General features: G+C 42.3%; 2 long non-coding RNA genes across 2 annotated transcripts; one reads left to right on the top strand and one right to left on the bottom strand.

The window, feature by feature from the left end:
- Positions 1-1616: 1616 nt before the first annotated feature.
- LOC110357201 (uncharacterized) lies at positions 1617-8020 on the top strand. The gene is made up of 3 exons (XR_010475697.1): positions 1617-2318; positions 3367-3649; positions 5828-8020. It is a non-coding gene; the product is annotated as an uncharacterized LOC110357201 (long non-coding RNA).
- Positions 8021-33916: 25896 nt separating this feature from the next.
- On the bottom strand, positions 33917-61095 carry LOC110357204 (uncharacterized). Its single transcript, XR_010475696.1, has 4 exons — positions 60582-61095; positions 59261-59339; positions 48736-48862; positions 33917-37416 (listed from the first exon to the last, which is right to left on the bottom strand). It is a non-coding gene; the product is annotated as an uncharacterized LOC110357204 (long non-coding RNA).
- Positions 61096-72089: the final 10994 nt, after the last annotated feature.

Genomic DNA, 72089 nt, shown 5'->3' with positions numbered 1-72089 from the left:
AGGGGTCGGGACCACAGCGTGCGGCAGGGCAGGCAGGGAGATGCTCCTGCACGTGCAAGTAAATAAAAAACCGGTAAAAATAAAAGCAATAACAGAACATAAAGCTGGGCAAAATGTGATATGACCTGCAGCCTGTGCGGAGGCAGAATTATAAACCCTGTAGCCTGGAGCTGGGGTTTGTTTGGACCTGCCCCTCTCTAGAATGTGAACACTTACCCCTCTTCCATAGAGTAGCAGAAGATATTCTTGCAGCTGTCGAGTCCTTTTTTGAAAGTTAGGAAGCTGCGTTTTGTGTTTTTTTTTTTTGCCTCAATAACCTGCAGCAGAGAGTCCTACAGGCTAATTATATGTTTCATTTTAAATCCTTTATTTTTTTTGTAGTTCAAATAGATAACTATGTTTTTCTCCCACATCTTTGATTCAGACGGATGATTTGCCTCATTAATTGATATGTGGAGGAGGGGTTCTAGATATGAGCTATATTTATGCTTCAAAAAATAATCTTTTCCCAACTGTATTTTTTTTTTCAGTGATTCCTCATATTTATTTCAAAATTATCCTGAAGTCAATGTCATCAACCTTTGTCCATGAGTCTTTTGCTAGATTAACTAGTCTATAATGAAATCTACTTCTCATCCTCTTTAATTTCCAACTTCCAGGTTGGTCTGGTGTCAGACTGCACCCAGAAATCTGCTTTCAATCCTGAGCTGTCAGTGCGAGGAGGAGGCTGCTTGCAAAACCTGATAGCTTGGCAGAGTTGGGATTTTGGTCGTTGAGGCGAAAATGCACCCAGGAAGAGCTTATTACCTGGAGGAGATGTAGGAAATGTGTGAGTCCAGAATGGAACTATCCCAGAGCCCAGCCTGGTCCTGGTCCAGCCACTCTGTTGAGTGACACAAGCATCCCTGCACCAAACAGCGATGGAGTCACCCCTCAGAGGGGAAGAATTTGGGTAGTGTTATCACTTGATGATGATTGTTTCAGCTCTTCCTGGCCAGACAGAGAAACTTGTGAAGGTCCCAGCCCTGTAAACCACACACCAAAGTAAATCACACTCTCAGTGTTGTCCCACCAGCCAGGGTCTCATCTCCCTTGAGAGTTTTCCAGCACTGTTTGCTTGCTGCTTTCTCCTTGTTTTTTGGTTTTTTTTTTTTTTTCCTTTTTTCTTTCAACACACTTTGGTGAAAAACGGGTGTGAATCATTTCTCAGGAGAAGCTTCCATTGCAAAAAGTGCTTTTTTTAGGAATGCAGCATCTTTTTAAGAGAAATGCCAGAAATCTCACAAGCTGAAACTGAAATGTGCTGGTTGCAACATTAGGTGCTAACAGTTGGCAAAGCTTGAGTCCCAGTGGCTAAAATACCAGAGAAAATGGCAGACAGCTCCTTGGCTTTTAAATTTGGGCTGTCTCACTTGTGTGACAGGAGGAGAGAGGGTAGGACTCAGCTCAGGCTTGTTGACTGAGTGATTGACACATTTCACAAACAGCTTTTTATGGCTCTCATCATGGTGATGTTCTGATTGCCTCCCCGGTGCTAATGAAGATCTCATGTAATGGGCCTGCGAGCAGGGAAATATTATTATCTCTGATTTCCAGATGAGGCTGATCCACGTGGATCCATTTGTCTGACATAGCTGGTATGTGTGACGGTGGCGATGACGCAGCCCCAGGCAGGTGGTGGTGCCTCTGCTCCCGGTCCCATGGTGCAGTTGTGGCGGCACAGGGTTGGGGTCCCTCGATGAGTCTCAGAAATACTCCCACAGCCACCAAGAAATCCCTCAAGACCAGTGATGTTGTCAGCTGAGAAATGTAGAAAAATGCTATGCCTACAGTTGGCTTTGCTTGAAATTTTCAAATCAAACCAATCATGGGTTTGGGGGAGAATTGTTGGATTTTGCTTAGATTTTTGTCCCTGAGATTTTGTTTTTTTTTAATAGAAATGCCTGCAAAAAAAAAAGATGCATAACATATTAGTAACAGTTTCAAGGAAACTAGGAGAGGAGCAAGACAGAGAATATTTTGTGAGAGTAGAAATGTTTGATACTGGCACTAGCTTGGGGTAAGGTGGGGAGAGATGTTTTTGAGAACTGTCATTTGGAATAAAACCTTTCATCCAACAGTTCAGAAAAGCCTTCAGATCACCATAACGGCTGTGACCATGGCTAGGCAGCCTGACTGTCTACCCAGATTTCAGACCCAGCCACCTCCTTTTCTGCAGCGTGTTGGGGACACACCCATGCAGCAGACTTGAGTGCAAGACCTTCAGCTACAGCCTCGTACCAGACGCTGTTTGCTTGCTCCTGCTTTCTCTATTGCCTGTAAGTACCTACAAGCTGATGACAGACACAAATATTTTATAGGCAGATTTGTAGAAAGATACATTTTGCAGGTCAGTGCCATGACAAGGACAGCTGGGGTGCCAGCTTCCAAGACCAGAGATGAAGCCTCTGCTCTGGTTCCCTTTGACCCCAGCCAAGAAGCAGACTCAGCTTGCCCTCTGGGTGGAGAGGTGGCACATATGGATTTTGATAACTTTCTTCTGTTTAGAGGTCATTTTCCACTTTAAATATTCATGTTCTAAGGGACATTAAATAAATAATGCTGAACTTGTTAAGCTGAGTGGCTTGCAAGTTTTGCATTTTACATCCTGTTTGCAATCGAGAAGTTATGCGAGGCTGCTAAATACAACCAGTTCTGTAATTAGGGAAGGTTTTGTTGTTCAGACCCCATTGTCTCCTAGCTGGGTTTGCAAAGCAGGACTGGAATGGTTTGCATACAGGTCTTCAAAACAGGTGGCTCTGATAGCTACAGGCTGGTTTCCTCTTTGGGGGAAAGTTAAGAACAAGGACGGCCCCACTGCAGTCCTGCCACTCCTCGGTTCTCCTGACGGGGTGCCAGGATCTCCACAAAGGTTTTTATTATGCAGATTCTAATGCATTGCCTGTAGGATCTGCATTAAATGACAATTTGGAAGAAATCCCTGTGGCATGAGATTGAAAAGAAATGACCATCGCCTCTTATTTTATTTTTTCCTCTGTTTGGTTGGTACCAGAATATTCCACGGTGTCTCGGGACTTGCAGCTCAATTCAGACACTCGTATTTGCAAAAAGATGGTTAATGAATATGAGGTTTCAAGGTAGGAGCCTTTCAGTGACATGAGATTTATGCAGAGACAGTTATTATAGTTTTTTTCCCCCCTGCCTGCTTCAGAAAGAATATGAATCACCAGCTGAAGGCCTCCTGTATTTGTAAATCAGCTGAAACATAACGGTGATGTTGGGAAGTTGTACTGAGTTAACTGAGCTACTTCTCAATCTCAGAGCTTTACATAACCCCTTCTTAACGCACTGTTATTTCCTTTATAGATAGACTCATAAATTACTCCTGGTACACAAAATGCGTGGGAGGCTGCCTGTTTGCTCAGCATGGGACCGAGACCTGCACATTCAAATATCGGCAGACAGCTGGAACACAATCTGTGAAAAGGCACTCAGAGCCTCCAGGTCTATTAAATACAAACTTAGAACATCTACCGGGAATTTTATATCTTGCATTACATGGGTAATGCCAAAAAGAATAGGTGCAATACCCCTGGGACTTTGTCAATAAATGTCACAGCAGAACATCCAAAAAATCTTTCTTCTGCAGGTAGGTGAATCGGTGTGCACACAGGGGGTGTGCAGACACGTGTGGTTATGCATGGACATATATTTGTGTATAACTATATATTTGAGAGAGGAAGATCAGCCTGTGACAGCTATCTATATAATTTAGTATACCATTTCATGCTGAACTCTCACCACATTGAGAGAATCGGGCAACGTGTTGCTTTGGGTTCTGCAGTTGTTTTGCTGCAGTCCTATAAAATTACAATGTATACAGAACCCAAATTGTCCTTTACTGAAGTTATTTGCTTCCTAATGTTTGGAAAGCTCCTATTAAGGACAAGTTGCTATATTTGCTTCCAACAGGATGCACAACTTGCAGACACAAGAGGTGCTAAGATGCAGCCATTAGACTGATGGGCACAAGGGGAGGCAAGATCAGGATTACAGACCCCCACTAAAAGGCCTATAGTTCAACTTCCATGTTATAATCTTTTTTTTATCTTACTGGCTGAATTCTTCAGTGTATCATTTTGAAACATAGTCCATGGGCCAACTCTTATCCCAAACCCTCCAGCAATGTGTGATAGCATTTATACTGCTTTCACCTCGAGTAGCTATGTAGGCTATACTAATATACTAGTATTTCAGCTTCCTGTTACCCACAGCCAGTGATCAAAATTTGGAAAAATACTTTACTTTGTCTTTAATCTAAAGGCTACCTCTTGATTAAGCTGTTTCTGAATACAAGCCAGATATGTTTCCAGCTGTGAGTAAGGCCTAGGTATTCAGGCTAGTCATGTGTCAGATTTGATTAGCAGCATAATCCATTGGGCAGGGAAATGATTCACTAACATTTCAAAGCATCTCTGGATGCTAATGTGTTGTGGTTGTCTGTCATACAAGAGCTGGTTGGATACACCTGATTTTTGGAGAGAGTGTGATTGTAAAAGAAATAACACACTCGGGTTCTATGTCGCAGTGTTGTCCGTAGACTTACATTAAGAGGAGGTGGCTGCGGTGATGCGATCTGGACTGCACGCTGATGAGGCCCCTTAGTTTGGGTGCCCAGGGAAGGCAAGCAGAGGTAGAATGGCCAGAGGCTGCGTGATGGGAGCTCCGTGCAAGCACCCTCGCTCTGGAAACACAGTCCCCATCTTTTCAGAAGAAGGGATAAGTGACTGGGATACCTCAAACTTCTTTCCACATCCAACCCAGCACCCAGGCCATGCAGAGAGCACCCAACCCGTATCATTCTCCCAAAGGGTAGCTCCATGATCTGTTGGGCCAGTGGGAGATAGTACCCAATTGTGCGCCACTGCTGCATCCAGCGTGCAGGAGCATAGCATCGCGCTCGGCAACAGACAGGCTTGAAATACAAACAGCTGAGAAGCAGATCAAATTCTCTCTACTTCTCCCAAGAAATCAGTAGTTTCTGCGATATTTTTGTTTCTTTCAGGAATAAGGTGTGGTCAGGAGGGAAGAGGAGAGATGTAAAAACAAATAATGCTCTCTTTGTGGCTCTATTTCAAAGCAAAAAGCCTCTTGTGGGTTAGGCGAGCGCTGGGAAGAAAAAGCCTGTTCTCTTGCCAGGCTTGCTGCTTGTTCACATATGACATGATTTAAGTTGCACCAAGCTTTGTTACCTCAGTGCATCCTTCAGTCACATGGGGATAAAAGCTCTTGCCTACAAGGCCTATTTGATGCATGGAAAATGCTTTGGGATTTTTGAATAAGAAATGGATAAAAGCCCAAACTAACTATTGCTCGTTGTGCTGCTAAGGAATTTTAATAAAATTTCAGTTAAGCAGCAAGGATTAGGTACAGTACTGTGTAAAAACCTCAATTAGCACAAGCACAACAAGCAGTCATACAGTTTGAGTTTGTTAGCAACTCCTGCTAGAAACATTTGGTGAAGTTTTTTTCAGAGGCATAAGTTGTCATGAGACCTACAATTCTTGTCTTGATTCTACTGGTAGCTTTCTATTTTTATAACTGTGGGGAGAAAAATGATTAATGTATCTGTTTTATAACAACCTATACAGGGCGGGGGAAAAAAAAAACAACACCCTTCTTACACTTTGCCTTTCAGTTCCGCAATAATAAATTAACTATCTCAGTTTAAGATGCAATTGTTGTTCTTTTACATCTCCAGACTAATGCGTTGTGACACCTTGATTATATGAAATGTGGATGGCTCCTCCTGCTCCCTTTCTTCTAGGTGAAAGCCTGTGGTTGCATCAAGGAAACCCTCACCAGCTGCCCAGGATGGATGTGACCCATTTCTCTGACAGCAGCCATGCCTGAGGTCCCCAGCTGTCCCCTGTCCTGAGGAGGACATGGGATACCTATCCCCACACTTGTGTCAGATCTCCTTACCAATGTCTCTGAAGGGTTCATGTTTCTCTTTGTGTGCATGTGTACCTGCTGCTCTTAACAATGTTAAAAAAAATAACAAGAAGAGGGAAATTGCAAAATTCCTGGGCCAGAGCACAGTGGTGTGCAGGCAGAAGTCGGTGTGTACCATGTGCCGCTGTCACAGATACTGCATGAGAGAATGGGAACATACAATCAACAGCTATTATGAGGTAGTGAAAAAAGCCTCTTAAAACAAGTGTGGAAGCACACTGGGAAAAAAAATCTCTCTATTAATTTATATTGATATCCCTAATAAAATTACTTCCCACAAATGTTTTGTGACTGACCATGCCTTGCCTGGTATCTGCACTAATCAAATCGTAGTAAGGGAATTAAGCTATGTGTGTGGTTTGTGGTTTTTTTTTTTTTTTTTTTTTTTTTTTTTAATTTTGTTAGTTGGGGTTTGGTGTGGGGTTGGTTGGTTGGTTTGTTTGTTGTCAAGAGAAAACAGTTGCTTGTTCTTTTATTCCACCAGCCTGGCTCTGCAGCCCGAATGCTGCTCTCCTCCATCATGCTCTGGCTTGGCTGGGATGTTCTCTCATGAGCTGTCTGCTCACTACAGCTGGGACAGTGAGGCTGGACCATCATCGAAACCATCCTGAGCCGTACCATTGCCCACATCCAGGTCCCTGCACAGAACTGCTGAGTTTGGACACTTCCAGACTAGAGCAAAATTCCTCAGTCCATCTCCATGAAAACATGATTATTGTCATTAAATACATACTGTGATAGACAATGTCTCTGCAACACTCCCCGATGAGCTCATGCACCGAACCTAACGACTCCTGCTGTAGCTAAATACCGTACTTGGCTGTTAAGACGCCACTGCATGCTCGGCTCCTACCACTGATGAGCAGTCTACAGAGCAGCCCGATGATTTTCTGAAGGTCTGAGGTCATGATAACACCATGAGAGTCACAAAAAAAAGATGTCTCCTTTTTCTCCCTTCCATTCCCCACAAGGCTCATTTTACAAACTGCAGCTGCTGAAAATGGAAAGCCCAATAGAGCAACATCAGTATGATGGCATCACGTAGCTCAGATGCTGCGACAGAAATCGGCAGGTGGAGGACAGACGTGGTGGGCTCCCAAAGCACCGTGTTTGGAAAGACTTTACTCTCCTGCTTGTGAGATGAGTCTGAGGAGTTGATGGCATCACTGCTACATCTGGTGGGAATGTCCTTTGGTCCTGCCGACATCGTCAGGAACACGCATGGCCATGTGCTGCTGGCACAGGTGACGGCTGCCACCCGAGCCGTGTCCACCCCCAGGCTTGGCTCAGGACCGGTGAGTACCCGTCAGCCCTGGCCATTGGGTTGGTGTGCATATTCCCTCCTGCCCCATCCAGCCGCTGCCACCTCCTTTGTTGTTTAGCCCCTTAGGAATCTTAACAGAACCCAAAATATTTAATGGGTTTGCTAGTGATAATGTCATTTTAAGTGACATAGATGTGATAAATTGCTCCCACACATCACTGAATTTTGTTTCTAAATTTTTATGTATTTTTGATAGGCCAATTTATCCCTGCTGCAGCTCCAGCCTGCGCAGTCAATGGCATTCCACTGGGGGTGAATTTGTCTGCTATTTACAGTGTGTGCTTTTAAGCAGTGATTGGTGTGACAGTGTGATCTGTACAGCTGTCTCCCTGTATTTATTCTTTTGCCTATAAGGTTGATATATACTAGCTCAAAATAAAAATAAAAACCAAGAAACTAAAAAAATAAAAAAACCCTGCTCATAGATTTTCGTGTGAATGACTTTAAATAACTGATTAATGAATATTATTAGCATGGTTATAATGGAAAGGGGTTTGCGAAGTTTATGGGCTTGGCTGAGCAATTGCACGTAAAGCTGTTGTGTGCCCCTCTCTGACTCTAAACCTTTTCTGAGGTTTTCTTTATAATTGGACAGTGCCCTCTGGGCTCAATCTTACTTGATGTGCCTGACATGAGGTTAGCGGTGGAGCCTCCTGCGTGGGGGATGTCTGATGATCCTGTGTGTGGGGATGGCATTGTGCAGATACCCGCTGGGAGCGAGGGGAGCTCTGCCCCACCCCTTTCCTTGTGGGGAGATGAAAATCTTCCCCCTCCAGATGACAGTGGTGACTTGTGGGCAGGGAGTGTTCAAGTGCTCTGCTTGAACTTGTATGGTACTCGTCAGCTTTGTTGGCAGGAATTTTATGAGCTTAAAATGGTGGCTCTCCAAGGCAGCATCCTTTCAGGCTTGTGTGACATGAAGAGTCCCTAAACCTCTGTTTATAAACCCGGCTTTCTGGGTCTGACTCTGCTGCTGCAGTGACTTGTCTTCTGCCCCTCTCTGGGTGCTGATCTGTGCCTTGATAGTGGCTTATTTGGTGACACCCCAGGAGTCTCCTGGAGACTTTTGGAGGGGGTGCAGTGCTGGTTTAAGCCCCTCTGCTTGGCTTTGCCTTTCTCCTCTTCTCCCGTCCACCCACCCTGGGCTGTCAAACAGTATCACTCAAACAGCAAACTCACTTCTGACAGAGCAGCTACTACACAGTTAACATTTTCCAGGACTGGGCCTCCTGAGATGTTTATTCCAGCAGTGTTATCCTGCTTGAGCTACCACCTGTGGTACCAAATAGGAGGAAGGATGGCTGCGTCATGAATACGTTCATGCCCTGAAAGAAGAAGGAATTTGCAAGCCAGGAAATGCTGTGTGTGTTTTCCTGAAGGTTTAACTCCTGAATGTGCTTGTTTTGATGCCTTTGCAGAAGGATAACCAGAAGCAGCCTGCAGAGCAACACCAGAGGGGTTCAATTTCCCCTAACGTTACACAATACAGCCATCCAGCTACGAACACCCTTGCTATTCAGTTGTCAGATTTGTCCCTGTCAAAGTCCTAGGAAGGCAATAATAGTTTTGTTTGGTTCTTTTTTTTTTTTCTTTTTTTTTTTTTTTAAGTAAAATGGTGCAGCTTCAAAAGTAGTACAGGATAAGGCAAAGTCTGGGAATACAAAGTGTTATGATTGCCATTATTATTAATCACAGCTCAAGTAAACCTGCCTGAGAATTGCTCTTATTATTTGGTCCGCTTTCCTCTGGTTTATGCTTCCTAAGCAGAGTTTGATTAAAAACTGTTGTATCTCATTTTGCTCACAAGGGTTGAGATGCCATGTTGCTGTCACCTGTCTGCAGCCAAAATAATATGACACATCATGGAAGTGATTGAATACTTGCTACAGGTTTTGATCTTCTTCAAAATATTGTTTTCACTTTATATAGCTAGAGAATAGCTGGCCTCCTGCCGTTCCCATTCACATCTTATCCTTGAACAATGAAAGGAAAATCTGCCTGCAGTAAATGTTCAGTTTATGTCAGGGAATTTTTCCAATACAGAAAGAGAAAGGGAAATAAAGCAGTTTTATGAAATAATGATGCCATTCTCAGATAAACATGGATCTTTTTGCTGTTAACTTCATGAATAAGGGGGAGTAGGGGGCTCAACTGTAGCTGAACTCATGCCAGAACTGCTTTCCTATTCAAAGGTTTTGGGCTTTTAGGCTTTTTGAGATTTTTTTTTTTTTGCAGACTTTTAACTCACACAGATTTTACTTTCCTTTGTCTGAAAAAGGCAGATTTATTACAGGTGTAAGTGTGTCTCTGACATTTTGATATACATGGGTTCCTCAGGGGCTGATGGATGAAATCTCCCCGCAATTAGCAGCGTGGGATGAGGTGGATGGCGGTGGTGGGGTCAGCAGGGAGCCAGGCAAGGGGCAGCTGATTGCTATGGAATGCTTTGTATTTGTCATCAGTTTTGGTGGTGCCCAGGGAAACTTGCTGTTGAGCTGTTTGACTGTTTCCATCCCTGGGACCCTTTTCTTCTCACCCTCCTGGCCTGGCAGTGTAGGTGTCCCAGCACCGGCTCGGTGCAAATGGGGGTGCAAAGCAGGTTGTTCACGAGTACCAGGGCTATATGAAACACACACATTTGCTAGCATGACTCTGCAACCCAACGTCAGCTCAACTACTTTTTATTATTAATTTCAAGCTCCAGCTGCTGCTTTGAAGCATTTTGTTTTGTCATTCTGAAAGCTGCTGCTTAGAACAAGCAAAATGGAAAGAAAAATGAAAGCAAAGCCCCTCAAACTCATTAGTAACATAAAAGTTTGCAAGGATGGCTAGCGGTGTCTAATAATCTATCAAGGTGGCTCATCTGTTAGCTATAAAAATATCGTCCCTAGAAGCTTCCTAAAGCTTTATAAGGTCTAAACAGAGCTTACCACTCGTGGTGGCAGCGCTGAATGCAGGCGGCATGATGCTGCCAAGGAGAACAGAGCACAGCGCTCTCACCGTGCAGGGACAGCACTAGGAGCACAGGCCAAATGTATCTCAGCCCAAGGGATGGGGTGTCCTTCAGTCCTGGCTGCAGAGTCAGTGCCTGGGTGCGTTACTTGGGCCAGAAAAAATCAAAAAGCCCATTAGTACGTGGACTGACAGCTTGAAAGGTAGGACCTGCTGCAGGTCTGCCCTTGTGTCTGGTTTCATACAGCATGGCTTGTTATCTTCTTATTCTTCCATGGCTTTGCCTGATCGCCTCCATAGCATCAGTGACATACTGGAGAGGAGGAGATACATCTTATGGATGTGGGGAGGGCGGGAACCAGCCCATTGACTTGTCCTGGTCTTGTCAAAAGGCACTGGGGAGAAGCTCTAACCCTGCCTGTCCTCTGCCAGCACAGCTGCTCTCCTCCCCAGCCAGGCTCTGCCTGGCCATAGCAGGGCAGCAAGATGTGAGGTGGCCCCATGGGAAACGGGAAAGCTGGGAGTGCACACACACCGAGGGCGTGTGGGTCTCACGGAGCCCAGGAGCTGTCAAGCAAACTCGTGCTAAGGGCTTCGTGAACAGTACATGACTATTTATCACCAGCAGATACTCTCCCTGAGTCTCCTGCAATGTCTCAGTCACCTTCTCTGCTCTATCTTCCAGTGACTTTCCTTTTGTCCTCAACTAATCCATCATCTGGTCCAGCCCCTGGAAACAGTCTGCGGTGTATTTGCTGCTTTAAACCATCGACCTTCAGGCTTTGCTCCCACGGCAGCTCCCAGTCCGTGCTTATCCCTTTTCCCTTCGGAGACTGCTGACAAGTTCTGGTTTTGAAACAGCTTCATACAAAACTGGAAGGAGGTCTCAAATCCAGATCAAACTTAACATCTGCCGCCATTCTCCCATGCAACCAGCCTCTTCCCTCCTGCAAGTTTTAAGCCATTCTTTTCACTCTGCTGCTTTGTGTGGCTAATGATTGTGCCACTGATGAAGGGATGGGGACAGTCACATAATCACTGCAAAAGGCTTAGAAGTAAATGTATGTAGTTTGGGTTTCTCTGTGAAATTTGAATTCAAATCCCCACTCTTAGTAACAAAAAAAAATAAAAGGGAGAAACACCAGCACTGAAGAGCAACAACTTAAAAAAAAGAGAAGTTCAGAGGGAGTCTGGGGTTTGGCTGCCTTTTTCTCCAGACAGAAATGTAGCATTGCCTATGGAGCCTTTCTTCTCTGCATTAGGCGAGCGAAGAGATTTCATTTCATACATCATTTACAATGGCGTGCATCAGGAGCAGAGTTGGTGCATATTAACGCAGGGATGTAGGGAAAGAGTTGGGTTCTTTTAAACTTTCAGAGAATTTCCACCAAGGAAGGGAGCCTGGGCTGCTTTTTCTCTTTCACCCCATTGTTGAAACTGTGTGAACAGAAAGCCCATGAAATGAAAAGTGGAGAACAAAGGCAATGAAAGGCCTGTAACGTGCCAGCATTAGTGGGAGCTGGAGTAGAGCAGGGATGGTGCAGCAGCTGGCCCTGTAAGTCTTGGGAAACTCTTCTATCTCTTCTCTTTGCTCTTCTAACTGCTCCTGCCTTCCTTTGTATGTGCAATGGAGTGAGTACAGGGATTCCCCTGCACTTGGAAAAAATGGTCAGGGGTTGGGAGAACACGGGGAAGATCTCCTCCTCCTTCCCAACCAGCCCATCTGGCCAGCATAATCAGGCTTTCTTCATACCACTCTTTACTTTAAGCCAGGTCTTCAGATCACTACAGAATGGCCACCCCTTGTATTGAATAAAACGTCTTTTAGATAATTATTTGGTTTAAGAATCTATGTTCTTAATTTTAGAATATATTTGGTTTGCCTTTAGTTTCCTTCTAGAATTTGCAGCCTTAAAAAAATACCTGAGAGAACCAGAAATTATAACTCACTACGAGCTCTAAAACTAAATGTGGGGAAGCTGATGTTGCCTCAACACAGGACTTCAGGGACTGAAACTTTCTTGTACCCATTCATTCTCGTCCTTTGAGAGAAGCTGAACAAGCCACTCTGCAAGAGGGACTAGGAAAGTCCCTGATGCCTTGTGATGGCTGTATGAACACCTTACATCTTCCTCATTGAGCCTCACCCCTGCCATTGAGCAGGGGTGCATGGGACCTAGGGCCCCTGTGCATGAAAAATCCTTTTCACATGCTATCGCTTGCCTTTTTTATGGAAGACCACCTAAAAGGTCTTGGTCTTGAATTTTGGATAGAAGTGTCTGTCAGAGAGCCTTAGGAATAATGCCAGTATCAAGGGTATTTTCCAGGACTGTTGCATGGGGAACACACCGATTATCTTATCTACATGATGCTGCTCTTCCACATACACAGTTGTAGGTCAAAGGACTTGGAAGAGATTTAAACAGGAGTTCCCATGGCTCCTGAAATGGATACGAAGCCTTTCTTGGCTGATATTAATATAAAGCCTTTCCCGGTTGCTATAAAATTCACCACATTCTATTCTGGTGGGTCACCTTAGTGCTATCTGGTTTGAGGGAGTGCAGAAACAGCAGAAAGAAATGCCCACCACGTCTGGGGATGTCTACCTGGATTCAAACACTTACGGGTTTTTTTCAGTAATTGATGTTGAACAGAGTTGTTTCCCTGGATTTACAAAGTTTATTTTCAATTAAACTGTTGACTGGTAGTTGCTCAGAGTCGGTTGCTGAACTGGTGATTGATTTAAGTGACCCAGGAGACATTCAGCTTGCTCCAGGTGACTTCTACAAGGTTACAGGAGAAAAAAGAAAGCATGCTGGGTTTCTGTCAGCTGCAAGTTTTGCCCCGTTAGAGTTAGGGAATGGAAACTTTTCCCATCCCTCCCCCATGACTGTGCTCAAAACTCCACAATCTATTTTCTCTCACTCTTCACCTCCTCTCCTTTATATTGGCTGCTTTGCACCAAAAGCCCCATAGTTACATGCACTTTGACACTTGCATTTCAAAATGCCTGATTGTGGAGTTCTGCCAATACCAGCAATTGATCTGGTGCCACAGACCGGCTTAATTATTCAAGGTCAGTCTCTCTCTGTCTCTTCTTGTCCAGGGAGCAGCAGCTATGGGGAATAAAACTTGAACAGTCTTTAAATTTTAATCATGAACTTTAGTAAGTCACAGATTTGTTTTGCTGTATGTATTTTTTTTCTGTTGTACTTCTTGCAACTTTTCCAGCATCGCCACTCAGAGCATGTCTTTATTGCTCAGTACAATGGTGTGCTTTTGTAAAGCATGGTATTTTACACTGCTATTTAAAATGCATAAGTTGTGTGATCTAAGCAGTTTCCAGTTCACTTTTGAGCTCCTGTAAAATGTATCCCTTAAGGCATTTGAGCTGAGCAACTAAGAAGGTGAAGGTATTAGAGGTTGTGAAATGGCTTGTCTGCTAATTCTTTCTATGTGCATCTCTTCAGATAAATCTCCTGTGACCTCCTACTACAAGCAGAACATTAGTTAAGTATCTCCTTGGTAATGGAGTGTCCTGAACTTGATCTTATATTATATTAAGGACCATTCATGCTATCTGGGAATGTGTTGGCCTTCAGGAAAGATAGGAAAGGTGTCTCTGAAAGCACACGAGGTGTGAGTAACTGCATTGCTGGGCTGATGCGGAGACCCTGACCCAGTCCTGCTGTCATGGGCACTGGGTCAGGCTGGAGGCTTATTGGGCTGCATCCCCTTAGGCAGCTCCCTGCCTGCTCATGCAAGGGGTAAGAAGGAACAAGATCCATTTACAGCAGCCTTGGGGATGCTCTGATTTTCATCAGCCCCGGCCCATGCTAAAACAAAGAAGCCTTTGAACCCCTCAGTCCATTGGGGGAACAACTCTGAGAGCTGACAGATTGTAAGGAATTATTATAATTTTAAAATAATAACAACTTCTCAAAAAGAAGACCCAGAGCTCTGCAGAGGTGCAGATGGGGAGTGAAGGTAACGGGTGTATAGAGATGCTGACCTGGGCTTGGTGACAGGGTGAGAGCCAGCCTGTCCAGCAGTGCTGCAAGCTGTTGGGCCCCAAAGGCGACACTTCCTATGCATATATTTTTTTGGGAAATAAAGCCCCACAGTCTTTCCTAATTTTCAAACTCTCAGCCAGATTACAGTATCTCTGTTTTACAGCACCCAGCCATTAGTGAAAAGCACTATGTAAGTCAATTAATGATAATGTCTCTTTCCTTGAGATAAAATAGTTCATTCTTACAAACTGGCCAGGATGCACAGAAAGGCGAGCTGTGTGTTGCCCTTGATGGTGCAGGATGAATAGAAATGTGGCTTTGCTTTCTTCCCATGCAGTTGCTGGCTTTGTTGCAGATTTAAAGCAGCACCGTTTGAAGCTTTTCCTCTATAGCTGTGTTATGCTGTTCTCCTTTGTAATGAAAACTTATCTTTTTTCATAATTTTTAATTTCAAAGTCTTCAGGAGTTAGTTTCCTCAAGGCTACATCTCAGGCTGTGAAGACTAGAGTGTCTAGCTATGCTCTTCCTTGCCAACTCAATGGCCAAGGCTCATTGGCTTTCACCTTCTATAACAGCTCTTGGCTGGTGTTTACCCAGTGCCTTGTCTTACTTTAAAACATATTTCTAGATGTGAAGCCATTTGTTCCTGAGCTGAAGCACTTGCTGCTAGTTTGGGGGAGGTTTGTTTACTGCAGTAACCAGCTTGCTCTGTATGTATTCCCATCACTCTCCCTTGCTATAACCTACAAATCTCTCCAACTTATCCAGCTCAATGCTGGAGATGGTTTTTGAAGTCTTCTTAAAAGTATAGTGAGTGCCCTTAAAATTTTTCCCTGCTTTGAAAGATTCTACCTGGTCTAATGCAATTCCCTATTTTAAAGGTAGGGAATAAATATCTTGGGGATGGTTGGCTCACATACAGCTCCTATCTCTTAAAACATTAATGGTCCATGCTGTTTGATTCTTTTTTGAAAGTACTCTGTTCCTGCTTTGTTTATTTAATTTATTTTCTCTGCACTGGGACTTGCCAAATGGAGTCATGTCCCCCCCACCCCCCTGCCGCCATCCTTTCATTCACAAAAATCAGTGAGATGTAAATATGGCTCATTTAGATTTAGCATTGCCAACTTTTGTTTCAAAAGTCAGACATAAGGTCCCTTGAATTTTGAAATGGGTTTCAAAAACCCGTGTTGAAAAAATAAATTCTGAATAATTTCTGGTTTTGCTTTCTGTATTTCGTGCCTTTGAAGGTTCACGCTTCTGAGGCTTCAAGTACAATCATAAAAGCTTGAAACTTGTTTTACTGTTAATAACTGCTGCATCCCCTGCAATCACACAGTTCCAAGAGGGAGCCACTGTAGGAAATGAGCCAAGTCAAATACTGCAGCTTAATAAACTCCAAAGACTTGACAACAACAAATTTTGCTCCTGAAAATTGCCCATCGCCTTGCCTATAGCAACTACCAACTCTGGGAAAACAACATGGGAACAGAGAGTACCATGACTGAGCTCAGGGCTATGCAATAAAATGAATTACTCTGTAATTGCATGTCATGTGTTATGTGACCAAGCCTTTCCTAACTCAAGCTAAAAGTGGAAGGTTTGCTTGGCCACAGCCCTGAGCACCTCTGACCATCCCTCTTGCTGAGGGATGGGTATTTGGGAGCCCCCCACCCAGCCACTCACTGGTTTGGGGATTGCAGAAATCAGATTTGAAGATAGTAATGAATTTTTGCTCTGAAGAGTGTATTGACCCTTAAGGCATTTACCAAAGCTCAGCACTACTTTGTGTTAGAGCTGGTCTTTCAGCCCTGGGGCTGAGCTTGGGCTGTTTGAGCTCCCCCCCTCCCCCAACAACACCCTTGTGCTGAGCTGCAAATCACTGGGCTTATTCGTTGGAGCTGTCTCTCTTATATTAGTGTCATTTTAGCTTGTCCTGTCCTGTGGCAGGTATCCACAGTTGTTTGGCTGGGTATGATTGATGTCACCTCTAATTCATGTCAAATGGTGAGAAGAGCTAGGGGCAGAGAGACCTGCCCTGGACCAGTGCAGGGGGAGTGAGGAGAGGGAGCAAAACTTGTGCCGGTCACATATTGCTGCTGTGGGTTTTGGTTTTTTGCAACCTCTCATGCAGAAGGTGAGTAGGGACTGAACAAGAGATGAAGATGATTCAATGTGTCAGAAATATGGAGTGTTTTTGCTCTGGTATTGCTGCTGTTGGGATATGTCGATGACACCACACAGATGGTCAGAAGATGAAGCTTGGGATGGTTGTGGCTGGTCATCTCTGCCCCGTGTCTGGGTGACATGTAAAAAGGTTGCCTGGTGACATCTTCCCATGCATACGGTCCATTACTGACATCGTCAAATGACGGAGACCAAAAGCATTTGTGCAGGGACTCGGCAATTAGTAAGAGAAGCATGTACAGGTGAGGGCTTAATTAAACAGGCATGTTATCTGGGCAGGCAGGGCTAGCATGTGGGTCACCTGACTCCCCCAAACTTCAGTCAGTGCAGGTAAATCCCCTTTTCTTTTCTGCCTTTGAAATTTCCTGTCTGCAAGATGTGAGATAGCAGCATAGGCTTGCTGCTTTTCTCCTTTTTTCCTCACACACAAGATATATAAAAATATATATAATTTATAGATAACGTATATATAAAAATCATATTCTGTCTAAATACATGCAGACACACACGAAGCATGTTGCAGAGCCTGTGGGAAATACTGTCTGCAATGGAGTTCGCTAATTATAGCAACTCTAATGGCAGCTTCCCCCCCGCTCTTCTTAACAGCAACAGAGATCAAAACCTTTTTTGTTTAAAATATTTACTGTACAGCTTGCAAAGCTTTAATCAACGTAACATGACGTTTCCTTGCAGCAGCCGAGTAATAAATATGCAATTAATAGGGAACTGAAATACACCCATTAGCTGTCTGCAGAGTCTCCACTTCACCGCTGTAAAAAAATTGCTTTCAGAGCATTTAATGCTTTGCCTACAGTCTCCTGTGCTGCCAAAACATGGGGAATGCAGCGATCCCCTTGCCTTTTGGTGGGGAGAGGGACAAAGTGTTGCACAGAAGCTTTGCAAAGTTTGCATTGGAAATCAGCCTTGTTCCTGCCTTGGCAGCTGGGATAAGCCTGGGTGATGCAGGGCGACAGCTCCACCCCCAAGCTACATCTCTTCTGCCCGGGAATTAGGCTTTTGAGACTGTTGATTTTGCTTCAGTGAGTGTGATTCTGCACAACTTAACAGGTCTGGGCACGCTGATCTCCAGCAGCTTTGTGTTCAGCCAGTGCAGGGCCAGCAGTGGGGAGCTGGGCTCTGTACGTCCCTGGCTCCTGCAGAACTGGGGGTGTTGGGGGGTTCCTCCTGACTCACCAGTGCTTGCTGGATGGGCTATAGCTCTGCTGGGCTCACACTACAGTAGCCCGCCAACGAAGTTAGTGTCTGCTTTCTGTAGGTTTGAAGCTGTTTTTTAAAAAGTGAATTTCCAACCATGGTTGTAGCACTGTCTGGCTCTGTTTTGGGTAGTAGGAGACAGCATGGAGGTGGCTCGAACACCCCTTATAACTAAGTGGTAAACTATACCCAGAATATATACTAAACCCTCTACTTCAGAGCATTCTTCAAACTCTTGTCCCACAAACCTCGAGATAAACTAGAGCTACAAGCTGGGACAAGAGCCTGATTCAGTGCAACAGCTCTGGCAGCTCATCCAGCAACCAACAAGCTTCGCATCAGTGGGGATGACCATGTCCCCTGTGGCCACCCCACTCAGCACTGCTCAGTCAGGTTAAGTGATGCCCAGGCTGATGTCAGGTCACTGGAGTCCATACACAGCCAGAGCACCCACCAGATGCTGCTTCCCAAAAAAAGCCACACTGTCGCACGGGGAGGAGGTGGCGCAGAACCATGTGCCTCCCAGCTAAACATTAGCAAAGCTTTTTAATCTCTCACTGTGGGATTTCTTTTTGCTTCAGCATCACGCCATAAAGTATTTCAGACAAGGTGACATTTTCCATCTGCATAAAGTGCTTGCAAACAGTGTGAATTTAACTTTTATTGGCCTGATTTAGAGGTATGGGACTGTGCATAAGTCTTGGTCTCCCAAACTATAGTCCTACACTTTAAGTGATGAATTAGTCAGTAGAATAAACAGGGCATTATCAAGCTGTACACACGTTTGCATCTTCCAAAGAAAATTAAACCCTGTTTGAATGTACAAAAGCTAATGATAGTGAAATCAACTTGGTTATAAATTACCCAAAACTCAAAACTAATCCGCAACTTTCTGAGAGCTTGAAAATGTTCTGTCTCCTGGAGCAGGAAACAAGCAGGAATGGCAGCCTCTGACCATGCCAAACCTCTGCATGACACTGTCTGTGCTACTTTGTCCATCTGTCTGTGCAGGTGGTTGCTGCTCCCTGTTAGGTTTAAGCAGTGGACAGGGCAAGGTACCGACATTACTTCAGTTTGCGCTCCCTTCTTCATGTACTGAGGGAAGAGCTATTCATCAGCTATTATTTGCAGCGATCGACAAATGTTGATGTCTTAATGGCAACCACCATACCTGCAGCTGGGGGGTGATGGAATACTGATAGAGCCCTTAGTACCCAGGCTGGTGATGAGATTTTATATTTCATTTAACCCAGAACATAACATGCTGCAATGTATATATTTGTAACTGCTCCCTCGATGGTCTCTCTGGAGTATTATAAAGATTTATCATGTAGCGTTTGGTCAATACTAAATACCGTGAAATGTCAGTAGAGCAGTTCTTGGGATTGCTTGAGCAGTAAATAACAGAATCCTACAATACCCAAAAAGAAATGAACAGGTGAGCAAGTAACTTTAAAGAAACAAACCAAACCAAACCCAATCCCTAACCTTTAGGAAAGAACAACAAAGCAACAAAAAATTTATTATTAAGTTCCCTTGACTTTTAATGAGACATTTGAATATGTACTATTTAAGTGCTTTGAAAAGGGCAACCATTTACATCTAGAAATGCTGTGCCATGGATTTTCAGGCATCACATCAAGTTTTCTCTGTTTTACGTCCACGAAACCCTTGCTCTGCCTGCTCCATGACCCTGTGGTGGCAGCTGTTCCAGGGTTAGGGAGCCGGCACAAACACCCTCTGCATCCTGCTATCCAGAAACCTCCCTGAGAAACAGCAGCTGCTTTGTGGGAGGTGGGACAGACACCCCCTTCCAGCACTGCCACCTCCCCTTCTCATCACTCCCCAGCTAATGGTGGGAATTGCTCTGAGAAAAACCTCCAGGTTGTTGGTTATTTTTTTACAGGTCAGAAGTTGGCTACTGCTTAAACATATGTTCCTCTTTCCCTGTCTCTGACTCGCAGAAGAGCTGCTAACTAACCAAACGACAACATGGTGAGCCGAGGCTATTAGTGAATAATAATGCCATTTGCAGGCAGCAAAGGCTGAAAGGCTTCCAGAGCAGTTAGCAGTCTGCAGGCATCTCCCAGAAATGCATGAGCAGAGCTCCTGTGCAGCAGCCAAAGAGCAATTATTCTTGGAAAGCACGTCTGCCTCACGCTTTAAAACCTTTTCTAGTGTCTGGAGTTAAAAAAAAAAAAAAAAAAAAAGTGCTGAAAGAAAGCAGAAAAACTGAAGTAAAGGATTTTACGTGCTGTGAATGGACAGGACTGCAGGTGCGTGCACCTCACGGCATCCTCCGGCCAGGCTGGGCTGAATCCGGAGTGAGCAGCCCAGAGCCTGGCTTTGAGGAGCAGGCCACGGGTAACCCCCTCTGGCCTTCTTGAGAGCAGAAATACGAGCAGTGTGCAAAGCTCCTCAAAAATTACCTTTTTAACATGAAATTCAGTCAAGCAGGCTTGTGTTTATTTATTTATTCCACCCGCCCCCCCCCGCCCCCCGGCCCCCCAAACATCTCATTTATAGCAGAAGATTATATTCCTACTGGCATCATTTTGAGTGCAGTATTGTACACAGTTCTGCTCTTTAAAGAACTGCACAGATCCTAACAGCTCTCCAGGCAGGAAATCTGGTGGGAACTCTGCTTTCCTGCTTACTGATCTAACGCTGGATCCAGCGATCCCACTGAGCCCATCAGTGCAGTGTCTTGGTAGCAAATAATGATACCAGGAGCCACCAAAGGACTATTTTATGGTCCAAACTTGTTAGCTTCACAGAACAGTTATTTTGCAACATTATTATATTTTTTGGAAGATCACTCTGTTGCTTGCTAGTTTATGCCATGTCTTTATTTAACCACTCTGGTGCTATTTTTTTCCTTTAAATTGCATTTTCAGTTCCTACATGAGACTTATTGTCAACATTTTTTTTGTGTGTGTGTTTTTTCTGAATGCTGTTGTATCTTTTTTTTTTTTCTTTGGTTCACTTGTTTTAATTGTGCATTTTATTTTAAGTACATTGTTTTATTACATCACTTGTTAATTGTTCAATTATCACTCTTTTCCTCCGCTGCTCTGCAGTGTGCAGTAGCCTTGAAGTGCTGTAAGAGTGTGCCACAAACAGCTGAAAAAAAAAATAGCCTAAAGACCCAAAGATGCATTTTAGACAGTTCCGCACTATTTAATTACATGTTGTTTGGGAAATAATTAGTAAGAAATTAACTGATTTTTCAGTATTGTAAGGGCTTTTGCAATTAGCCAGCGGTGCTGCCCCAGGATGGGGGCCGAGCTGAAGGGTTTTGCCATTAGCCTGGGCATGGGTGCAGCTGGGATTTGCACGGGTCAGGGCTGGCAGGACCTGCAGGGTTACGGCTGACGTGTCTCTCTGAGGAGTAACAGCATCTCACACACCACCACCATCAGCACAGGGACTGCAAGGAGCAGTCAGCTGGTGCCTAAAAGGTGCAGGTTAACAGGAGGTGCATTTAGCTGTCACCTCTTCACTCCCTTAGCTCACCTGGTACTACAAGCCCACTCTCCTGTTCTTTAATTTACTCCCACACCAACTTACCCACAGCATCGTGCTTCCCATCTCAGCTTTGCTTTAGGATGGCAGCTCCCTGTTACCCTTTGCATCTTCAAAAAGGTGAGAGTGCCATTGGGCTGCATCTCCTTGTCATCAGCCCTGCCTGAATTTCAGCAGAAGTAATTAAAAACAGACCAAAACCCCAAGTGATTCTGCTGCACTACAGGCGTTATGCCGAGTGCTGTGTCTGTCGACTCGGGAGCAGTCGGGTACATGCATTTCAATGTACAGGTGAAAGGAGCACTGTCGTCTATAGATGCAGATCTGTTGAGCAGCTCATTTTCAGCTTGGGAAGATAAAGGTTCATGTCCTCTCTGCCAGAGGAAGGACCAATATTGGTGTTGTGCTGCCCAAGCAGTCAGTTGGTGCAGGTATACAGATAGGTTGGTGTTATGGCAGTAGGGCTTTGAGTAGCTTCCACTTGGATTTGTGAGGCTAAACTGACTGATTAAGAAGTACCTGATTCCTTTCACATGTCCAGCCCAGATCTTTGTGTGACAATTATCCTCCACGTAGCTGTGGCTAATTTCTATCGTCTTTTTTTTACCATGCAAAGCCCTAAACAAGCCTGGAAGCTGGTTTAGAACACTGAACTCTTTATTACATAGCTCATGTGCTTCACAGCATGCCCAGGTACGAAAGAGTTTCTTTTACAAAGCCATATTATATATTAATTTGGAAGGGATGTGTGAGTTGATGGCTCGTATTTCTGTTAGGAATGCAACAGTTCTATAATAAAAACCCGAAAGAGAACTGAAGATGCTGAGATTCAACCTATATCGCTGCAGTATCTCACTTGTTTTACAGTAATTTGATGCTGCCTGAACACAGTAGTCGACCTTTTTTTACTTCTGCTTGCAGGGAAGAACAGCAGGGGTGATAAACCTTATGCTTTAGTTCAGAAATAGCGCACATCGGTGAGAGCGACGAGGGTTGCACCATGGGAGAGAGTGGGTTGTGGCAGCTCACAGCAATACTGATTACTGAGGGTTATTATATATACAAGAAAACCATATTGCCTGCCAGAGAAATTGCACATTGGCCTAAAAGCCTATTTAGGGTTTGTTTGCTTTTTAAACCCAGGCTCATATCTAGTCTGATGTCCTTTATCTCCTGGAAAGTGTGTTCATTTTAGAGTCCTGAGAACCTGAAATGGTGGCATTCATGAACACCATGATGGTCCTGCTCCACCTTGGACTGGCTGTGGCTGGAGTCTGCATCAGCTGAACACACACACAGGTTGCGGTTCTTTCCTAAAAGCAAAATTGGTTTCTCACAGTACCCTAAGTAAAAAATCTGTGAAATAGCTGCTTGGGGTGGAAAGGGAAGCACCATGGATGCGTGGAAGGGAAATCTTGTTCTGGACAGTTGAAAACTGTATTTGTGCCATAAACTGGGAAACAAAACCCAAGAGTGGGAGTGACCTTGCATCCTGTGCAGCACTGCTCTGCCTGGTCTGTGGAGGACCAGCCGTGTTTTTGAGGCAACATAGTTGTGGGGAAAGGTAAACCTCAGCATGAAGATCATGGAAAAAAATAATAAAGCAAAACCAGCACAGGATGAAAGCAGCACTCGAGGTCATCTGGGTGCTGGATAGCATCTGCTTTTATGTATACAGAAGCAAGCATAGCATGAGTAATGGCTTTGAAGCAGCTATGCTGGATGTTTATTGCACAAGGATGACTGGGGCAAATTAGAACATATCCACTTTTTCAGCAGGCAGTGCACAATGTGAGTGACTCTCACAGTGACTGTAGATCTCAAGAACAGTGGGCAAGCACCTTCCCTCTAGTAAACGGTATAATCTCGTTCCAAAACCATGAAGCCCAGCCTCAGAGATCACAGGGATTTTGCCTGATTAAAGACCAGAATAAATTTTGGGACCAGGTTGTCTGGCTGTTGTAGCAGCAAATGTGGGAAGAAGGGCCTCGGGCTATTTTCCTTGACATGGAAAACTTACATGACAGATCATTTGATGTGTTGATTCTATTTTTTAAACATTGCCTAGCACAGAAAGCAGAGCTGGCTGCAGCTCAGCCAGCCATCAGCTCTGCCCCACGCAGTCCAACATTTATGCCTTCCAGGGCAGGAGCTTTGCCCAGTCCCTGTGCCTCTGTTGGCAACCAGCGTGCTCCCACATGGGCATGAGCATCTTTTCTCAGGTGTCTTCCCCACCTCTAGCACAAGCTAATCACAATCCCTGTGTTCTTCCATGAACTATTTACATTATCACAGCCAGCCTTTGGCACAATTTCTAGTTAACGCTGTAACAGTAATGGCACTCCGGTAAGGACTGTGCTGCCACCAGTTTAAACTGTACTGCAAATTACCTCACTCGATCCAGAGTCAGCAACTCGGCTACATGGGGATCGGCTGCAGAACATGTGGCCCCAGATGAACCCAAACTCTCTGCGGCATGTTCCAGTTGAAGCATCACATCCCTTTTGTCATAGAAAAGGGCAAATTCTGCTGGAACATCACTGGCTCTGTCGTTCATCTTCGTGGGTGGTAAATTGGGAAGAAAGTTTTCATCCTGAAGAACTTACTGAGCTCTTGTTAAATTTTGTGTGTATGAAAGGAGTCATTCTGAGGAAAGAGTTCCTTAGGAGACTTGAAGTGGTATGTTGCTGGGCTGGTGGGATCTCTCTTACTGGTGCTAGTGTGTGAGGACAAAAATGAGCCTGACTGTCACGTCTTGGGGAAAAAGCATGCAGCTCCAAAGTAGGAAAAAAAGATAAAACTGCACTTTCTTCTTTGCTGCTCTTTTTTCCTTCTTTTTCAAAATAATTTTTAAAAACAAAATTGATCCTAAATCTTCAAGGTTGAATCTTTGGTTTTGTCAGATTTTCTTTTCAACACTATCTTTTCAGAACTTGTGGACAGAACTTTAAAGATTACATGAAAGGATCGTGTTGAAGTACAGAGACAGCTGAGATTCTTCCGGTTGGAAGAATTCTCCAGCCCGCCTCTCCTGACAGAGGCAATGGGAGATGGCAGATGGTAGGTGGCATCTTGTTTATCAAAACAAAAACTGTGGGATCTCTTGAGGTGCTGGAAAGCCTGTACAGCTGAAGTGAGAAGTTGCCTATGTGCACTTACCAGCTATTATGTCTGAACTAAAAACTGCTTCTGTTTGTTGCAACTTGCAGGAAGAAAATAAATTTAGCCAAGGAGAAATAATGGGCGGGGTATCGGTCCTGTGCTGGGTTGGGAGATAAGGTCGCCATGGCTGCCCTACCTCTTACTATAGCCGGAAAGTCCTGGTTTAGATGGTTTTGACCCCCAAAACCATGACTGAGGGCTGGAAGGGCATTCATGCCAGGAAGAAACATGAACTCCACTGAGAACCTCAGTTCCAGCCATTTTAGACCACACTTTTTGATGTGCTTTCCTTGTGTTCAGGTCTGTGACATTCAGAAAGTGATTAGTATGGTCTCATATTCTGAAATCTAAATATACAAAAAGATATTTATCTAAAATATTCAGAGACTATTTGACAAATGATCCCATAGGCTTTTTTTAAAATTATTTTTTTATTTTTATTTTTTTCCCCTTACCAGACATGAATATTGCTAGGTTCTGTAAGAAACGTAGTTTTTCAGCATTTCTAAATACCTAAGGCACTTCCAGTTTTGGTCTAGAAAGGGCAATTAATCCAGTTTATTCCTTGTATGCTCCAAACTCCCAAATAACCAGGGTAGCCAGAGCCAAAAGATGAGGTGCTCAAGATGCAGCACAACTGTAGCATCCTTGTGGGAGCTACCCAAAAACTGGAGCTAAATGTCTCCCACAGAGAATAGTGAAAATTAGTAGGGGCTTCTTTTACAGCTGTGTGGTTTGTGGCTGCTTCCCCCAGTGGAAAATATTGAGGTGGATAGGTAGGTAGCAAATTACATACCAAAGCAGATATGTACCCAAGCAGGTGTGGTCATTCTGCCACTGGGGCAAAGCCAGAGCAGCTTTACGAATGAGAATGGAGATTAAATTGGAATAAAAAAAGGTATGGAAGGAGAATTGGAACCCTAATGTTGCTTTTTCTTTCAAACTGATCTGTACACATGTCACACAGTGGGATGTATGAATAGTAAATTATTCTATTCATTTCTTACTCTTGATGAACAGTAAATTAGTCTAATAACATTTACTGTTCAATTCATTGATTGTCAGAGGCAGATTAGAGGCAAATAGCTTTTAAGTCTTTCCAGCTGCAAACATTAGAGTTGTCTAAAGTTATGATTTTTGACTGTAATTAGCTGCAGCTCTCCAACAACACCCCGCTCCATCTCCACAGCGCAGGCGTGCTGTGCCAGTCGGTGATGCTGCAGCGGTGCCAGGGATCCCAAAGCACTTTGGCAAGGGGAGTTCTTGCAGCTCCCCTGACAAAACAGGTTACAAAAATAAATATTAAAAAGAAAAAAAAACCCCCACACACAAAAACCCCAAAACCAAAACAACAACAACAAAAAACCAAACCCAAATGGCTTAAGCAAGAATACTGGAGAGCAGAGAATAAACCTGAGACCTGTGAGGCTGAGGAGGTGTAAGGGGTGTGTGTGTGAAGCAGGTTCTGCCATGGCATAAAAGCCTTTCTGTTCTGTGTCTGGAGGTTCTGAAGTGCTCTTACACAGGAGGACATCACTGAAGTTGCTCTACCGACACCAGTGGAATACAAGTGTGTGAGTGAGGAGAACAAGGCCCATAAAACAACTGACGAGTCAAGTGAATGTAAGACAGATGCCTGCCTTGTACCCGCCGTGCCTCCTCTTTGTCATCCTCCTGCCTGTGGCTCCAGTTGTGTGCTGAAATTCAGTCCTATCTGTAGGAAAGTCCTACTGACTGTTTACCAGACAGAGAATTACTTGTAGCCAAAAGAAACTGTAAACAGCAAAATAATTTCAAATGCTACCAGAGCCTGGAGTTGTTTATTACCGTTATCTACACCTTCACTCCCCTTTTCTTTCACAAGACTAAAGAACTAAATAAAAGCAGACTTCTCTTGATATGCTAGTCAGGTTTTACCACTGTTAGAGACATGTTGTGCTCCCTGCAAGCTGCGGAAGGGTTGAAATGCAGGTGCTTTGGGGAAATCAAACCTCCTGCCAACACAAAAGCTCTGCTGAAGCTTCAGACCAGTACAGTGAGGCCAGCGGCGGCCACCTCCAGTGCATCCTTGTGAGCAAAGCACCACCTGCCAGTGCTGGCAGCTGCTGGCAGCATTTTTCAGGTGATGCTGCTTGGTCTTGGGAGCTGGTGTGAGACACCCCAGGGCTTTGGGCACAGAACATTGGCGGCCAAGGGCAGGGATGAGCCTGGATACACAGCACCGCTGCTGTAGTCTGGAGCTGTGTGATGACCTGGTGGGGAAAAGACAGGTGATGCTCTTGGCAGAGCAGATCCTGGCTCTGGCATGATGGGACCTGCCCTGGGACTGGCAAATGGGGCCCAGCAGGGATACAGGGACAGGCACGGGCAGCCGCTGGAACAAATGGGGCTGGTTCAGCTGCTGGAGATGCAGCTTCTGCTTTCTAAGCATGTGGGCTGTATGGAGCAATAAAATGCCACTGAACATATTTCAGGGTAATTATTTTCCATCAAAAAAATGGAAATCTGTTAAAATGTGTGTAAATGTTTTGTTTGGTTTTTTTTCGGTGGAATTTTCTACTTGGAAACTGGAAAAGATCTTTCACTGACAAAGAACACCTCAGGTTTAGTCTATATTTAGTTTTGCGTTCACCTGGGCTGCCGGCATTTTCTGTGAGTGGTTCTCCATTTCCAGGGTTGTGTTGTTGGCCTTGCTGAGGCTGAGTCATCTCCTGCATTTGGAGCACAATGGAAGGGGAGTATAGGGTGCAGAATCTGTGGGGAAGAACAGGACCATGACTCCTGCAAAAGCCAATGATATTTCAGATGCAGACAAGGATTAATATCAAAGCAAGATCTTATTAAAGAAAATACTTCTAATTCATATTTCTGAATGTTTGTTCATTTCATTTTTTGCTTTGCTTTTTCTCCTTCCCATATACTGACCCACAGTAATGACAAAATATCAAAACTTGGAGGGAAACGGAGTTGTGATTGTTTGGAGGGGGTTTATTTTAAAAGCTTTCTGTTCACACCTTTCTTATGCTAAGGTTTTCAAATAGAAATATACACACACCTTAACAACAAAAGGCTATAATGACTGCATTGTCACCAGATAAAACTGTACTAAAAATAAATAAATGCTGCAGTTTAACATGATTCAGTAGACAGAGTCCTTATTATTCTTCTACCATTGAAAGGAAGATTGAATTTCATAATATACTCTATGTCTCTGTAGCATCCCTCATCCAACTGATGCTTCTTTCAAAGTTTCTATCTGCTCATGAATGTAGAGGGTTAAGAATAACCACAGGTGCGAGTGTTGTGGTCACTGATGCATATTTTTAAGTGGTAGGACACAGTGAAGAATCTTGGTTTAAGTGTAATAAAAGTGAGGTCCTGATTTGTTAATGAGGAGCATTGTCTGCTGCAGACACTAATTTCACTACAGGGTGCAGTCTTCAAACTTTTCATTCTAATTAGAATGCATTTCCATATTCTTTATCAATTTCTTATTTTACTGAAATCTTCTCAAATGACCTTTTTTTCTTCACTTATGACTCATCCAAAGATCTTTATTTTTCCCAAAACAATCATTCAGATGCAACTGCATTTTTCCAGTAAACACGTTCAAAAATAAATGACCTTGCCAGCTCATGCCTACACAGTGGGAGAAGGGCATTAGCAGTGCAGAGGCAGCTACTAATAATACACAAGAAAATTAAGTATGGGAGAAGACCGTCTTCTTCTAATTCCTTGAACATTTAATTTCCAAATGCCCTGCAGTGGAATGTATCTCAAGCAGGAGCTTAATGGCTACCAATGGAGTTCCAACAGTGGGAAAACAAGTCCCCACAGAACAAGGGGCACTTTGAGCACAGAAGAAAATAGGTTATCTGCTAAGGAGGCATTCTTTTTCTTTCCTTCAGCCCTCCTCAGCTGTGTCCAGTTCCAATTTTTATAATAAAGTAAATTATTAACTCAAGTTGACGGATTGGTTGGTGTTGGTAATAGGCTTTCAAAATGATTAGTGATATATACTCATTACCCAAATTAAAAAGCCATATTAAAAATAAGGAGAGGAAATGTAGCAGCATTATCAAAGTAATAATTTCTATTTAGTGCATATCTTTCCTGAACTTTGCCAAATGTTGAATTATGCAAGACAAACACTAATCTGAAAGCATTCTAATTAATGATGGTATTTCTTTTCTATCAAATTAAAACCAACACATTCACAGTGCATCTGACTTAAATGTTATTGCAAGTTCTTCACAGTATGAGGAAGATTGCTGATGTGTTTTAAAACATTATACCTATACCCAAGCTACCAGGCTTCAGCCATATTCATCCCTTGCAGAAAAATTATTAATGGGAAAGACTTACGTAACTCAAAGTTCACCCAAGTGTTTTTTTTGGCATTCAGTACTTCAAGCATTGCAGGAAAACAAAACAAAACAAAACAAAACAAAAACTGGACAAAAAAAGGCAAGATGAGTATCTTGATGTCAATTAATCACAGTGCTTTGTTACCCAGAGTTTGCAATAGATTTACCGACTAACAGAATCAAGCAGTTGCTTTCACTGTAAATATGCTTTATAGATGAAAACACATTTACAAAACTTCTTTTAGAATAAAACAATAATCAGGAAGCTAATTAAGCACATTGTAAGTACTGAGATTTTTGAGTTAAAGTCCTGTCCAGGCTGTAACATCATTTTTACTTTGTTATTATAAGCAGAGCTAATAAAAATATAATTTTGAAAAAAAATCACATTAGTGACTTGCCAGAGTGAATGTAGATGTCAAAAATTCTAATTTAGAGAAGCTGTCAGGAGTTTAAATAGATTTTTTTTCACTGACTTGCCATTCTTAATTATAGCTCAACACCCTGTACAGGTTAAAAATGCTGGGCTCCTTCGGAACAAACTATGAGCTCCTTACCATCTCGTCAAATTCTCCTTCTCTTTCTTTCAAATGGATCAATCAGATGCCAACACATAATATTTTTTTTTTCATTTACATCCTTTCTTAAGCTTCCTTATCCACCGCAATTATATTTTTACCCAAACCTATCCTGAAGGGGATAGAAGAGATTTTTATGGAAGAAACATAATTGGCAATCGAGCTTGCTCTTTCATAGGTTTCTTTTATGAGAAAGGGTTGAGGTTTTTGTTGTAGAAATTCAGCACTTAAATTAGGGAGTAGGCTGGCTACTTAGTTAAATAATCTAGAATAATCAGGTCAGGAGGGAATAGTACATAGCTTTCACTTAATGTTTTGTATTAATTTTTCAGATAATGTAATTCTACATACTATCCAAATATTCAAGAGTCCATCAAAAAAAAGCTGCAAACAGAAGGATTGACAAGTTGCTAATCCAGTCCTCTGACTGTCACAGGGTGCCATGTAAAAGGAATCCTTTGTTCTTTAAGAGCTGATTGAGTTCCATTAGTATCCATATTCAGAGCCCTGGGCACAATATTAATGCGAATACTGTTGTTACGGAGATGGAAAGCCGTTAAGAATGAACAATAATCAGCTCACAATATCACTGGACATATTCATGCAGAGTGAGATCCGATAGCTCTGAACCTTTCTAAAGAGAAAACGAAAATCCAATTAACATCTTCTGTGTAAACCTCCTCAGCTACTTTCACTGGAGATGACCTTGGGCAGCTGTGTCGCAATTTTGCCAAAATCCTCAATTATGTCTTTAATTCAGCAACATTGTTGGGTTTTGCCCAAACAGAAGGCCTGGCTCTGCAGGTTTTTACCTCATGCTGGGTAATAATTGCTCACACAAGTTGCCTCAGCAGCCATTGGCATCCTCTGTGCCAAGCTGGAACATGGACGGGCATCACCCAGGCGTTGGGCTTTACGTGTCCATGGGGATACACAAGCCAATGAGCAAGAAAACTCTTTTTCTCTCCTCCCCCACCTCCACACCCCATTTCTGGGGCAGGTGACTGGTGTGACCTAGTGACAGCTAATTGTTTCCTGCTGATGAAGCACACAGTGAGGGGATAACAGGCTCCACGTGCCCCTGTGCAGAGCTTCAGTCTAGCCCAAGGGGAATGGCAGAACCGGGCTTTGTGGCCCAGTTCTCTGAACTCAGGCTCATCTAGCCTGTGTTCAGAGGAAAATCTGCTCATTTAGAATAAAGGGGTATTGCAATCAGTTTGAATTGGACCTAAAAAAACTTCCTTAAATTATGAGTGAAATTTAGCCTGATGGAAAAATAAAAGGAATATTTTTCTTTGGGGAAGGATACCTGCATTAATTGCCCAAGGTAGGATGAGGAAGGTAGGATGCCATGAAAGAACTCATGAAGAAAGAATTCATTTGTGAAGTATTTGACTATCCTGTCCACTTGATATTTTTCATTAAGCCAGAATGTAAATGTAGGTTTTCACGGTCTGCACTCCATATCTCGTTTTTGACAAGCAGCCTGGAATTAGACTAGCAGATAGTGCATGATGGTGAGCACTCATCCTGGTGGCCACATAGCCCAAGACTCTTCCACTAGGCAACATCATCTATAGCAAGGTCTGGTCCTGATCACCATGAACAGAACTCTTAAAGGAGTGAGGATCTTGATGGGAAGAAGTACATTCATTTCCAGCCAGCACAGATGGCTTCTGGGCATAAAACTCTTCTTCTTGTGACTGTACGATTCATGGGAAAGGAGGTGAAAGGCTTGTTACTGACTGTGCTAATGTCACTAAGATGTTCAACGTGAATTGTAAGTTTTGTTCAACCTGAAACTTTATTAGAGCTGCTGTCAACACAAGTGAAGGATCCCAAAATATAAAGCACTTTAAACTCTTTATTTTAATTTTCTTTTCATTATACTGGGACGATGCTGCCTTATCTCAAACACACACTTGCATATTTGCACTCTATGATGGAGAAACAGCACTACATACAGGTCCCTAAAAGTAAACACCAAAGTAGCAAATCTTGCATATAATTAGGAAGATTTTTTTTTAATGTATTATTTTTTTTTCACCCCCCCAAAGCTGTTACTGCTTGATTTGGCTGTCATCTGTGTCACTTCTATGGAAAGATGTTCTCTGTGTTAGAAAGGGAAAATCAGAACAGCCAGCTAATAACTTGTTACAACAGTGAGGTTTAAGGAAGGGAACACTGAAGCAGAGCTACTGACAGCACTGTGGTTGTTGTACCTCCTCTTTAAATGAAACTGGTCAGGATCACCCTTTGCTTTGGAAAGTCTCTCTTGGGAAGGACCAGCACAGACCTTGCACCTGATGGACACCAACATCCTTTGAGTACTTTTATCTTTGCTGGCCAGTTGTGTATGCTTTGAGCTGAATACTGACTGACTTCAGACAGAAAAGAAAACAGCTCCACCTTAAATATCCCCAGCCCAAGACCAACAAAACAAATTCAGTCTCAAGTTTATCCTTTGATTTAATTTCCTAGTGTATTAATTTTTGGCCATTCAATCTCATTGATCTATTGAGTCCATCTCAGCTGTAACCTTGATTTGATTGCTTAATTGGCTTAGCAAAGCCTTGATGCATTATCTCTGTAACGTGCTTACTTGATTTCTGTACGTGTTTGCTTATTCTTTCTTGTAAGATCTATAAAAAGTAAACAGAACTTCTTTTACATAAAATGACAGTCAAGTTTAGAAATTCCAGAGTGATGATAATCTCAGGTATCTGCATGCCACTTCTCTCCTACTAGCTTAGGCAGAACGGTTTAATCTTGCCTTGTTCAGATCTGGAGATGTTTGAACGTTGACATGTGCCCTTCAGTAAAACTTTCTAGTTTAGCAGATCACTGTCCAGTAACAGCTTGGCTCTCTCATTTTCTTCCGATGACTGCTGTAGGGCTCGTTTCTGCTGGTAGAACCAAAGTAAGTACCAGCCGACGGCAATATCTTCTGCAGATAAAGTAAAACTTTCTCATATGTTTCACTCAGGATCCTGCTGTCATTATACCTGACTGAACCGAGTCTCTGCTGCTGCTGTGATTTTAAGCATGTTAACGCAATGCACTGGCATTTCTGTGTTTGCTTCATTTGCATTTAAACAATCAAGGTCTTTAATTAAAATGCATAGATGAATCATCCACTAAAAGCCCTATTTCCCATGTTATTTATTTTTTATATCAAACCTTCAATTTGATGGATAAGCACTGTCATTGGTCATTTCTGCTAAAATGATCCCATCAGCAGTGAAATATTTGACAAATCTGATGTTAAATTTTTCATCCCTAGCTCTCAGCACTTGTGGTCCGTTAAGATAAATAGTATGTCTGACTTTTGATCTATTCTTTGAATCTCTCTGGGACCAGCACTCTGTTAAAGAAGGAGAGGTATAGGTCAAAAGGATGGTTTGTGATCCAAACAGTTCTTGCCTTATAGCTTTCTTCATATAGCCAGCAAAACATGTTTTCCTTATGCTTTTTCTTTTTTGCTTTTTTTTTTTTTTTTTTTTTTTTTTTTACCCTGTGACAATGGCATCTGCAGTCATCTCAAAAGTTTCTACTGCTTCCCACAGTACTTTCCAGCTGGGCACTGAAATTTAACTCCAAGGAAAGTAATTTGTCCCAAGAACTGCATCCTAATATACAGAATAAAGCAGAAAACACACTCTGCCGCTAGTTTCTCTCAGAGGATTGCTGTAAAACTAAACTAATAACAATGCAGCATTCCTTCAAAAACTGAAATCTTGCTCACATGCTAAGAAGCTGTAGGAGTAACAGCATCATCTGGTGGCTTCTGACACAAAGAATGGATTAATTGATTTTTTTTGTTCTACTTTCATTTAAATTCCTCATTTCTCAGGTGAGGCCAGGCCCTGAAGGAATGTGTGAGAGGAAAAACACACAGAAAATGAGAAAAATGAGAGATGGTAGTAGTGAAATCCTCAGCTATACTGAAACATTAAACTGTATCTGAATACCTCAGATCTTTTTAAAAGGATTTTTTAAAGAACATTGAAAAACACCATTGTCATTGAAGTCAAGCTTCATTTAAGGCAATGCCAGATGTGTTTGGGATTTTTGAAGCATACGTTAAGAACAGGAACAATGCTGCTAAAGGCCTTGAATCTTAGATAAGGACTGGTATAAAACTCAACAAAATCTTTCAGCAATTCTTTTCCACCATTTCTTTTGTAAGTAGACACTCAAAACCTTCCAACTCCTCCTGCATCTTCCTTTTGGAATTCTTATTATTGATCCACTTAACTTTTGGAGAGGTGAGATGAGATGAACACATATTAGTTTGCAAAAGAGTTTCAGCTGTGAACAAATGCTGTTACCATTATGGCTGTAAAACGAGCTAATCCACCAAAGCTTACATGTATGCTTAGTGTAGTACTAGAGGCCAAATCAGCCCGGTTTAGGTATTAAACTTCCCTGACCTAAATGGGCTGAAATATTCCCAGAAGTGTCCAAGGTCCCCAGTAAGAAGTTTACCACAATCCAGATGCAGCAGAAGGGCCACAGTAGCCTATAGAACCCCAAGCCTTCAGGATTAGTTGTCGCAGAAGCTTATTAACAAGGTAATAAAGTGAAAATAATTCCTTCTGGTTTTATTGGTGCACAATGTCTGTTTAACATTCATACAGTTTCTGTCCTATCCTTGGCAGTTGTCTTCTTTGTTGTATTCTTACAAAGAGAGAAATATCAAAACATTAATTTAAGCTGTCACAATGCGAAGGGCTGACAGTCATATAAAGAATTATCATTATGGTAGAGAATGGAGACAAGTTACTAAGGAAAATTAAAGTGACTAGCTAAACAGAACTGAACTTCTTCAAAAATCTAGGATATTGCCATGACAATTTGAATTGCTCCAACTTTTTCTTTTTGTGTTTTTCAGCAGTTTCCTACATGGTCTATTATCAATCTGATGGGGAAAAGAAAGAAAAAGAAATAACTTCATATATATTCTAGCTTTAGTGAAATATGTATTTCAAAAGAGAAGATTCATCCTGTACAAGTTTATGCAATAATATAAATTGCAACTAACATCAATCTTTGTAATTTTCCATAATTGTAGAAGTCAGATTGACCAAGATTACAGCCTGTCTAATCCTTTTTACTGATGCAAAAGATACAGAAATGTTTCTTTATCTTCTTCAGAACTCTTTTTGAAAACAAAAATTACTCCTTTCTAGCAAACAGTACGATTTCTGCAGGTGGTGGCTCAGGGTCTCAAAATGCTTGGTATATTCCCAAGAATAATTTTAATTATTTTACAGGTAAGGTAAGGAAGACAGTGGTTAAAAGAAGAAAATAACCACTTCCCTCATGTGTTATGCTTTTCATCAATGGCTCTTGGAACATACTACTATGGCTCTGAAGAAACGCGACAATGAGAGTCTCAAGGTGCATGTCCATGCCCAGCAAGCTGGACCACTGCAGCCTGAATAGTTTGCTTTCTCCAGCAAAGTAAACTAACAGATTCTTTGTCAGAAGACAAGTTTTCATCGGGCAACACAATGCCTAGTCTTGTGCTCTCTTCTCTCATCATATGCTACCCAGGTAAGCGGAGAATGCTATGAATTTAATGCAAGGAGTTGGCGAAACTGCATCCTGTCTTCCTCACAAATGTCCACTGCCTTCTAGCTATAGCATCTGCAGTGCAAATTAAGTCAGCATTGCAGTGGCTAACTGATCAGACTGCTAATGAAGCATGAGTCCACAAGATTGCTTTATATATTCAACATTTATAATTAATTCTCGTACACATAAGCAATCATTGAGTTAGTTCAGCCAGCACATCAAAAACAGATGAAAACACCAAAGGCTGAGCAGATCAGTCTTCCCAAGGCAGATGAATGAGAGGCTTACACGACTAATGCCAACAGGACAGGGACAAAAAACTCCCTGTGGATGTAAGGACATAAGATCCTTTCTACTTGTTCATCATCCTTATGTGCCTTTAAGCACTGTAATCCCAGAATTAGAAAAGCAGACTGTTTAGAAACACCACAGCAGGTAGCCTTAAGGTTGTGTGCATGTTCAGTAGCAGTAGGCACTCAATTCAAAGAACGCCGGCCCAAGCCAGGCAGAGCTCGCTGTCCAAGGCCCGCTGTGTCCTCGGAGAAGTCACGAGATACTCTGCACAGTGAAGTCACACCTGAAACATCTGCATAGATCGTAAGATTAAAAAAAAACAGGGAAGAGCTGCAAATCACTATTATTCTCTAAATAAATCAGATGTACGTTATGACTTAGGAAAGCAGACAACACTTAGAAATGTAATAAATGCGAATTGCTGCAGTCACACCAAACATAGCTTCAGTGTCCTAATTGTATCAATTATTTTTGGGATTGTGATCTCAAAGATGTTAAGTTTTGCTAAGATGTATTTGCAAATCACTTTGACTACTATTCGTGACTAGTGTGGATGTGTTTAAGAGCTTCTGCATATTTGCTTTGGCCATTTGAGCCCTCATGGCCGTGTCCTGAATCAGCTGTCAGAACGTGAGGTACTTTAGATGCTCCTACATGGAGCATTCAGAGAGGTCTGAATTATTTGGGCTACTCAAATGGGCAGTCATTGTATAAGCTGTCCTTTTACTGATCTCAGGGCTCTTACAACTGACTTTACTCTTCACATTTCTCTCTCTGTCTCTCTTTCACTTTTTAATCAGATATGTCTTACCGTGAGGAAGAATTTCACCATTTACCATTGTATTCTAAGAAATAAGCCTACTAGAGCAAGCATTCAAGGTAATTTCATTTTTGCAATAGGAGCTATAATTGAAGAATCATATTTTCAATGTAAGACACTATCTGAAACTAGTCCCTGGTATGAACCCTGGTCAACTATATACAATCCTCTTTAATATGGCCTTTGATAGTATTCGTTTAGCACTCTGCTGCAAAGGCTCAAAAAAGGGCACTGAATTAAATTAGTTTCCAAAAGAACTGGAGTAGTAACAGAAGTCTCTTTCTCTGAATTAACAACAATCTTAAAATCTCAACTGCTTTGAAACAGCACATTAATCCACAATGAAAATGTTTGCATAGCATTTAAAAAATACAAACAGGATTAACAAAGAACTTTCCAAGGACAAGACTGATTTGATTTTGAGACTGAAAGTTCAGTGCCTTAACTTAAAAAGAAAAAAAAGAGAGTGATTTAGAGAGAAAGGGAATAACTAGGTGAGGGAAAAAACCAACCCCAGCCTCCTTTCCCCAAACACCAATTTTAATATTGTGAAGTCTACTTAGTAATCATATATCACCACCGTAAGTATAAATCTAACTGCTGATTGATGTAGCGTGACTGGCGGTAGGTCTGTAACAGCATTACCCATAATCTTTCCAGCCACTCTTGTAAGGCAGCCTGAGCCTGTAAGAGCCTCCTGTACCCCAGAGCTCTCCAGTACTCAGACCAAGATCAATAACAGCAACTTAACAGGCCCAAGGAGTAGGATCTGCGAGTAAGTATTCTAGGATGTTTTTAGTTATGCAGCTCTACAGCCTTTAAAGGGAAGCACACAGCTCATCACCAACAGTCATGTGCCAAAGGAAGGAGAGGTACTTTCAGGGCCTCAGACCCGTGTTTTATGATGGGGTGAATTGACTCCTCCCTCTGTTGACTCTAGAAGAGGGCTACAATCAAATTAAGGGAATTCTACACAAAACATTTTTGGGCTTGGTCTTCAGCTAATCTATGTACATCTAGACCATTCCTCTTGACGGAGTGTGTGTTGGTTTCCCCCAGAAAAAGTTCTGACTTTTGTAATATATACAGCATTCTGGATCCAGAAAGCAATGCAAGAAAATAATCTGTAAGACAGAAAACAAAAGGCAGCCAAGAGAGAAGTAACAACTGCCTTGACTGCAGCTCCATGGGGATGCTGGTCCCACCCGCAGAGTGTGTTTCTCCCACAGGCTTGTCACCAGCTTCTCATTTCTTCTTCTTGCTCCCTTTTGGGCTGAGCAGAGCTGTAACACCAGCTCTGAACTTACTTTCAGTGTTCAAAGAGACATTGCAGTGCTGTGAAGTGCGGGTGAAGGACAAAGGCAGCCTGGAGTCAAGGTGAGCCCTGGGAAGATGAAACAGAACATCATTTACAAATTGTCACGTTTGCAATGTATGGGCTTTAGAAAGCCCATCCTCATGAAGAAGTAGTAATTTCTTACCCTGGACCAGTCCCTGGCTTAATTTCTGCAGCAAGTCAGGACTGGCCTGGTGACCACACTGCTGAATGCGAGATGAGTCTTCCTGCCCTCTCTGTCCTGTTCCTCACTTCTAAACTTGCACATCTGCACACACATCTCAGCGCCTGCACCAGGGGACCCTGTTTCTAAAGTGAATTTAGGATGAGATGAACAGGGACTGTTTTGGGATTAAAGAGCAAACCTCTGCTAAGCCTCAAAACCTGTTCTTAGTAGACTTTTTGATTGCTCCAGGGGTATAGATGCTCATATGTATGTACCTCTGCAGTGAAAATAGTGCGGTAAAAACGATTAAACACAGGAGGAAAGAGGCTTCTATCTAAAAGGTGATTAAAAAGACTAGCATTGTTTAGTTTGCAAAACACAAGAGTAAAAGACGGTATAACAGAAGCAGGGAGAAAGGGCTATTTATTCTGTTTTCTCTAAGGAACAAATATGCATAGAAAGGTGAAGGAAAAATTCTGAAAACATTTGTGCAATGTACAATCAACCCTGCAACTCATTGCTGCAGGACATTAGACAATTTTTTCAGAAACATTTCTAAATGTATTAGACACTACAAGTAATAAACCTCAGTTACCTAGGTGAAGCAAAAGCAAAAACAAACAATCCCCCCAAACTGTAAGGACGGTTAGTCCCTGTCCTTGTGCTTAGATGGGTTAGAGATGGAATTTTTGTCTCCAGAGGGATGGTATTATTTATTTATCACATGCATGATATAGGAGTGCTCACTTCCTTCAAGCAGGAGGTTCTGTATAAGGCAATTAGAAGGGTCAGTAAATGCAGCTCTATGAAGTCATTGCCAATAGATTTCTCCAAGAATACATAAACTTAGTAATGGTCAAGTGGCCAAGGTTTAGGTATTTTGCTCTCAGCTGCTTATATTCCCCAATGGACTTTGACTACAGCTAGGTAAAAGTCAAGGCTGTGAATGAAATAGGAATTAAATATATTCATGTCCTTGGAAAGTTCTCTGCTAATCCTGATTGTTTCTATGTACTTTTTAAATGCTAAGTAAACATTTTCTCTGTGGATATAACTTATTTTGAGTCTAAAAGAAAAAATGGTATACCTCCAAGATTACTCCAAGTTATCAGTGAGTGGAATCTGAATTTTAACGGTCCCCTCCACATCAAACAATGCTGACAGTAGCCTCGGAGGGAGCGGATCAGGGCACTCATGTGACACAGCAGTCCTGTGCCGTGCTGCTGGGGATGCTGGGGGCTGCGCTCCCCCCAGCTCTTCAGCTTGTGTTGTCAGGTCTGAAACCCGCTGGAAAGCAGGGAAGGTGCTGCTGCAAACAGAATTAGTACCTGCTTAAAATGTACGTGTGTATGGAGAACAAACTGTCTTTTTAAAAGATTTTTGAATGCTGCTTTTGGCTGATGAATGGTTTTCTTGCAACTGTCAGGCCATCTGCTTGAAGAGGGGTCTGTACAGTCATGAAAAGGATCTTAAAATATACTCCCCTCATAAACATCTTTTGTTTGGAAAATCCACATGCATCACATAATGCAGTAAATGGCAGCACAAGCTGAACTGAAACATTTTTAAATGCCGAGGATGCAACCTTGGATACAGCTCCCCCGTCCCCCGCCTCCCCTCTATTAATAAGCACGATTTAAATGCACACTTAGACACATTCTCTCACAGACTCAGATTGGCAGCACCCACCTGCTGGGAAACATGCTAAGATAACTTCCTTGGGTACATCCAAAATACCAAACTGGGTTGTGGGCAGAAAAGAAACAGGCTTCTGCAAAGCAGCTCTCTCCTAGATTACATCATTTTCCCAGTCAGTTTTCTGCCTACACTGCACCATTTTGTAAGGGGTATGCATGTGTATATGAAAAAAAAATAGCGTGTGTCCATGTGTACGCAATCAAAAAGGCAAAATTAAGGGTGTGCAAGCACATATCATTCTAGTATTTCCTAACTTTTGAGAGCTTAGCTTTTCAGAACTGCCTGATACGTGAATATATACAATATATACATATGCACATAAGCATTTAGTTTACATGCCTAGAATATAAAATTGTGTCTATGAGAAAAGTGTTATGTTTTCCTTACATTTTTTTCTGCTTATTTTCATCGTTTGCTGGTCATTTTTGTTTACCTGCTTTTTGTTATTCTAATGTAAGTTAAAATATACAAAATGCTAATTTTCTTTTACATAAAAATGTAATAAAACTTTCTGGCTTTCTTTATAAACAAATTTCAGCAGGAATGTTGATGGGATGCTGTATAACAAGTAAAGAAGAAATACTGTTTAATTATCTTCCATATAAAATCCAATAAAACGTTCTGGCTTTTCTTATTTTTCTGTACTGGGGATTAACATCAGCGTCTTTGTGATGAGAAATCTGCATTCATGGCTCCTCTATTTAGATTTAAATAGGAATTATAGTTCTTGGCATAAAGGGATCTGTCAAATATCACAGCATTTGTGGCAGGTGGTCACTGCATTGCTTAGTACAGACACTGCCTGCTTAACCATAGCCTGAAGTAAACATCAAAAGTCAATTATTCTCTTTGTAAATATTTTATTTATATTTTGGAGGCTAACAAACATCTTTTCAGTACTTGTCTGAGACATTCCTCTATGGATCAAAGTCCTACTGAACCTGCATTTGGGTGGTTAAAAATGTGTTTAGCAATCCAGGGATACCAGTGGAACTACCAGTGCATATTAGGCTTCATAACACAATCCTCTGCTTGGAAACCTTTAATGACTTGGCTGGGTTGAAGTGGACAGAGCTAAAACTTGTCACGGTTGTTATCACTGCAGCTGCTAATTAGTACGACAATTATGTATTATTTTGCCCAAATCCCTTTCCTCAGTTAAACTGTATCTTGAATATAAATACTGAAATGCTTCAAAAGAAAAAAAATAAAAAATAAAAGGTGTCTGTTTCCTTGGATTTAACATTTTGATGGTAGGAACACAGGAGGTCTGGTTTAATGCGAGATGAATGTGTGCATAGCAACCCTACAGAGGTAACTCGAACACACATGGAGTGGCAAACGTGGAACAAGAGCTGAGCTCTGAGGGTCAAATGCCTTGAAGAAGTGTCTTGTTCTAGGGTAAACCTACTAAAATCAAATGACAGTATCTGGCAACAATTATGCATACGTGGTGGAATTTGTCCCAAAACCACTACTGTGGGGAAAACTTCTAAATATGCTGCAACACATCTTAGATCCTTATTTGAACCCTATCTGAACTCTTTGGGCAATTAAGAAATCAGATCATCTCATTTAAACAATGTTATAAAAATAATCAAGTACTTCTGGCTAGAGAAATATATATTGTATATGTTTACCTTAAATAACCAGGATTTTCTTGGGTATTTACTCCTGACATTCAGGAAACAGAAGGAGTACAAAATGTTAAGGAAAAAGAGAATTCTCTGAGATGGGTCTGTGGGTAATTTTCCCTGCAAGCCTGTTTGGTGGTAAGTTAATTGACTCCCACATTACTGAAACTGTGATGTACTAAAGCACTGGGTGCTCGTTTTCCTTCACTATTTGACTGGCAAAGGCCATCTGTTCTGTCCCATCCATCCACACGCACAGCGTCTATTGTTGTCAACAGGATTCACACACATGTGGATCAAGGCAAGCATGTGCCTCTAAACTGTTTTGATTCCTAGAACATGGATTTTTCATTTTCTTTGTTTCTTTGTACTCACACAGTAATAATACTTGTCATCTGAGAATTCATATTGATCTTGTCATTGCCTTAAAATTGGATGACAATTACTATCTTTGTCAAAATTCGATCTGATGAAATGGCTCCAATTAGGAAGGGAAAAGAAGGAATCCATCACAGCAGGGAACATTGCATTTGGCTTTAAAGTAGGGAAGCTTCTTTTAAAAAAGTAATGTTGGAACAAGCAAATGGGAACAGGCATAGCAGACATCAGGATGCAAGTCTCAAAATCCACAGAAATTAGCTATACACATGAAGTGAATAGCCATTTAATTTTTACAGTCCATATCTGTCTGCAAACCTGAATTAGAGCTATTCTGACAATAAATGCCAGTAACTGTTGTTTTCATTTTCTGATCTGGTCAGACACACAGTGGCAGTTGACGCCAGCCTTCGTGCATTTTCAAATCCAGTCCTGACCATCAGCATAATTGTAATACATTATTGGGAGTAGATTTGCTGAAGTTCCTGTAATGATAACAGCATAAATTACATCATTTTTCCAGATACTGATCTCATCTTGAAACTAAATGGAAAGAGGCAGTGAAGGAATTAAAAACAAAAGAGGGAGTGCACTTCCATTGCTACCAATATTGGCGCTAAAGCAAGCAACTTATTCCTGCTAATTACAAATAAAATTGTGCTAATTACAGATTTTTTCGTTTATAAATCAGCCTTAAAAACTAGAGTGTCCATTTGTGTGTGGGCAGGGGTGAAGGATTTTTTTTGCAAAACAAAGATGTTTGTTTCACATTGAGTAAATATTTTATTCAATAAATATACCATCAGTGTTTTGCTTCCAAGGAGGGAATGAAAGGCCAGGTTCCTCGCTGGTTTGTAATTCTGGTGAGGGCTTACCTGGGAGCGGGGAGATGTGTGTTAGTGCTCGGCTATGCCTGAAGGACAGGAAACCTCCATCCACCCAGCTGAACGCTACCAGCTCAAGGCCATTCTTGTGTGGTTTCCTCTGAACCAGCTCAGTAAATGCCGTTTCTTCACAAATAAAATAAATGTGGCAGGAACTAGGCTTTTAGAATTGTACAATTATGTGAACTCCTGAACATGAGACTACAGAACTTCTCCTCCTGAAAAAAAAATCACATTTTCTCAGCTACATGGAATAGCTCCACCAGAGACTGAGGGAACCTAACCAAGCACACCATGCTTTTAGCAGGTGGTTACTTTCTGAGCTAAAAATGTAGGACTAGCGTGATGCAGAGATGAGTCACCACACCTCGAAGAGCAGCAGGCTGTTTGGTAAAAGAAGGTGGGTGAGCTGGCACTAACAGGTTTTCCTCTGGCAAGCTGGGTGGACATAATTTTCCTTTCCCGAAATCTTTCTCCCTCCCCTATTTTCACTAACTAAGCCTACTTGCTGACTCTGACCTACATTTGCAATAGTTCCAGAATTCAACAGAACTGTGTTTCTGGGGAATTTGATATTTGCTAAAAATTTTATTCCAACACATTTGAAAATGTTATATGCTAACTGAGCAAACGCAGCAATCCGAAAAGTACACAAACCCCATGCGATTGTCCTGGACTTGTTTGCAACACACTGCTATTAATGAGAATCTGGGATGAGTACAGTATCTTGTACTAGGGATCTCATGATCTCTACAATAATGGCTGATTTTAATTGACTTTTGCTTCATATAGCAAATCCCAATTGGAGAAGTTCCAGGATGCCGCTAGTGAGGAACTGTGGGTGGGTGCATGTTTTGAAGTGATGGTAAACATTGTGACATATACTGTGTGTACCACATATTCTCATATGCACATTTTGACTTTTGTTGCCTTGGCTTTCACACAGCATTTCTAACATAGACATCCCTATTTGCCAGTTTGAGTGGAAATCTGTTAATATGTGAATACCGCTCGCCAGCACGTACCACCATCGCTGGACTTTCAGTACGTATCTTCTCCCACTGAACAGCCAACTCTATGTGCTCAGGGCTGCTCCATGGGACCATGGCATCTCTGTGAGCAAGACTGGTGGAACTGGGTGAATGAGGAGTGATGAGAACTGCTATGAAAAAACATAACTTTGAGAACTTTTAACTCAGCTCAATATGATCCACCAATTTCCAGAGTAATTAACATTGTCAGGAAGACCTCACTCTTTTACTGCCATGGATTCTTTTTTTCTTTCAAGATATGCTAGTAACTAATGCCAAATTGGGTCAAGCTGTTTTAGTACTTCAAGCGCTATAGGTATTAAAATACCTTTAAAGGTCTGGGTCTAAGAGCCAGATTACCCATATGATGTATTTTAATGGTTAGCCAACCGTGTTGCTTGAACTGAAATTTGTCCTGAATCCACAGCAGCTCTTTGGGAACTTGGACTCAGTCAAGATCTGCACAGGTTTTTTAATCTGACACATTAAAAAGTCCCCTGATACATATCCCATTCTGCCTGGCTGCAATATCGTGTAGCCAATATTAGACAAACAATCTGGTTTTAGGCTCTTTCTAGAAAAACACTTGCATACAGCAAAGCTACAAGGTATTTATAGGCACTGAAGATACGGGCATCCTCTCCCTAATAATAAAGTGGCCAGAGCACATGGAGGATGCTCTGCCGCTGCTCGCAGTCCCCAGAGATGTAGCCAAAGAGCCTCTGATCCCATTTCAGCAGCTCCTCCACTGTACCACTGAAATATTTTTTAAAAAGGAAGGAAAAAAAAAAAAAAGAAAAAAGAGGATACTATTTTCCTCACTGCAGCATAACCACTTATAACCACTTCTCACATAGACCACCTGGTTGCAGATAACTGTTCGGCTAGATTCATGCAAGAAAGATTTGTGTGTGAGCTCAGTGCGAGGAAGCCAACGCCAGTGCAAAGTAGCGGCTCAAATCTACTGTGCTGAACACAATGAAATAAATGCTGGTGAATGGATGTTTCTGTGAGGTAATACTTCCATCATATCCAATTCTAACATTATCCAGCAAACTGCCTTGCCAGGAGCCTTCTTTGTATTGCAGGAAGCCATCTGTGATGGTAACTAAAATGAGACAGAACAGGATTCACTATGAAACGCTCTTCAGAAGAACTCTATGGTTTCCCACAGTGCCAGAAGCAGCCTCTCTCCGAAGGTGAGGGAGGCATTATCACCTCAAGCCCCAGAACTACCGCAAATGGATGTTGTGCCTTTCACCTGCTGCCTTTCACGGGGGAGGGGGGGGGGTCCATACAATCTCCACAGCTTTGTCCTTGGCCAGGACCATTAATTGCTATAGAGATGGTGGGTGGGACGTTGAACACGTTATCTAAAGCCTCAGTTTCAGACTTTTTAACTTGTCTCTTGACAGAATGTGCTGATTGTTTTCATTGATCTCTGCTGCTTCTGGTTTAATTTTTTTTCACTATCTCCAAGTCTCTATCTTCGGTCTCTTTCTTCGCAAACTATTCATTTATTGCTGGATAATCACGGGTTTGTGTTTCAGATAGCCTCTATTTTTGTTCATCTTTCCAGTTTATTGTCCACATATTTTTTTCTGTGCAAATCTTCCCTTATTGTGCAGTAGCAAGTGGCTATCTACTAATGGCAATATTACTCCTTGAGAATTCCTTTTCCTTGCATCATCAAGGGTTTAAGTGGAAAGCCTTCAGCACAGTGCAAATTTCACTCCTGAGAATATCCATCTTTTGAGGTAGCTGATTTTAATTAAAGAATACTCTCCCTCTCTCTCTCTCTGGATTATACTTTAATTTCAGTCTCTATCACAACAGTAGATACTTCTTAGATAAAACGTATTTTTGTCTCTTTTCATCCATGATTATCTGTAGTTCTTAAACACTTGGGGTCAGCAGCTGGTCCCCAGTTGATGTAGTTCAGGAACAATGCTATTCAAAGGAATTAATTCAGAATAAAATTGGCATTAAGTTCAAAACTAGGCAAAATGTTCATAATATTTTGCCCTTATTATATATGTGAGAGTGAAACTCTCAGAAATACCAGTAATAACAATTGTGGTAACAAACAATAATCTCTGAAATGTATAGCACCTTTCACCTGAGCATTTTAGACATAAATGCATTAAACTGCTGTCATATGAAGAAATGCCATTATCCTAATTTTACACAAGGGAAAGGAAAAGGTGCCAGGAAGTTAAGAAAGAAGCTGAAAGTCATAGAACAAGAACTGAACGTACATCACACGATCTCCTGTTTCTAATCCCCTGAGCACAGGCAGAATCTGTCCCAAGGGTTATAAAATTGAGGTTTTGAGAGCTCATGATTATGAAGGAATCAACACTATTCTAACACAAGTACAGTTTGAGTTTCTGCCTCCATCACCTTGCCAAATAATGACTCAAATAATATTGTTATCATATCTTACATTGTTTATGCATGATTAATTTGCACAGTTAAACCAATTCCAGATTTCACAGAGTAGTGGTTGAAGTATAGTCCTGGCTATGGCTTTAAAGCTCTACTGCTGGAAAAGAAGCTGGAATGAAACCCTGTCGCTTTTGAAGCCAAAGGTAAAACTGCTCATTCTGATAGAAAAAGGATCCTGAACAGGGTCCCTACAGCCATGAGGACAACCCCACAACCAATTGGCACTTCTACATATGTATATATATACAGATGTGTATATACATGTGTATATGTGTGTGACAGAGGTACAGATGCATATATGCCCACAGAGAAGTTATGGGATGAGTTCGAGCTGGCAAGATGGGGTTGCTCTATTTGCTGCATAGTGAGTGACATGCAGCAAGTTGTTAAGTCATTGCACCATCCATTACAAATATTTTTTCTCTTTCGTCTGCTTTTTGATTGTTTTAATGCCCACTCCAGCCCATACACAACATAGATATGTATCTCTGCTTGGTCATGCACTTACGATCTAAACAGAATTAAATAAAAAAAAATAGGTATGCAGGATAAGCGCAGGAATAAAATGCACTTTGGCAAGTGCTTTAAATGGTCTTTCTGCCAGTAAGCCATTAATTTGTGCTTCTTTGTTTTCTCCAAGCTCAGAATAATTCCCATCTGCCTCGACTTGCTATCTAGAGCATAAAGGAAGAAGCCCCTTTTCTGAGCATGGATGAAATAGGAAATTGTTAGTATTAAGGAAGAATTGGGCTTGGAATTCTGGCGTGTCTACCGCTGGGACCTAAAATAACTTGAGGTCCTGCTATTTTAATTAACTTCATTATGACGAGTCTGCCTCTTCTGTTCGTGTACGTTTTTCCAGCTTTTGTATTCCTGGCCTGTCTGTAATACATATGTGTTGCCTTTCTTTCCTCTCACTGAAGCTGAAGATGCAATCACGTCTTCAAACCATCTGGTTTTTAATTTATTATTTTCCCGCATTGCACTGATGGACTTTCTCATTTTTCTGTCAGGCTAACAGTTTGGCTCCTGTTTGTCTAAGGTATGTTAACACTCTGTTCCTCTTCTGGGCACTCAGTCAGTCTATTGTGCTTTCTGAAATTAAGCACCAGGGATTTTTAAATATTATTTTCTTCATCAGTCCAGGGAATATCCTCTACTTTTACAGCCTCTCTTCCTCCTTTTGTGTTCCATTACACATTTTATGACTCTTGCTAAATTTAGGCTAATATCTTATTTTTTCTGTCTTCTCCTGATCATTCACAAGATGAATGGTTGGAGCCTGCCAGGGAATGTTCCCACAGCTGATGAGACACTGACACCCATGAGGCCAGAGACGGGATAGGATTCCCCAAAGGAGGCAGGAGAATCCCCACGGAGCTCTTGTATGTCCCCAAGGGGCAGGACAGGAGATGGCAGGAGCCTGCGATGGGCACAGCGAGGTGCTTGACCTACCCCTCCTGCTCATTTCTGTTCCTCGACTTTGAGACGGGGAAAACCCTTCCAGATATTGGTTCTTTCACCCACCAAATGAGGAGACGGGGCAGCCAAGACCCTTCCATCATTGCATTGCCACAGCTGGGTGATGCTGTGCCATGGAGAGCTGACTCCTAATCCTGAGCCATAGCAGGGAGCTATATATCCCCACGATGGCTGGGAAGTTCCAGGTAATCGCAGTATGGAGCATAATGTGGATATATATTTGTTACCTTACTTTTCTATAGTACCTCCCAAGAGCCTTCTGAGGCATTCCGTTCTTTAATAAGCAGAGAGTGCTCTGAGATTTTTCTAATGAAAATGATATAGGCGCACACAGTGTTACTATTAAAACTTGTCCCTTTTTCTCTAGGAACTGCTAAAATACATTTACAGTTTATATCCTTTTTGGCGAACATTAAACTTTCTAATTTAAAATAATAAAGTCTGGTTTGCTTTCTTTCTTTCCCTTCTAGTTCAAAAATCTAAAAAAACTGTCAATTTTTCAACTATTCTTATTTTGCTGAGTGATTTTTGGATTTCAATAAAAGTAACACTGTAGCTACAACATTTTGTGAGATAAGGAAAGAGATTTTTTTTTTACAGCACAATTATGGAAATTTCAAAGAACCTTATAAATATCCTACTATTTGCATATATGAGATAAGCATATTTTAGTAATTGTTACGACAGGCTAGCAAGAAAAATGTGTGGGACAACTATATAGCAAATACATGCAAACATAGACACAGAGAGGGGGTGTGTGTCCATTTTTCCAGAAAATCCCATGCTCGGTGGGTGCAGGATCCCAAGAAAAGCAGAGAGCTCCCCAAGGAGAGGGACCACCCTGATCCTGATCATCAGACTCAGTTTTCCCACTTGTAGATGCAAGATTAGCATTATTATTTTTGTAACATAACAAGGCATTTTGGTAAGTCCAGATGGTGTATACTAGATAAGAGTTAAAATGCCAGCTTTTAGTTTTGTTGCCACTTACCAGGGGTAAAAAGGCTGGGATTTGCCGGGACCTGGGGGTGCAGCTGTGCCGTATCTCGGTTGGCCAGGCTCAGGACTGTGTGCCATGGGGATGTCTGTGGCTTGTGCTGCCTGCCCCACGTGTTCTGCCCACCTGAGCCATGACATCTTCACATAGCCCTAAGCATCCCCAGAAAAGCCATAGGGCAGCTAAGGCTGGGCTATGTCTTCAGCACAGGCCCAAGTTTCCACTCAGAATGTGGTGGGAATGTAGCCACGGCTGCCTCAAGTTTTCAAGAGGCTTTCTGAACTGAAATGGTCTGTGCATGCTTTTGTTTGCATTTGTATTTTTTTTTTTTTATGTTGAAATTGTTCTTCTGGTTATGCTCGAGAGCTACTAGGAAGCTCAAAGAATTAGTGTGGCAATTTCCTCAGTCCTTTGTTGAAAAGGAAGAGTCCACACAAAAAAATGCCCTGGCATTTCAGCTGCATAAATACCGTAAATTGCTGTCAAACAAAAAGACGATTTAACTAAAAGAAACCCCAAACAACCAACCCCCTCCATGCACACTTTTCTGTCCTCATTAGAACTGCAGGTTTCCATTCTGTGGATCACCCAGCCATCTGCTTGGCCCTTGAAAGAGTCCTTGAGAAACCGAAAAATGAAAACCACTTACTTTCTGAAAACTAATCTTGGCTTCCCGGTGCCTTGCTTTCAGGGGAGTTCCACTCGAGGCTTGATTTCTATAAGTGCAGATACTCAGTATGTCCTGAACAATTAGATGCCTTTGAGGATGTTGAAAGCTAGACATAAAAAACCAAATCAATCAGGAGTCCTGTTTGACAACTGACACCACTTCTAATGCAAAAAAACAAGCACCACAAAAAATATATATAAAACCAAAATGAACGCAAAATCAGAAAGCCCAAAGCTTAACAGAAAGCCTACCAACCACCTTTTTTCTCTTTAGATTTTATACCAGACATATTTCCTACAAGGTTTTCGCTAGCCTGTTTAGAAAAAAATACAGAGGTACATGTCCATCTTTTCCTTCCCCTGCTGAGGGAGACGACCTTTACCAAAACCAAAGTCCCCAAGCTTGTGCTGCACAGACAGGCCCTCTCAGAGGGGTCCTTGGGGGTTGCTAATGGATTTCTTCTGGCCTCTGGTAACTACAAGTGCTCCTTCCTCACCACAAAATTGGGAGTGAGAGCAGCACCCAGCCCCTGCAGGCTCTTGGGAGCCCATCAACACCGTCTCTGGGCAGAAGATGAGCGCCGGTGTGAGGAGTCTGAAGGTGGCGAGCAGGGCTGAGAGCTGCCCAAACAACAGGCATTTATGTTGTAATTTTTTTCCTAAGCTCTCACAGCAACCTGTCCCTTCTATAGCGTAGACAGGAAGGATTACAAGCAATTGCTGCCTCCCAAGCAGTTGATATTCACAGGAAAAATAGAAGAGCAAGGGAAGAGCAGTTTTGCCTCGTCAGCTAATGATCCTTGACTCTCATCCTTTGTGTTTTTGGTAGCAACCACGGAGAGGTCACACATGAAACTGTGGAAGTGTGAAGTGTCTTTATTAAATATATCAATGGAGTTTATTAAATGGAACATGCGGCACTGGGTAGTGTAAGCCACTGTTGGACAGGCTCGGGGTCATGCAGGCCTCCTGCCTTGATGTCACCGGCTGTGGGATTAATACCATGAGTTCACAGCACGGGACTGATTAGAAGGCCGTGTCCCGGTTGGTTTTACCTCTGCCCTCTGTTAAGTCTTTGTTTGCAACGTGAGCAACAAGCTTTTCAGCTCATCACCGAGGTGCCACGTTCAGAGCCGAGGCAATCACTTAGGTCTTTCACCACCTCTGGCAGATGCATGGTTTAAAATTCCCGTCCATCAGGAAGAGGGCACAGAGGTAGAATCACTACCTCCTATTGTCCAATTGATTGTTTGGGCTCTGGAAAATCTTCCTTTTTGAAGATTTTTGCCTTTTTTTTCTTTTTTTTTTTTTTTTTTTAATCTTTCTCCCCCTTTTCTTCTCATTTTCAACCTGCACCAGGAGGGCAGAACAGAAAAGGCTGCTGAAAGACTTTTTTAGCTTGCTTTCTCTCAAGGGATTCTAGTTCGTGGCAGAAGAAACTAGCCTCTCTGACAGGAAAAAATACTGAGTTAGAGACCCTCCACCGTAAGGAGACAGTTTCCCTGTTTGGAGTTACTGGATTGCTTGCACAAGCTGGGAATGGCAAAAGGTGGAGAAAGAAAGGAGAAGCTCAGGCTCCACTGAGGAGTGAGGGAATATTTAATGTAACTCAGAGGAAAGCAGATGGGAGGAAGGGATTTAGCATGATGGTGATGACTGCATGATTAGAGGTGACAAGGACAATAGTGCATGTGTATGTCTACATCACTTGTTAGCTGCACGGTGGCCCCTCAGGAAAAAGGGATGTCTCCTGTTAAATACGATAGTTTTAAAATAAAGTAAAATAAGGGGAAGAACAAAGGAAACCAAGCGTAGGGGCTTCCAAACTTTTGGGAGACACTGTGTCTTTCTAATTGCCACATCAAAGCATGACTAAATCCAGAAAAGTGGGACTACTACAGCTTTAAGTCAACCCTGCACACATCTGGCTCTGGATGATCAGGGAACCTGGGCAGCCCAGAGGTGCAAAGTATCTGGTGTATCAAGGCCTGTACAATGGTTTTATCACACTGACCACCCGTACTGACTGCAGAAAGTGCTTTGCTCAAACAGAGATGGTGCAAACCAGCAAGGAGGCAGATGCAAATGTCTCAGGCAACACCCCTGACAACTCTGCTCTCTCCAGCCCTGTTCTCCATGCTACAAAATGCAGGCAACACTGTGCTGCATGCAGACCCTGCCCTCACAGATCAGGCAGGACAGAGAGAGGCTGACACTGTTCAACAGTATTCCCAGCTTCGGTAACATTGATGCCCAATACAACAGCTGGAAGAGTTATTCTTATTCACCACAGCAAATTGATGTTTCTATGCTGATCCAGGTCCGGTGAGTGGTAACACTCGCTCCTTTATGTGATCCTCAAAAATAAAGACAACTTTTCATATAGCTTAGGTTTTTTCTCCTCTCCAAAGCTTTGGCTGTGATTGATGAAACTGCCTCACATTGTCAGAAATTACTTGAACTAATAAACAATGGAAATGACTTTATCTGTGCTAGTGCCAGAACCATTCTATTTACAGCTCAAGTTGTCCTTATTTCCAGGAAACCCATGATATACTTTACTACCTGACCCTCACTTGCCATTCTTCATGTTGGCTATTTACCAATTTTTAGCATTATGTATTTTATGAACACTTTGCTGTAATTGTTCATCTATTTGTTGGTTATCTTGCTGCAGCCATTTGTCGGATTCTTTTATCCATTAATTTGTGAGACCTTTCTGTTGCTATTCAACTTATACAGAAGGTTTTAACAACCTATGCTGTCAAAGACACATCTCCCTTCATGCCATGGTCTTATAAGGAAGGAATATAATAATAGCTGGCTATAGTCATTTGTGGAGCCATTTAGGTGGGATCACCACATCCTATTTTTTGCCATTCACCTGTACTGACTTCCTTAAAGCTTTATTTAGAAGACAAATTCTTCATATCCTGAGGTTTGTGGGTATTCTGCTACACATAGTTGCTGCTTTATACCTAGCTGGGCAAAAAGACTCATTCAGTAAAATGAAATCCTTCACCCTTGTTTGCTCACACCGCTGGGAAGGACACCTGACAATGCAGCTGGGATTTCTATCGCTTGTACTGAGTGAGGAGAGACCTGCCCCAATATCTCCGGCTCCTCCTTACATGGGCTGGAGCAAATCTCATGCAAGCCTTATCCTATGGGAGCTTGAAGCACCTGTGAAGCAGATTTCTGCAGATGTATCTTGACAGAGACAATTAAACTTGCACAGGCCACTGCACATCAGAAGGTTGCAATATCTGATGCTCATGTTCAGCACCCTCCACCGTTAAGGTACAGAGGTGTTTGTGTCACATGTCCTTTTCCACATCTGACTCTCTGAGTCATTAACTTAAGGGTCCATTTTGCCAGCCTAGAGCTAGATATGTGCCATCTTGTGCTTTATTGAACACAATGCATTTCAAGGAAGTATGGCTGGCGTGTTGTGCCATTGGCCTTCATTCAACAATATAATCCAATTCTTCTGATTTCCAGACTAAAGATACTCATCCCTTTCGACAGGGAGTTGTGGTGTCAATAAGATTTAAGAAACACAGACAATAGCCTGTAACATTGTGTCTTTCTTTCGTGTCCAATGAGCTGTTCCTTCCTGGCTAACAGAGGCAAAACACACATGAAGAGGCTTCCTGGGTTCAGATATCCCACCACTGCAGCTGGGGCCAGGGCCAGCTTCAGGTCGACCAAGCTGCTTGCTTTTCCGTACCCTTCTCCCACTGCCTAGTGCTCTCTAAAAGCTTAGCTGGAGGACGACTCACTTCAGTGAACATCAGAATAAAATCCTGCATACAATTAAATGTGCCTTACCGTGCTCTTAGCTAAGCAGAGCTGTGGGGTTGAGTAGCTTTTGAATTAATTCCACACTCTGTTTATCAGGAGTCTGGCCTTCAATACCTTGTATCGCTCCTAAATATTTTACCTCTTGTTGCACTAATTGAACCTTTTGTCTGTTGACTTTCAATCCTTCCTCCTGGGCTGCAGCCAAAACTTCCTCTCTGCTGACATGCTTGTTCTTCAAAATTCTCTCAAGTGTGATCCACATATGATGTTACATGTTTCCTGGACCTGCAGGCTAATTTCTCCCACATTTGGGTGATGTGTATGTGGCGGATCACAGGAGCTTGCAAAATCCTTGAAGAACTGATGTTAAACCATTTTGTTTCTCCTGAAATATAAACCAAAACTTTTACTAACATTTCGCTGCCAAAGGGCTAAAGAAAAAATGCGTTTGCTAGATCTATAACTGAAAATCACTTAGTTCCTTTTACTACTGCAGCCATAATTTCTGGCATTTTAACATGAAGAGGTGATGTTTGCAGAGTTAGAGCATTTAAGGCTCTAAAAATCCACAGTCAGATGCATCTTTCTATCTCCCTTTAATATCAGCCACACAGGGGAATTATACACACTGGGTCATTGCACTGGCACTCCTTGATCCACCAAGCTATTAATAGTGGACAACAATCCTTTCTGGGCTTCGCTTGGGTACTTGCATTGCTTCTGCAGCCTCAGAACAAGCCCTGTCATTAAAGCAAAGACATTAATCTTTCCATACTCCAACTTATCTCAAGCTTATACTTGCAGTAAGGTAACTCACCCTCATCTTGAGGTGTTCCGACAATTTTGGGAGCCTTTATAGGAGCACATCTTTATGTAAGAAAGATAATTATGAGTCCTTCTACTTCTGTATTATCCTTCCACAGTTAGTCAGATCTAAAGTAACCTATTTTGTTTAAGGAACAGGCTGCTGAAAAGCCGTCTTTTTATCCTGCATGGGAAGCTGAATACAAGAAAACTCAACTGCACTCTCCACTACGCAGTTTGCACTGGGAATGGGTGTAGAAGCAGGGCTGATAGACTCCCTGCACCATAGGAGACCACTGTACACTTTGCCTATGTGGTATACCTTGTAGGAACCCACACTCTTGCAAAATAATAATTTGAATAGTTACTGAGGCACCAGACTCGAATGACAGTTTGGGCTCCCAGTAGCTTGTTTTTCATTGCTGTTGTACAGTTCTGCCAATTTATGCATTAAGACACTAATGGGTTTTATATTCCACCCAGCCATATCTTCTCCCAGGCTCTCTAGTTCCTCCTGAACCTTCATCTCATCTACTTCTAATGCCATTTCCCAGACTTATCTACTCCAGACAAAATACCCTCTGCTTTCCTGCAGGCAGAATGCCACATACTGCAGGACTGTAAAGGTCTCTCTGATCCTCCAGAACTTTGAGTTTGTTTGCCCTCAGGACCTTGACTGGTGAAAGTGATTTTTACTGGTATGACTGCTTTGACTAGATTTCTTTCTAGTTCCTTTTCTTTCCAGGGAATCATTCCAGCCCTCCCAGCATGTCCTCAACCATAGCCTATTCTCTCTCTCTGCTGCAGGATCACGGAGCTCAGCCTCATGCAGAGTGCAGTCAGTGGGCATACAGCCAATCTTAGCTGCAGGATTTTCATCAGAACTGGTCCAACTGGGCTGTTTGCCTAAAGCCACAATCCACTCCACACAAATATCCCTATTTAAAGTCCTAATTCCACAGTGAAAGCTCAGCCTTGAGTGGTAACCAACTCCATTTCAACAGTGAGTCAGTCATCTCTCTCTCGTGCTGGTCCCTGTCTCCTTGAATTAACAGTAACAGTTTGTCATTTTTTTGTTTGTTTGTTTTGTGTTTTTTCTTGTTTGTTTGTTCTGTTTTGGTTTGTTCGTTTTACCATGATGGGATCTCCCTCATCTGTACACTTATAGCTCATTACACAAAGGAGCATTAGTTCCAGAATATGGCCTGGGTGAAATGGGATCATTCTAAATATCTCCATCTCAGTTATCATGGTCACTACTTCTTTTCCAATTTGTACTGTACTCAATGTAGCCAGTTTAACTGGCAACTTCTGTTTCTTTTTCTCACTTACTTGCTTACTGGAGGCTCAGAATTGAAGTGTTCTCTTTCATCCTATGTGGCAATGATTTGATTTCTATCCCTGCTCCACTCAGACTCTCACAGCCATGCTCTCGTGGACATGACTGCTGGGTTACCACCAATCTGCCACAAGGAAAATGCAGTCTGATGATGCATTTAGACACCCGCTTCCCTGCCGGCACAGGCCAGATAGAAAATGGCTTGGCTGATGTCTCTTTTACCAAATAAAATTGGAGAGACTGACAATTGCTCCTGCTGCTCTTGTGCCAGACTATTTTTGGGTATTTACATGTGCATTGACACTCCCAAATGCCAAAATCACCGAATTCTGACAGTGGCGAGTCCCTGTTCAGATGCCTGGATGTAGGTGGAATGTTCTGACTACTGATGAGGACTGTGGTGCCCGTGTACTATCTCATCCCCAGGTTTTTCTTTACATAATTTAGTTCCAAAGGAAAACACTTCTGATCTGCCAGTCCAAACCACTTTTTTTCTGTAGGGTTAGCTTTGAAAACACAGCAATGGGTATATAACTATATTATGTAGAACTTAATGATCATTCTGTGAAGCAGCTCCTAGTTTCCAACTTTTTTCCAGCTTAATTGTTTCAGAACTACCAGGCAACTTTGGGCTGGTAAGAGATCCCATGGTGTGGTTAAGACATTCATGGTAACTGGTGATGTAGCCGATGTTGTTCTCTGTATCACGATGACCCTTCCCACAAATAAGCTCCTCATCTGGCCTCTGTAACCCTTCCTTGCTCATCCAAGCTGCACAGGTCATTCAAAAACATAGTGCTGAACATATGAAGCACACAGAAAATAGCTCTTCCTGCCCTTCCATGGCATAGCCCAAGGACCCCATTGCCCTTCCTTGCTGTGCGGTGGGGTCTGGTGGCTGAAGGACCATGTGGAGGAGCAGCTGCCTGCCCTATGGTGATGCTCTTGCAGTCTGGGGGTCCCTGATGGCACTGGTTCCCCTGCAGGTCTGCATGTGAAAGTCGTGATCTGCCATGCTACGCTGTGGCAGCAATGTTGCTTGTACAGTGAAGTACCCTGTGATTTGTGGTGTTGTAAAAGCTGAAAAACTCCATCATTGCCATTTTTATATAATTGAAAAAACCCAATAACTGACTGCAGTGTCAACTAGAGAAGCAGGCAGCACCCTTGGAAATACACGTTTGTGCACACACGCAGACACAGCCTCCTACCACCAGCCAGGCAGTGCTGCGTGACTTGTCTTGATAGAAGGCTTAAAATAAATCAGAATTATTTCCAGATTAGAGGAAAAAAAAACATGAAGACGTTTCATTCTAGGCACAAAGAACACAAAGAGAGTAGTCTCTGACAGTCAGCACAGCGTATTTTTTTTCCTCTGGTCCTTTGCTCTCTGTCCTCCTGCTCCCACAACCTGGCTTAACTGTTTTTTTTCCATCTGCTGCATGTGAACAGATAACATTGTAGAGCTGCTGCATCCTCACCAGTGTGTGAACAAGTTACATGTCTCTCAGACTTCCCCTTTTCATTTTCTTGACAGAATCTCAGCCAAGCTTCCCAAACTCATGTGGTTCCTTTCTGAACTCAGTTTCAGCACCTTAAAATACCCACCTACAGCCAAGACCACAAACTCTGTTTTCCTGGTATAACCTGACTGGGCCCTAACCCTACAGATCCTCTGACCCATGGCTGTGCCATCTGACAGAGTTCACAGCCGAGGATCAGGAATACATGGAAGCACTGTCCATATTTTGCCAGCTCAAGGGTCTCAAATGCATCACATCTGACGGAGCTGGTGCTTTGATGTGTTTGATGTGTTTGATGAACACTGATGGACATTGCTCTGGCATTTCAGAGCAATTTGAAAAGGTTTTATCTCCTCCAGTGGTGGGAGGACCACTGTAGGCAATTAACTAATTTCAATGTTGAAGTATGTACAGATCTTGCATGTTTACCTTGATGCTTTCACTGGGGACAAAGCCTGGAAGACATGCTGCATGGCAGCAGCTAGCACAGCACCTGAGTCATAGGATATAGAAGAGAAGGGAAAGACGGGGGAAGAAATACAAAAGCTGAAAGAAAAGCAAAAATCTGCCCAAAACCCCACCAACACCCCCCACTTGAGCTTTTTAGTAAGGAGAATGTTTCATTTTTGACTGCTCAAGTGTGCCATTTTGTTTACCTTGGTTGCTTTTAGGGCAAATTATAGAAACAGGCCAGTTTACTTCACTCTCATTTTTAGACAGTTTCACTTTCAGCTTCTGCACAAAAAACATGTTACGATATGGGGGTTGCAAAGGCTGCAGGGAAATATTGATTTCCTCACAATAACACTAAAACAGTTCGACCCAACATTTTCTGAAGGCTTTTACAAAACATACATTTTGAGGGACAAGTTTGACTTGACAGACTTCTTTTAAAGAGAGCTACCTTTCTTGCAGCTGCAATAAAGCTGTTATTTATTACTTTTTATTACAGAAAGAGAACTGTTGATGCTAGAAATTTCTTTTACTCAGGTAAATAGCTCTGAAGTTTCAGATTAGCTGGCTATGTGGAAAGCTGCACTGTAACGCAAGAAAAATTTTAATTGTTCAGCTAATTAGAAAAGTCTTAATTATAATATAGAATAATTAATTTCTTTTGATACTTACAACTCAGACACTCCCTTGTATACCTCAGGGGTCCAGAAGTCTTAGCAAATGTTACAATGGGAATTGCTTCTTAGAAAAAACAGGTTTCTCTAACATTTTTCTTAGCTTGGTAGTAGTTCTGTATACGAGAATAGGGACTGATGGCCAATAGTATAGTTGGAGATTGCTGAGCCATCAGATCTCAAATGCAGAAGGTCATATGCCACCTCTACTTTCAAAAGCATTCCAAAAAAAGACACCAAAGTACCACGGAACTGCGATACTACTAGCACAAGACTGTACTATGCGAACTGCAGCTCATCTCATCTTGCCATCACAGCTCCAATCACAGACCCCTGCAGGTACCCACTGGACTAGGAACTCCAGAGTCAGTCTTTCTTTAAATCCCTCTGCCCCACAGTCTCATCACAGATTTCCAGCCCACTCCTGCCTTGTGAAACTGCCCCGTGTCATGCAGCCAACTGACACTCCAGGGGCAGTGCTGCTCCTCCAACCACACACTGTCAGCTTTCATGTCCCTTCTGCCAGAGCTGCATTGATGGGGACACTGGGGATCACAGCTGACCCCCGCGGAGATGAGTGGCTGAGATGGACACAGAAGGTCAGGAGATGCCAAGATGGGAAAGAAGCTTATGCTTCCACTTCCACTCGGAGTCACTGCAGTGACCTTTTTTCTGCATTTTATGCCATTTGCCCTAACTACAGAGCCCAAGTCAGCTTAATTCAAGGAAACAGATCTTAGCTTCCATGCTCTCCACCTCATTTAGCCCAGTGAGCTGGGTGGTGACTGCTGTCACCAGCTGCTCTGACATTCTGGGGTTGGGCTGCTCCTCTTGGCTAGGAAAACAGTCCAGCTATGAAGGACGTGGGCTTTATTTGCACCTTGGTCCCTCACGTCCAACACCATATCGAGTGCCAGTTTAGAGGGGAAAGCTAACAGACACCCTGAAGACAGCTGGGAAATATTGAGTATACAGATGTTACAAACCTTGAGATTAAGGGGTGGGAGAAGGCATCACAGGGCCTCTGAGTCTGCTAAGAAAGGAGTTATTTCTTGGGATATTTGCATTTTTCCAAATTGAGCTAATAGAAAGGACTTGATTTGGAGAATGCCTCCAAACAATTGCTCTGTGAGATCAATATCAGTTAACATATTACTCTAGCGCTCAATACACCTTCACTCTTATGTATTCTTCCTTTCCAGATCCAAATACCAGTGCAAAACAGCTGCTGGGAAGCGTGGCATGCCCATGGAGAGCCTGCTGACATGAAGCCAGCAGATACTGAAGGTTCATGTCATGCTGACTCTTTTCTTCCAAAAAGCATTTTAAAAGGGTAGATTTCTGAAAGCTTTTGTGGCTCGCAGGTACAGCATCTTAGCTTTAGACTTTGTGAGGCTTTAGCAGCACCTCTATCTTTCCATGTTTCTTAGAACACATTGGGTAATGGGATCCTTCCCCATCCCCTCATTCTCTTGGAGGCTTCTAGAGGTCAAGGCAGGACAATCATACAACACACAGCCGTGCATACTGATGGGCACTCTGTGGAACTGGTAGTTAATATTACTGATAAATAACAATACATTTGCCCGTTTCAGGTCTTGGTGGAGCATTAATTCCCCGTGAAAGCAGCTGTGGTATCTTATTTCTTGCTCAAAACTCCAAATCTCCTCTCCACCCATTCACGTGTCATAGATAAGAGCTGCATTTACATCCCGGCAGTCACACCCTGCTGCACAAGAAGGTGAAGCCACTTTACGCAGGTTAGTTAGTAATGCGAGACCCTTTCCCAGAACAGTAAACTTCTTTCTGACATGTTTGATGGCAAAATAGGAAAATGAAAATTCAATTACATTTCAAACCCTAATAAAATTCACTTATCTTTCTTCTTTTTCTATTTTTAAAATATACCTGCATTTGCTACTTTGACTGGATCTTCTCCTTCTTAAAATTCAGTAAACCTTGTGTGCATCCTCACTCATCTCCTTCTCTGTGAAGAATTAGAAAGAATTAATAAGCTGAGATACTTGAATAAAATCCTTTTTATTTCATGGCCTGATTTTACTCCCATAAACTCTGCATTTATAGCAACCTCATAAATTACCAGCGTATATGGAAAATAAATATTCCTTGTCTCTCCCACTAAGCCTGCAGACTTAGCAAACAGATCTCTCAAAACACAGAAAAAGGAAAGGATATTTTCTTTTCGATTCATTCAACTGGAAATACAATTTTGAGAAAAGCAAAGCAGTGTTTCCCTTTCACTGTTTCCATTTCATTTGGGCTGATAAATGCCTCTGGGACATAGCATTTCTGGTTTCACCTCTTCTCAGCCATCTTTCTGTCTTTCTTCCCCTTTCTCTCTTTCACTCTCTCTCCCTCTTTGCCCCTTTTTCAATTGGCCTAAAAATAAGCGGCACCTGGCAGCTGCAGAGTGTTGGCTGTCACAGTGATTGTTGGTATACGACCTTCTCTCTGTAGGACTGGTTTCCTTTAGAAAGTCATTGAGCAAGCTGAGAAGTGGTTTGACTATCTTTACTGGTGACATGAACCAAAGGATGTTCCAGAGATGTCAAAGCCCTGTGGTTAGGTAGGCAGCCAGACATGAATGATGGGACTTCATTACAAACAGCCCCATCCAATAAAAGCATGTTAAGATTTTGAAAGAAAAGAAAGCCACTGTGAATTCATGTCCTTCTTTGTGCTTCAGCTGGCAGCAAGGCACTGAATTAGTGTGAAAATTGAGCAAAAATTAATCTTTGCCTCATAATCCATTATTTAAAAGGGAACACTCACTCACTATAATTTTCAAGTCAATGCTACAGCAAAGTCTTTCTGAAATCTGTAAGTTTGCCATAGGCGAAAAATAGCAACAGAAGACTAGGACTTGAGATTTGCCAGAGCGCCAGACTCCCCAAGGTCACCCCAACATCTCAAAGCTCTTAACCATCTGTGTCTGATTCCTAAAAATTAACATGGAGATAGAGAAAGACTGACTGACTTATTAGGGTAACTTTCATTTACCAGAAAAAAAGCACCTATGCCAGCTGCACCAGGAGCAGAGTCCTGGGCAGCTGCAGCAGCAAACCAAAAAGCCTTTGGTCCTCACAGATAAGCCCATGGTCACACCACACCTGTGTCACCAAAGCATCTGGCTGTGCCCTCCCTGCTGAACCTGTGAGGAAATGACAGGCAAACTGGGATCACACACATCAGCTTCCCCAGCACTCACCTCTGCCAGCCCCAAGTCCTGGTGCAGGTGGAGATGTGGGACTCGGGACCTCTTCACGCCTGCCATAGCTAGAGCCGTCACCATGCAGCAGGGTCTAAGGCAGAGTTTGTGTAGTTAGGGTTTACGTTCAGCACAGCTGTTCACTTTAACATCAGTTTCTTAGTCTGTACCGTGCTTAAAATGAGTGGAGTTGTATAAAAGACAAAGCACACAGCTGCGTTCCATTTGTCACACAGATGCCCGCTGTCCTCCAGTTTTCTGTGTGATTTTGGAGAGCAGGAATAAGCTTGAGAGGATAAATCAAACATAGAAGCGGTCTTGTGGCTACGGGAACCGATCCCACATCTTTAGGAAGACTTGAACCAGGTCACTGAATCTTTCTGTCTACTTTCCTTTCTTGAAATGTGGCTGTAAAACACATTTCTTGCTTATGTATGTAGATTGTGATGTTGTTTGGTCTCCTGCTAGCTGTGTCGCAACCTGGGATGCCATTCTCTGTTGGGGTCCATAAGATTTAATGTAATGTAACAATGCTACTAACAACAAAATATATATGTTACTGAGCATGACACACACATACACACAAGTCTAGCTCCTGCTATGACACAAGAAAGGACTAGCAGGAAAATTTGTATTTTGTTTCTGCTTTTAGGAAAAAGAAAAGGAAATAAACAAACAATAATGGAAAACTATAAAACAGCAATAAAAAGAATGGAGATTAAACTGCAGCATGCCAGCACTTAAAAAGAAATAAATAGCAAAAATAAAAGTCTAAATTTGTTTCTATTGAGTCTGAAAAACAAATCCAGGATTAAAAAAAAAAAAGTCACAGGCTGCCTAAAAAAAGATATTATAGAAAGAAAAGACTGCTGAATACTTTGAGAATGTGTTAACTTTTAAACAGCTTGAATATTCAAATTGGAATAAAAATATTCCTTCAATTAAAAATTATTAAAATTAGCTCAAAGTATTTTTTGGTGTGCTCACTGCAAGAATTTAATAGGATCTAGTACTCAGCAAAGCTTTGAAGCAAAAATAACGTCTCAGGAGCTCATTACGCATTAAATCCTATCAAAAAGCAGGATCCCACTATGAAATTAACACAATTTGCAAATCATTATTGCAGACTAGTCCTTTTCCTGCTCTTTTGGTCACTTTTAACTTGAATCTGTGATGCTGTCAAAACCACCACCGCCAAAACCTGTTCATGGAAAAATGAGCATTGTATCTCAAAACATCCTGAGCTGCAAACAGCACGGTACGATGGTCACACAGAACAATATACACAGGAGAAGCTGTCAGGAAAGCCGAGAAGTAGAAAGTGAAGTGAACCAAGGGATGCGGATCAAAATCTTGTTTGAGAACTTTTTATACTGTTGGAAATTTTGAACCTTGTGCCTTTCCAGGATTTTGTAAATGTAGTGGTGTAGTTTTCAGCCTGAGTCATAACACGGCTGAATTAATTGGTTATTTTACAGGACATATACTCTCACAAGGATTCATGAAATATGAATCACTGGACAAAGTATCCTTTTAATGAAATGCTGGTTCTTGTTTCCTCCTGTCTGAATTGGAGAAAGAGAAAAAAAGGACAATCAATACGGTCTGAAACAGCTATTGCTCATTAAAATTCCAAGATGTCAATACAGTATATGTCTATCACTTCGAAGGCTACTGAAGTGTTGGTGGTAATGGCACTTTATTACTGTATTTGTTAAAGTACTTGTGGTGTCTGCTAAAACTTGGCAGGTGTTGGCTGCCTTCAGTGTTTCTGGGGGCCAAAAGGAGGTGACAATTAAAGGAGAGTCATCAGTCTCCTTAACTGTCCTTGCCTAATGTGCAAACCAATGTAGTTGAGTTAGGGGATTCGTCTCCATAGAGCCCAGCTGTTATTTTTAATGCAGTATGTGGAATATTAAACTGTTTATCTTGTTATTGAAGCCATAAGAAGGCTCTTTCATGTCAACATTTCTATTTTATTTTGTTTAGAGTCCTTCATTAACTTTTCATATGAAAGATCTGTAATTTACATCTTCAAAGAACTTTCAAAATGTAAGTTTTAGGAACGACAAGTGCTGTATGTGTGCAGTTCTATTCTGATGGCAAAGTCAAATCGCAAAAATACCATCAAGAATGTTTCTGCCTTTCCTTTTTTATTTATGAGTAAAACACAGGGGATTTCTCTGGGGAAAAAAAATATTCTGACTTGATACTAATCAGCACAAAGAGCAGGCTAAGACAGTATTGCCTCTGAAAGGCTAGAGAAGGCTTTATGATGTATGGTCCAGGGCAAAAAACCTTAAATTAATTAGAGGTAGTTTAAGACTAAGAATATTCTGCATATAAGTATTAGTTTTCTTTGCAATCCTAATTCTGAGCAGTCATAACCCAAAATCAACCCCCTCAAACCTGCAGGAGGTTTCATTCCTCCCTATTAGATCAGGGAACACGGCCTGATTTTCAGACACCTGGGAGCAGAGAAAAACCCTGGCCAGTGCAGTTAAGCTTCATTTCTCTCTTACAATGTTCAGTCCTGATAAACAGTGCAGCTTGGAAGAGCATTTTACTGGGACATTTTGGCAGCAACCACAGCAGGGTTCAGAAGCTGCACACCAAATCCTTGTCCCACAGAAGTCAGCACCAACATCCTGACCATCTGAAGAGGCTTATATTACTACATCTAAGAGTGATAACCCCTCTCAGGTCAAGTCCCTTATTATAAATCAGTCGATCAATCGCCCAGATTGCTAAAGCATTCAGTTCCACCTTGTGATGGCAAAGCAATTAAAAGCTCGACCCTAAACAAATTAGATTTTGTATGTTTGGTTTTACAAATGCTCAGAAAGAGGTCAGATCTTTTATCACTGTTGTCAAGGGGGAGGGAGAGAATCCATCAAGTCACGCAGAACTAATTTACACCACTCGGTGAAAAAAAAAATTGAGCTATAAATGGTAATCCAAGTAGAAAGGTTTCTTTCAGTACAGAAATACACCAGACTTTATAGAAGCCTAACAGACTGTGCGCTGGTACTGGTTGAGGAACCAAGAGAGTTAGGGACATGCTGGAGAAAAGGAACCTCCAGCAATGACTGGGAAAACCCTGAAATATGGAGTAGTTTGGCTATGTTTGTGTGTGTAACCTCTTATCTCAAGGCGGTATTTTGTCATCGTCCCCTAGAACTGGACTGCAGCTCTGGGATGACTTCACTGCACTCCTCTGCAGGGCAGAGGCAGATATACCCAACCCTGCCCACCTGGCATCTCCCTTGGGTGGTTGTGCTGCCCTGGTTCCCTCATTCCTCTGTTTGATCCCATCCCGCTGTCTCTCTTGCCTATCGGGTGCTGAGACAAAAGTAATATCACGCTGAGATGGGGTGGTACTGGTGGGGAAGGCAGGGCAGGGTGACTGACAAGACCTGGACACTGTATCCAACCCTTGGGGGATGCTAATTTGTGCCTGGGTTATATTTCTCATTAAATTCTCCCAGCAAGTGCACCCAGGGTTAAGAATGCAAACTGCTCAGAGTCGGGACTATCGTTCACTGTGCTTTTATACTCATCAAGGCACATGCCTAATGCCTTATCTTTAATGAAAGTCTCCGCATGTTCCTGTACTATAAATAATAATTTAAATATTGTATGTCTCAGCTCCAGTGGCTGAGGTTGAAGTGATCATTTTGGAAAGATGGAACAGCTCTCATCTAAAAATACGTATCTGAAAAACTATTCTGGAAGAAGCGAGACTTATAAATTGATAAATGGGTTGAAGCTGAGATGGAGACTGTGACGAGAGAAAAAAATCAGCTCTCTGAATAAAACTAAAGAAAAGCAAGAACTCTTCCAAGACTTTTACTGTTTAAAATTAGGGATTCACGGCATAGCAATATAACAACTGGAAAACTGGCATTCTGAAAATGCTGACCTAGATGAGGAGTTTTTGAATCCAAAACAACCCATCATTAAGGAGACTTTCCACTTAATGAAAATAAGCAGGAAAAATGGATTTTTTTTTTTTTTTATGGAAATGTAACTTTGTAGGAGATTAGAGAAGCATGACAGAAACCCAGAATGAGGATTTAGAGGAAGCATATCTCAGCCAGCTAAGTAGCCTTGATCCTAATTGATAGGAAGCACAGATACAATTACTCTCTGCAGTTCCCTCCATACGAGCAATACGGTCAGACACCAACGTGCGGAACGTAGGAGTCTGTCCCTCCATGGCTCACACTGGATTTATGCTGCCACTGATGACCGGCCACTGCAGGAACAATTTCAAGAATTAAGCTTTGGAGTTGTACAAAATGCTAAGCTTTTCATAAACAAAGCGTTTTTTACCTTGAAATTACTCTTTTCATGGAAAAAATTGAAATATTTCACACGTTCTTCTGAGACTCAATAGCAGCAAGTAAAAATAACCTCCCTGACATATTTCCTTTAATAATCCAGTAACATTCTAGCGTATTTTTTTTCATATTCCATGTAAAGAGCAGAAAACATTTCTCATTTCCATTTGAATTTTATCACTTCACTAATACAAAAGACATGTACTTCTAAGCATGACCTACCAAAGGTCTTCAAATTTTATAGCACATGGACCAAATTAATTGCTTTATTAACGATTATGATAAAACCAGAGTTTTACTTCCTACTTATGAAAACCTATTTCTCTGAGAGCCTTTAACATGTAAACACATGAAGGCTCTGAGGTGAAGGCGCCCAGTGATACTGGCACTCCAGATGGTGAAACTAGGGGGAAGGAGGATGCAGGGAGATTCAGAGGTAAAGACAACAAGAACACACTGAGCACAGCAGATCATGGAGAAGAATCCACTTCTGTGGTCATAATGAATGGACAACTTTTCTTTTCAGGAGCAAAACAACCTCCCCACAGTCTAACTTGAAACCAATCACATCGATGGAGGCGATATTCATAGGGTGGTGAATTCTTTGACAGAGATTCATTCAAAGCACACAGAAATCAGTGAGAAGCTACAGTGCTGCAGTAGGTTTTGCTTTAGCCCTAAAACCTTGCAGCACCCATCAAAATGTCGATGCAACTTGGAATGTCATTGGAGAGGTGAGCAAAAGTGGCAGAGGACCATTTTATTGACTCAGAAATATCACACTAGCAAATGGAGAGAAAGAGTTGAGCAGGTGATGGAGAGCTCAAGCAGCTTAAGCTTAACTAGGAGACAGAAAATTAATTGCTTGCTTTGGCATTAAGGTATAGAGGGCTGGGCACTGGTCGGAAGGGTTAAAAGTCTGCATTTACCCTGGATTGCAGTTCAAGGCAGGAGACTTTTTTGCTGACAGAATGCAGGCTGGAGAGGGAAAAGAAGGCTGATTGATAGGAAAGAATCAAGCTAGTGAAAGTGAATAATAGAGGGGCAGACAGTAATTGTTGAAGGAGATTTGATAAACTGTTTCAGAGCAAGACAAGGAGCAGAGAGTCAAATATTGTGCTGCCACAAAAGCCGAAAGTTATAAAAAGAGTAGAAGCAATGTTTTTTGGTGTCTTTTTTCCCCTCTCAGGAAACACCTAATGGGGGCCACATGAGAGAAGAATCAATAGGGGTGATTTAAAGTGTGTTAAAAATTACTTTTAAAAAACTCCAAATTATTCCACTCAATTTAATTGGTGAATCAGCAAGACGCATAATGGAATATTTGAGGCCAGGGTGGAGGATTATGAAATGAAGCACAGGGAAGAGCAGGGTTCCCATAGGAGCCCTTTGTAAGAAGAAGGGTTAAGAAATAAAAGATTGGGAAGGTTTGAGCAAGAAGTTTTTAGCATGCCCTGAAAACATGACCAAAATGTCAGCCTTGAGGAGCTCACTAAATAGTGAAGAAAGGGGAGATAAGAAACTATAGATAACGGGCCCAGAGTTGACAAGACAAGATACCTCTGTTAGCTCAGTGCCATGGCAGGAGGAACCAAGAAAGAGGGGCTGGTTTGATGAATGCCGTGACTTTCAGAGACCATCCCTGGTTGATGTGTGCCCTTACAAACGTGGCAGCAAGGCTGGAAGGGCAGAAGGCTGCACCAGCACCCTCTCCCTGCCATGAGGGCTAGTAACTGAGGAAACAATGAGGACTTGGGCAGTCTAAAGGATGAGGTCACAAACAGCGCTGATTTTTTTTAAGTAAGCAGTTAAAAAGTTGTTCAACCTACTGCTTTTTCCCCTTCTGCATGCTATTCTGAGAAAGAGCATGAAGCAAAGAACTGGCTCTTCAGTCTCAAAGGTCTGGGCCCACAGTGCGCACACACACACACACACACGTATTCCCATCATCAGAGTTTACCTGTTCATACTTCAAGAGAACAGACTGTGGGGTTGAGCTGAGTTTGTTGTTATGCACAACTGCAGGTTCAGTTTGCACTTGCATTTTATCAGTTGCTGGATCATAGTCTAGAACTGTAGCTGGTCTGCATGTCCAGACATCATCCTGGTGGACTGACACAGAATGGGGATCATGTAGGCTCCCTTTGAAGTACCCCTGTTGGCCTTTCCAACCACACCAAACTCTCTGTGTCCACAGATCAGACAAGATCTTAGAGCTGGAGTAAGCTCAAATGTAAAATACTGCAGTTGGCCCCTTCCCAGAAGAAGCTGAATCTCTTTGAGACTGGCTTTATAGCTAAGCATGGCTGTTCTGCTTTCTCCACCATCCCAAATGCTTATGGTTGGAAAGACCAAGATCATATACAGCCCTAGATAATCCTATGCCTTGGCAAAGGTGGAGTAACACTGGCAAAGAAGATAGGATTAAGAAAGAGTTGTTTAGGCATTTAGAGTACAGACTGCCTTTAAAAGGAGAAAATCGACTGCAGAAAGAATCTCAGGAATGTAACAAAGCACTGAGAGGGCACACGCAGGAGCCTCGCACCTCCCAGCATGTGTGAAATACAAGCAAGTGAAAAAGCGATCACAGATTAAAGTTTGTTTCTTCTCAGTTTGACTGGCCTAAGGGAGACAACAGCAGGATTAAAAAGAATAATACTAATAACAATCAGCCTATGGGAGTAATTTTTAATAAAAATCCTCAGCTCAGGAGGAAGTTCCGGCCTGTATGTGTCTGTGCGGAGGCTCCCAGGAGGGCAGCGGCTGCTGCTCTGTAATCAAAAGGAGCTGTGGTATGGACATGGGAGAGCACAACGTCAGGGCTATGAGGGTCTAGGATGTGCTGGGTAGGGGGAAGGTATGTTCTCAGCCAGCACTGCACTGTGTGGGAGTAAAGGCAGAGTACTGGTTTCAACGGGGTAACACTTTCAGTGCATGGGGGGGAGTGATAAAAGCCCTGACAGCACACAGACTCTAATGAAGGTAATGAACTGTGGGGTAGGGCTTTTTTTTTTTTTTCTTTAAGGACTGCTTAATGAACTCAACTTTTAGATACATCAAGTAAAATATGTAAAATATTCACTACAGGGGTGAATCTCTGAGAGACCAGAAATAGAGGCACTACTGGGAAAACACAGCTGCACCTGAGCCTGCAAAACTGCACAAAGGGGCCATCAGAAATCCTGAAGGTACCTGCTGGGCTGTGGCAGGCTCACACAACAGGAGAGGAACACCGAGCCGACACCAGCAGCAGCTATGCCACAGTGGGGGAATCATATCACTTCTGTGTCTCATTTTGCCAGTCTAATAATGGAGCTAATCATATTTACCCGCCTTACAATAGTGTAGTGAAACTTAACGGGGTGCTTTGAATTCTTGGACAATACGTCCTATAGAATTACAAAATTATAACAGACTTCTTCTCAAAGATCCTACACTGTTTTATCTTACTGCAACTGCCATGGTAACTCACTGCCCAGAAAACCTTTGATAAAAATCTCAGTTGTCTGTTGCACAGCTGCTTCTAAATCAATGGTAACCCTGAGTGTCCGTTATTGTGATCAGAGACACCACTTATGCGATGCTTTTTTGATTAGTTCCCCAACAGAGCTCCTACCAGATTCCTGTCTATGGGCATTTCAGGACAGCAGATAGATTTACATCCCCAAAACACAACTGATGAATTAGTGTGACTTCAGGGCTGATGGGCAAAGGAAACTTAAATGACACAAATGGACAAGTGCAAAAATGCCCCAAAAGTAAGTATCTTACTGGGGGATTGTACAGTTCTTTTTCCTGCGCAGGAAAAAATTGCCAAGGAGTTTTTTCAATATAATAATATCACAAATATGCACTCCTTTTTTCAGCCATTTAATACATCCTGGTGAATGTAGTCCTGCCTTTTAAACTTTTTGATAGTTATTTTTTCAGACATTCAACCAGTATGTGCCAAAACCTCCATAGACTTAACCTTCCTTAAAGGAAAATAATGACAAAACTGACAGAAGCTCGAAAACTTGACCCTTCATGTCCAACTCCTGCAATTCTGCAGATGCTACCAATCAGCTTATCCTTTATTCCTCACACAAAGGTGGCAAAAGTACAAATGAAACTTATTTCAGCTTTGTTCTAGAACAAGAAGGATAACCTCCTAAGTCTGTAAACTAGTTTTTGTTGTTGTAGTAGTTTTTTTTGAGGGGGAGAGGTTTTCCGACAGTGCTAACCCCTTCAAAAGTGCTGAAAATAGAGAAGACCACACCACTTGCCCAAAATTCACCAGAAAAGGGAAGAAGGTTAATCAGCACAAACTGACCCCAACTCTGGATAACAAGTGACCACCAGACACACAAACTCATTGCCTTGAGGACTGAGTAACCTCCATAAGATGAGATGAGAGCACAGCAGCAGGAGTTAGGGCAGACGGGGAACAGCTGCCTCAGCAACCATAAACTGCTCCAACCCCTGCATCCAAGCGCCCTGTGACGGGGGGACAGTGGTGGTGATGGAGAGGAACACTTTGCTCAGGGTTACATCGACAGACAAGGAAGAGAGGGCTCTTCAGAGGGCACAGAATAGGCTCTTCACAGAAACTGTGCTTTCTTCCCACATCAAAGCTGCTACTGCTCTCCACTGAAACACACTTTGAGATAAACTAGTACAAAGCTCTATTTAAGATAAAGCCAGTAAAGTTTGTTTCAAGTACTCACAGATCTTGAGAAATCTAAAAAGCCACCTTTCCCCAGTCTCCAGGGCAGCCAAGTGGGTTAATGTGAAGAGACCTCTGCAAAATGGCACATATGACACCTTTGCTTAGCACACCAGATGTGGGAGGGCTTTGTTGTCCTCAGAGTCACCTGGACTCCATCCTGGGCAACAGGGCTGCTCGTGGAAATCCTGCTTAGCATGAGCAAAGGGCTACGGCATCTGGGCCTTGGCCTTCAGCAGAGAGGCTGGCATACCGGATTAAAAATCCTGGCTGGCTGAGCTGACAACACCTGCTACTGTGTCCTGATAAGCTGGGCTACACAAGGACAATTATAAATGTCTCCAAGACATGTTAGAATACATGTTTTAATTTAATCAGAGAGAACAAAAAAGCACATTAATCACTGCTCTCTTAACAGCAGAGATGTCCAGATATTTGCCAAGATATCAGCATTTTTCCAGAACACATCAGGTACAAAAGGACAACAACAACAAAAAATTACAGCCTTACAGGGGTGGTACAAGGCCAAATTCTACCCCATGTTATGCTGAGCAGTTGCCAGCACTGACAGCTGGGGGAAGGGAGCAGCCTGGCAAAGCTGCTAGAAAAGCAAGCGATGAAGGTCTCAGACAAAGCTTTGTCCATAGTAAAATGACCAAATGCTTTGACATTCCTTTACATTGATATACCTAACCTCAGAGGACCTTTGCAGGAAGTGTTTTCTCTCTTATTCTTCTGTATGGGAAAAGGAAAATTAACAAGAAAACATTCACAGAAATGACAATTGAACACTGCTGTACCAATCACAAGGCTGATCAAGGAGCTTTCTGATGCATGATGCAATGATCAAGGAGCTCTCTGAAGCTGGAGCTGAGATGTGTCCTCTCCTCACCATTCACAGGAGAGAAAAAAAGCTCTCATCATAATAACTTGTGTGTTTTTTTTGGCATTCTGTGCTCTGCTTTAATCACTAGTTGCCCCTTTATAGCATCCACCATTTGTTTTTGCTGAGACCACCTCCAGGCTTGTTCTTCATTCTGCTGATGAGCTTTTACAGGGGGGACCAAGTCTGTATCTGCTTATGTGCCTTGAGCAGGTGCATTTAGGTTGGAAGCTAAACTGTGTACTCAGTGGAAATGCATCAGCAGGTCCTGCTGCCCAGGGGTAGCTAGGGTGTCGTGTCTTAATACCTGAGTGTGAAACATCTTGTCAAGTCTTCAATAAAATAAAGCAGCAGCAATGAAGGGACCTAAATACCATAGAGGTGACACTCTGAAGAGCCACTTTCCTATAGGGAATGCTGAGACTCCCACATTCTACTACCCCATGCAGAAAGAAGCAAGCTCAGCTACTATTTTTAAATCCTAAAAAACATTGTGCATTGATAGGTCCTACAAGAAAGAATCTTTAAGAAAGGCTGGTCTATAACCTCCAAGTGCTAATGTCTCCTCTGTCAGCTACCATGTCATGCTTCTAGACGGCCTGGATGGCTTGACCACATAATGTAAAACCAGGCACCTGCAAAAATGTGCCAGGTTTTATGGTGTAGGTGAGTGTCTCGACAGGGTTTTGCTGCATAGCTCCCTGTACAAAGTTAAACTCCTCAAATTAAGCTTCTTATGACATGAGGTCTTCTTTCCTCTTACTGTTACCTTTCCCTCCTAATTTAATCCATGCAGCTGAGTTTGGAGTAGCAGAGAAGTGAGTAAGCATGTACTAAGTAATAATCATCTTCCCTAACTGTCAAAGGATTGTTTTTGCTAATGCAAAATGTAGACAATTTATTGACAGAGATAAGCTGCAGAGGCGTGATTTTGTTTACTTTCACAGGCAAAAGAGTAAACAGAGATTTAGATGGATGGACCGGTTTGATCTCAAATGGACAGCAAGTCATAATGATACATTCAACTGAGAGTCTCAACCAGATCAACAGCTGAGAACGTTTAGCAGTAAGAGATAAGTGATAATGATCTCCACCATGCGTTTCTACAGCACCTTTTATTCCAAACCATTCCTAATATAACAAGAGGTTCTTTTCCTGTCTTAATCTGGGATGCATTTCATGTGTGGAGAGTGGGAGCAGTGGGGTGAGGGACTCCCCTGTTTAAAACAGCTATAGAGGAAGAAATGCTGAGTGGCAAATGAATGTACACGAGGTTGAGCTTTGATAGCCACCCGTAGATGCCATTCCTGAACTAAGGTCTGGGAGAAGTCCAGCTGAAGTCAGTGAGACTGTTCATGTGAGAAATGATGAGAAGGATTAGGAATAGCTGGAACACACTGATAGCACAGCATTTCTGAAGCATCTTCCTGAGCCTTGGAGTTGGGCATCCCTTGCTTGAATGATTTAACAGAATTACTAGAAAAGTAAATTCTAACAGGCACAAGATCATGCTGTGTCGCCTTCATGCTGACTTTGGAAATTTAACATGTGTTTGTTGTTCTTCTGACCATCCTTAC

Source organism: Columba livia, chromosome 12 (assembly GCF_036013475.1).
Source record: "Columba livia isolate bColLiv1 breed racing homer chromosome 12, bColLiv1.pat.W.v2, whole genome shotgun sequence".
NCBI lineage: Eukaryota > Metazoa > Chordata > Aves > Columbiformes > Columbidae > Columba > Columba livia.
This window is presented reverse-complemented; position numbering and strand designations above follow the sequence as displayed.